This window comes from Scyliorhinus canicula, chromosome 17 (assembly GCF_902713615.1).
Source record: "Scyliorhinus canicula chromosome 17, sScyCan1.1, whole genome shotgun sequence".
Classification (NCBI taxonomy): Eukaryota; Metazoa; Chordata; class Chondrichthyes; order Carcharhiniformes; family Scyliorhinidae; genus Scyliorhinus; species Scyliorhinus canicula.
In genome coordinates, this window is record NC_052162.1 from 108,426,429 (window position 1) to 108,498,517 (window position 72,089).

Genomic DNA, 72,089 nt, shown 5'->3' on the forward strand with positions numbered 1-72,089 from the left:
ATTCAGGACGGCACGGTAGCACAGTGGATAGCACTGTTAGCTCACAGCTCCAGTGTCCCAAGTACGATTCCTGGCTTGGGTCACTGTCTGTGTGAAGTCTGCACGACCCACCTCCTTCTGCGTGGGTTACCTCCAGGTGCTCCGGTTCCCTCCCTCAAGTCCCGAAAGAAGTGCTGTTAGGTGAATTGGATATTCTGAATTCTCCCTCTGTGTACTACAAGAGGTGCTGGAATGTGGCACCTAGGGGCTTTTCACACTAACTTCATTGCAATGTTAATGCAAGCCTACTTGTGACAATAAAGATTATTATTATTCCGTGTTTTTGTTCGAGATTTTTCCAGATTCATCTGCATAAATAATGGAAACATGAATTTAATATGGTCACTTTGCCCAATGTTGTGCTCGAAAGTAACATTCCACTGGATTAGTTCTATCAATTTCCCCTTCCGCAATGGTCAGGAAATTGACTTCTCCTTACACTGCTTCTTACACATTCAACATTCATCTCTTCTTCTGAACGTAATCACATATATAGTCAGTATTGCTGAAATGAAAATCGTCTATTTCCATTACTCATTAGCAATTCGCATTGTTAATATCATATAAAACATGCTCATCTATCTAATTGCCACTATTTTGTAACCCAGAATAATGCCACGAAGTGCAAAATGTGCTACATTTCTTTCTCAATCGATGCCGTCTTTAATCCCTTAAAACCGTTACTGATACCACTACAAACGGTTTCATAATCACACCTGCGCCATATTTTAACTTTCCATTGTTCATTGAATGTCCTACATCCAGCAAAAAATAAAAATAATCCAATATTCTCCGCCAATTCTCAGAAATAAATGTTGAACCAGCCAGCGACGCCCAGATCCCAAGAATTCATTTTTTAACGCCACAGCGTCTTTTTCCCAAATAAAAATTTGTGCCTGCAGCTTACTAGCATCATTAACTACAGTTAGAGGTTTTTACACACATGCACTCCAAATCCTTTTCTAAATTTTTGGAGAAGGCACACTTAATTGATGAACTCATGATGCTTGTTAACGGCGAAGCATGCCCACGCATTAGAGTAATAAGTTTTTATCTGTACATTCCAAGGCATCAGATTTGTGAACACCATCGTCTTCAGCACTCATCCACTAAATGGGCGACCGTAAAAATATATTGTTCTGATTAAATTGCTGTCAGGTTATACATGAAGCAAGTATAGTGGGTGAGTGGTCTTCGCAAGAGAGGACAAAATTTAAATTTTAGTTTTCAATCTCCTCTGTCTGAGATGATCAGTGATTTAGAAGGAAATTGGATGGCACATGTGGGAAGAAAGGAAGACAATATAATACAGTTGAGATATTGGTTAGTTTTTTTATAGCGCAGAAATTTCGGTAACGTTAAGCGCAGAAGAACAGCAGCTGTGCAGGGATGCTGAGATCGATGTGTGGAGTGGTGAGAAGGCACAATTTAGTGAGCCAATAAATAAGGCGCTGTTAAAAGTCGTGAAAGGTATGCATGAAGACACATAAATCAGATGGACATCTGTTCAAAAATGGGAGAGGAGGTGCGATGAACAGATTGCTGGAGACACGAATGATATGAAAAAGGAGAAAATGATAAGTCAAGACCAGATGAATGGCCGTGGTAGTGGGAACATAGACATAGTGTATTGGTAAGAAACTTTATCACTGACAAGACAAGGTGAAGAATCATAATCAACCAATTTTGAGAACTCAAAGCAAAGAGTACATGATGGAACACATGGCCAACTCATACTTTCCATATTCGCATGAACTCCATTTTTCCGGGCAATGGGATAGTGCAAAATAATGAGACTGGCTGTATTTTCTGTAGAAGGGGTCGAATTGTGTAATTTAGTACTTTAATCGTTCTATGACGCCAGTGAACCCTGGATTTACCAGTCTAAGAAAAGTGCGTCCTTCCCTGGCTGCAGAGAGCAAAAGCTAAGCAAAACTCGAAGCAGGTACTTAACAGGGTCCTATATGATTGGCATAAGATATTCCTACCTGCTGGCTTTATAATCCAACATTGCATTTATTTATCTTAGATTTTAAGCAGTACACATTAGAGAATAAATCCCAAATGTGGATGTTCCTCTTTCACAGTTTTCTGGATTTCTCTGTAACTATTTAACATAACGACACAACAAGATATGCGAATACATTTTAGCGTCGTTAAAAAAAAGTATTTTGTTCAATCGGGGATTTAATCCAGTTCTACAAATTGGCAGATGGAGTTATTCAGCATTTTACTAAAGTTGAGAAAATGTATTTCCCTGTAGTACTTTCCTTATCAAATTGTCAGAGAATCAAACGCGCGGGAAACAATTCTGGATTCGTTAAAAGCCACATGAGGGATAATTTTCATTTGATAGAGAGAAAACAAAGAACGAGTAACAGAAGAAGAATTTTGGAAAGAGACAGTTAGACATAGAAATACAGAAATGAGAACGGCACAGATAGGAAGACAGACACATGCTGATCGAGATTTAAACGTGTGGATACGTTTCACAATTCTACCTTTGTTTCCACATCTTGTTTAAGATGATGTACTCACTCCTAACCTGCATGCGTGAGTATATTTTAGCATAGTTCGAGTAGTTTACAAAACTGTCTAATTTGGATATCATGCAGTAACAGAACAGTCAAAAACATCTGACCTTGACATTAAGGAAAGGATCCCTTCTTCGAAAGGACGTGCAGGCGGTTGGGTAATGTGCGTTTATCTGACTACCTTTCGTTGCCAGCGTTGCATTGTCTGACTGATTATTTAGGGAACATATTCCCCTTATTCCTCGCTTTTTGCTAATACAAACTTCCATATGAAAATGATGGCTGCCTGACCCGGTCCGTCATATGCCAATGACAGCTCCCTGTCGCCGAGGGCCCATGTGTCCATCATGGGTTGGAACTTTTCGGATCAATGAGTACAGGATAGTTATCCATTATGTTAGGATGGTCACGTTCACCCATTATTTATTAAATAACAAATAAATACGGCGCTGTTAAAGGTCATGAAAAGTACACTTTAAATATGAAATAAGAGATAAATTTTGGATAAACTCAGCAGGTCCGGCAGAATTTGTGCAGGGAGAGAGTGAGTTAATGTTTGGAGTCGATGTGACAGGCGCTGTTTGCACTTCTCCACAAATGTTGCCCGTCTTGCTGAGTTTATCCGAAATGTTCTGGATTTTATTTAAGAAAGACTTACATCTCTGCAATGCTGATTTCCACCCAGGTTTATTTACAGTTAATTCATAACTTTTAATGTCATGTCATGGTCGCAATGACTGAGTCACAGTAGCAAATACAGTTTCTGCAGTTACCCAAATATCAATTTTAATATAGAATTAATCTGCATTTATAAAAATAATCGATCATTGAAAATGGGCGTCGCTGGCTCGGCCGGCGTTTCTGTTGCCAATCCCCAATTACCCCAATAAAGCTATCTATTTCAAATGTTGAGTCCATGTTGGTCAATCTTCACCCGCAGAGCTGACAGGGAGGGAGTTCCAGAATATTGACCCCATGTAAGTTTAAAGCACACGGTGAATGTAAATTATTGGTGATTTTATTTATATATTGCTCGGTTAAACTTCCATTTGCCCAACCCGCTGAACAAAATTGGCGCCAGTAACAAGCGAGTCAGGAGATCCCAATCAAGAAACAAGCTGAAATATGTTCTTTGTTGTTTTGTTGAATGTATCCAAGGAGGAAATGAAAACGTTGTTCAAACGCTAAGTAAATCTGGATGTCTAAATATGACCACATACCCGTCAGTACAGTGGTTTCGGCTCTGACAAAGTGGACAGAGATACCAACAACTTTATGAAGTCAGCTATTTAATAGCTTGAAGTTTCTCACAGAGAGCGTCGCTAAGAGAGAAGCAGACGTACAGTCAGAAAAGAATGTAGGACATGTGAGCCGCACAAAAGAAACACACACGTACATACAGACGCATGTGGTCTGACCTCTGTCTGACTCCGGGCCCATAGCAATATGACTGACCATTAATTCCCGAGCAAGTGACTCAGTTCAAGTGCTATATAATATATGATATTCAGAACCACAATCTGAATTACGCCATCTCACTCCTAAAAAATATATTATGTGCATTGTATATTATATTTGTCAGGAGCGAGGTGGCATAACTCACTATGTGATTATGAATGTCCTGACTGGATAGACTTCCGGTTGGCGAGCGGAGCGGTCGCAAAAAAAGGGGCTCCCGCAGGTCAACGAGGTACATAGATGTACATAGAACATAGAACAGTACAGCACAGAACAGGCCCTTCGGCCCTCAATGTTGTGCCGAGCCATGATCACCCTACTCAAACCCACGTATCCCCCCTATACCCGTAACCCAACAACACCCCCTTAACCGTACATTTATTAGGACACTACGGGCAATTTAGCATGGCCAATCCACCTAACCCGCACATCTTTGGACTGTGGGAGGAAACCGGAGCACCCGGAGGAAACCCACGCACACAGGGGGAGGACGTGCAGACTCCACACAGACAGTGACCCAGCCGGGAATCGAACCTGGGACCCTGGAGCTGTGAAGCATTGATGCTAACCACCATGCTACCCTGCTGTCGGGGCTTTTTTTCAGGGCGTCCCGCAACGGGAGGAGGGGGAGGGGGGGGGGGGGAATTCAAAGTCCCGCGAAATTGGTGGCAGGGGAACCGATCCTTCGGCAGCGGAGCGATCCGGCGGCAGCAGTAGCAGAAACAAAACCACCCCCCCCCCTCCCCCACGGCACCAGAGTGCAGGCCAGGATCGGAGCAGCAGCGGCCCGGACCGAACCGAGCCCAACCTGCAGAGAGGAGGGAACGGAGGAGCGACCAACGACCCAACCACCCCCAACAGGAAATCACAGGGTGCGAAGAGCGGCGACCCGGACCAAGCAGCGGGGACAGCAGCGGGGACCGACCCACCAGCCCCCCCCCCCCTCCCTCCACCACCACCACCAACACCACCAACCGGCAGTGACAACCACGAGGCAAGAACAAAGAAGCCTCTCTCTCTCCCTCTCTCTCTGTCTCGACCCTGGATGTGTGAGGGAAAAGGAAGGATAAAATAACTTTTGCAAAAACAAAACTCTGAAAGGAAAACGTTTAGAGGGAGGGGAGGGGGGGGGGGAAATATCATGTTTTCTCTTGTTGCATTCTTCTCACCCAAAACAAGTCCACCTGAGAAGAGTTTTATAAAAGAGAAAAAATAAAGTGGCAAGGGAAAGAAAGGAGGAGAGAAGAAAAATTCAAAAAACAAAAAAAATATATAGGGTGCGCAAAAGGGGGAAAAAGAAAAACATGGGGAAAAGAAGGAAGGGAAGGGGGAGAAAAAATGCCAGAATAGAATAGAATAGAATAGTACAGCACAGAACAGGCCCTTCGGCCCTCGATGTTGTGCCGAGCAATGATCACCCTATTTTTAAACCCACGTAACCCGTATACCCGTAACCCAACAATCCCCCCATTAACCTTACACTACGGGCAATTTAGCATGGCCAATCCACCTAACACGCACATATTTGGACTGTGGGAGGAAACCGGAGCACCCGGAGGAAACCCACGCACACACAGGGAGGACGTGCAGACTCCACACAGACAGTGACCCAGCCGGGAATCGAACCTGGGACCCTGGAGCTGTGAAGCATTGATGCTAACCACCATGCTACCGTGAGAAGGGAGCCAAAGCAGAGGTAGGAGGGGCACCAAAGGCAGATGGGGCAATGGGCGAACCAGTTCAGATGAGCGAATCAGCGCACGAAGCGGCAGAACGGAAGTATTGCCGCATCAAAAAGAACTGGACAGACAGGTGCACTCTCCCCTGGGGCCAGGGGGGAGCTTGAACTGGAAGGCAGCTTTTCCCGAGGGGCTGAGGGAGCATCAGCAGGTAAACAAGGCAGAAGCAAAGGCAAACATAGAGGCCACAGTGCAGGCAGCAGAGGCCAGGGCCATGACAGAGGTGCAGCAGGCCCTGGCCAGACCTGAGGAGAAATTGGATGCCCAAGGGGAGAAACTGGAAGCCCAGGAGGCGACCATTAAGGAGCTGGAGAAAGCAGCGACTGACATGAGCGACCGGGTCACGGCCCTGGAGAGGGAGGTGACGAGACTGGGCACAACACAGGGGAGCCTGAAGGGCAGAGTTGACGACCAGGAAAACCGCTCGAGAAGGCAAAATGTCAGGATAGTGGGCCTGCCAGAGGGGATCGAGGGTAGAAACCCCAGAACATACGTGGCTCAGATACTGGGCAACTTAGTGGGGAGGAAACCCTTTCGCAACCCACCAGAAATGGACAGAGCACACCCGTAGCAGTGCCCGAAGCACAAGGCAGGAGACCACCCGGGAGCAATCATAGCTAAACTGCACCGGTACCAGGATAGGAAAACAATCCTGCACTGGGCCAGGAAAAATAGAGCCTGCAAATGGGAAGGACACGCCATTAGAATTCGTGAGGATATTGGGGCAGATCTAGCCAGGAGACGGGGAGACTTCAATAGAGCGAAAGCAGCTCTTCACAGGAGCAACGTACGTTTTGGTATGCTGTACACAGCGAAACTCAGGGTCACATACCAAGAAAGAGAATACTTCTTTACAGCGCCTGCTGAGGCAAACAAGATTGTCGAGGAACACGGGCTGGAAAACTAACCAGCGAGGGTAGGGATGAAGGGCCCTTGGCAAGGGGCAACAACACGCCGACGGGAAATGCCAGCCCCCACCACGGCAAGAGCAGCCATAGGAATAACAGCAAACAGGATTATTATTTAAACAATAAAATATTAAAGCATGCCGCTGTTCAGAGAGACTTGGGTGTGCTAGTGCATGAGTCACAGAAGGTTGGTTAACAAGTGCAACAGGTGATTAAGAAGGCAAATGGAATTTTGTCCTTCATTGCTAGAGGGATGGAGTTTAAGACTAGTGAGGTTATGTTGCAATTGTATAAGGTGTTAGTGCGGCCACACCTGGAGTATTGTGTTCAGTTTTGGTCTCCTTACTTGAGAAAGGACGTACTGGCGCTGGAGGGTGTGCAGAGGAGATTCACTAGGTTAATCCCAGAGCTGAAGGGGTTGGATTATGAGGAGAGGTTGAGTAGACTGGGACTGTACTCGTTGGAATTTAGAAGGATGAGGGGGGATCTTAAAGAAACATTTAAAATTATGAAGGGAATAGATAGGATAGATGCGGGCAGGTTGTTTCCACTGGCGGGTGACAGCAGAACTAGGGGGCATAGCCTCAAAATAAGGGGAAGTAGATTTAGGACTGAGTTTAGGAGGAACTTCTTCACCCAAAGGGTTGTGAATCTATGGAATTCCTTGCCCAGTGAAGCAGTTGAGGCTCCTTCATTACATGTTTTTAAGGTAAAGATAGATAGTTTTTTGAAGAATAAAGGGATTAAGGGTTATGGTGTTCGGGCCGGAAAGTGGAGCTGAGTCCACAAAAGATCAGCCATGATCTAATTGAATGGCGGAGCAGGCTCGAGGGGCCAGATGGCCTACTCCTGCTCCTAGTTCTTATGTTCTTATGTTCTTAGGAACAAAGAGCAAACCATTGCCAAAGGGACCGCTCCAGGTGGGAGGCCAGGCCCCAGTACGAGGGAACGAGAGTAGTGGAGAAGGGAGAGCAAGCGAGATAGGGTGCAGGGTAGGATTGGATTGGATTGGATTCGATTTGTTTATTGTCACGTGTACCGAGGTACAGTGAAAAGTATTTTTCTGCAAGCAGCTCAACAGATTACTCAGTACATGGAAGAAAAGGGAATTAAACAAAATTCAAGAAAATACAAGAAAATACATGAGAATACATAATAGGGCAACACAAGATAAAGAGTGTGCAGAAAATCGCAGAGGACAGGCAGGGGAGTAGCGAGACAGTAAATCCCGAGAGGGAGGCCACCGTACTAGCAGGAAAGCTAGCACCAGGGGCACATAACAAAGCAGCGCCACAGCGCTCCCCCAACAGGGGGAAAGGTGCCATGCAGGCGATGGCAGGGACCACCCTTCAGAGTCGGGAGAGCAAACAGGGACACGAACAAGAGAAAGAGGAACAAAGGAGCGGTATACGGGGGAGGAGGGGAAAGGGAGAGACCGGGGGCGGGGGGGGGGGGGGTACACAGGGAGCGAGAGACTGGGGAGGGTGGATGCAGTGAAGGAGGGACACACGAGGCTAGAAAAGGAACAGGGCTACAAAGTGCCACAATCAAGGGCTCGAAACAAGGAACCACTGCAAGCACCCACCCAGTACGGTCTCTGGACGAAGGGAGACCCCAGAGTTCAGGGGTTTGCCCGCGTGGCGGACACACAGTGGGCGGCCATGGCAGGTGCCCCCGGGACGAAGGGAAACCCCGGAGCACAGGGATCCGACCGCATGGAGAGAGCAGCGACAGCAGCCATCCTGGACCGCCCCCTAACAAAGGGAAACCCCGGAGGGCAGGAGCGCGTCCACCAGTCAAGTATGGTTAATCCCACAGGAGTGAGGGGGCAGAGGTCCGCCACCAGGGTAGTCACCTGGAACGTAAGAGGACTCAACGGCCCAGTGAAGAGATCCAGAGTCCTCACCCACCTTAGAAATATGTGGGCAGACATAGTCTTCCTCCAAGAGACACACCTGAGATAGCAGGACCGACGGGTAAGAAAGGCCTGGGTGGGACAAACCTACCATTCCTGCTATGGGACAAGGGCCAGGGGGTGGCGATACTGATCTGCAGAGAACACAGAGTCCCACTCCATGCAGATGGCCTGCTCCTCTACATTTCGGACCCTCAGAGCAGCATGGATGGAATCATTGAAGCCTTCTAGGGCTACAAACTCAACATGAGCAAAAGCGAGATCTTCCAGTGCACACGCAAGTGAGGGGGGGGGGGCTGCCGTTTAAACAAGCCCGACACAAATCCTGCTACCTGGGGATCCAAATCGCCCGTGACTGGAAAGGGATCCACAAATGGAACCTCACTAGTCTGACGGTGGAAGTAAAAAAGGACCTGCAAAGGTGGAACACACGCCCACTCTCCCTCGAGGGGAGAGTCCAGTCAATCAAAATGAACGTACTGCCCAGGTTCCTCTTCCTGTTTAGATCCATTTTGATCTACATCCCCAAGGCCTTTTGCAAAGCGCTGGACAAACTAATCATGGCGTTCGTATGGGGGCGGGGGGGGGGGGGGGGGGAATGCTAGGATCCCAAAGAAGGTCCTACAAAAAACAAAATCCAGGGGGGGCTAGCCCTCCCAAACCTACAATTCTACCACTGGGCAGCGACGGCTGAGCGAATAAGTGGATGGATCAAGGAGTCAGAGGCCGAGTGGCTGTGCGTGGAGGAGGCCTCCTGCGTGGGGACCTCCCTCCGGGCCCTCGCCACAGCAGCACTCCCATCCCCAGCAGCAGAAGCGGAGGTAGTGTGAGACAGCAGCAAGATCCGTCCGGGAGAAGCAGGCGACAACACGAAACACAGCCAAGTATCGCACACTGTAATTATCTCCCTGGCACCCAAATGTATATTTGCCTCCCCAATCCCAACCCCCCACCCGCACACAGTTGTCTACTTACACAGTGCAAATAATTTTGCCAGGTGTACAGAGCTGCCGCTGTCGAGCTGTTTCACAATACTCTACCTGTTATTCTATTTCATTTTTTATTGTTTTTTTTTTACTATGTACTATTTTCTTCTCTACGGCATGTTGGGGTGTGCCCTTCTCTTCTATATATGTGTGTGTGTATATATGTTTCTTATCCTGTGTACATAACGGTAAATTATACCTTGTTCAAAAACCCAATAAAAACATTTATTAAAAAAATGAATGTCCTGATCGGATACTCAATGATTATACCTATTCTCTGTTTTATTAACTGATCAGAGTTCAATACATTTCTGGATTCCCGTTTAGCTGCAAATGATTGCTGGCTCGTTTGTTACACTGCACGACAAATCTAGATAGCCATAAACGGCGAGGAAATTCCCAATTTCCACAATTAATAGGTAATTGTAAAACACGCCATCTTCAGACACAATTGCCTTTTGCAGGAACAATAATTAAAGTGAAATTATGCAAGAGGAATTTGAGTTTGCATTACGAAAACAACAGCAAATTCTAATTAGTCAATTTTGAAAAGGCTTAACGTATTGTCTCGTGATAGAATTATGAAATGTGCAGTTCACTTAAATTTTCTCCCTTGAAAATTGCTAAATATATTTTTTCTCCCGTACTCAACGACAATCGTGATGAACGAGGACGGAGCACTATTTGGAGAGCTTCCCAGAGACGAAACACGTAAATGTTCTCCCTCGTGTAGGAAAGTGTGCCGATTGGGTCAACAGGCATGACGAGAAGATCAATTCAAGACAGCACACGGTGTCACCACCGATTTGTGTCTTCCAAGGGAAGTAGCATTTGAAACAGATTCTGCACTCAGAGTGAATGCATTGTTATCTCAAGTTTTGTCTCTATGGATAGGCCATCAAATGGGAAGAGCGGGTGATACCTTATTCCACGAAAATAAATTCCAGTGTTGCCATTGGTGTGATCGTGTGATGGAGCCAGCATGTTGGAAAGACACTTGCAATCCTTCCTGTAATTGAAGCCGTTAAAATGTCACTCGCGGGAGTGAATGCGGGGACGGTTTAATACATGGGATCAGTGTTTGAAGAATTATTCCAGTTGGAGCAAATGAAGTGCCTCTTTACACTGTTAATGTAAAGGGAGTCCATATATTGGATCGGCCCCTGAAGCCTGTCCTGCACTGTCGCCCTGCAAAACGAAGGAGTAAATCTGTTCCTAACCACAATGCATGCTGGTGCCTCAGGAGGTTGTAGTAGAATCTAGTGTGTTGTGAATTATTTTCCGGCACTAGGGTAAGGAGAATTGACAGGCCAACGCCTGGACCGCCCAGGGCGTGAGCAGGTTGGACAGACTCCACAAATTTTTATCGCTTGGTTTTGGTCTAAAAACACATTCACCTTGGAAGGGTGGCTACGCAAGGCACAGACAATAAGCGGGAATTTTGTTCAATTTCAGTATTTTCAAAATTTAAATAATTTAACAAATAATATAAATGGATATTTAATTCCTTTCTTTAACTGAGCTCGGAATGTACTCTGGACGCCAGCATAAATAAAAGGGTTGATACAGGAGCTCAAAAACTGAAGCATGTATCCGCTTTCCTCCAGAACCAATGATTGGCTGGCATCAGAACCGGAGAAATAAGTAACTTTTGCAATTCGCACGTAGAGGATCGTTGCAAAGAATACTGAATATAATAGGATGAAACTGCCTGAGATGGCGAAGAGCAAAACAATGGACTTTCTCCTCTTCTCCACCTCTGGATCACTTTGATTCGGTCCATTGATCTGGGCTCGGAGTCTCCTACGGGCTCTATTTGCCAATCGGATATGTCTGACAGTCAAAACATTTAGCAGTAAAATAAGAATGAAGGGAAGAAAGGGCATTAAAATCGAACGAATCAAATCATATGCGTCCCATGCTGGTGATGTGTAAGTTATCAGTTTAGGGACACAGAACCATGGTATATCATTAATTATGTACAAAGGTTCGAACACAAAAAACAGAAAGCTATTTTTTAGACAGCTCAGAATGCATACTGTCCCTATGACCCACGACGCTGTCTTGTGTGTGCAATATTTTATTTTCAGTTTCTGGCAAGAAATGGCCACAAATCGATCGAAGGTAAAAGCTACTGTCAACCACGCGGAACTGTCTATGGCTGTATAGATTAGGACGATACGGAGACTGCACATCGGTGTGATGGACAGGAAGCTGAATGGAAAGTAAATGCCCGCAATCCTGTTTAATATAACAGTAGTGATAATCACCAGAAGATCTGACACCGCCATGGAAACCACGTAATAGCTGATACATCTGGAGAGGCCACAACTTCCTCGGGAAAGAATTGCAATTACTGCCAAGTTAGCTGTAATAAAGAGAATAAGAGAGTGGATAATAGAGAGAATGACTGGGGCGAAACTATGAGTACAGCCACGTTATTGGTGCACCTCCCGACATCATAATTCGTTTTGCAACATTTTGCATGGAATGTGCACATTTGAAATTAGACCCCCTTATGGAAACTCTTCCTTGCGCTTGAGATAATTCTTTCTCTACAAATTCAAATAAGGGTCTGATATAGACGAGTGGCATAGGATTGTAAAATTAAAAAAATATGCATAATAGTGATGAAGGTGTTTAAAAGACATGAAACAACTAGGTAATCAGACTGAAAAAAAACACTTTTGGAATTACATTTTGGGATACATTGGACAGCTTAAAATAAAACAGTAAACTTCAAATGCGAAATTGAATGAGAGCAAGTTATGTTACGCGGAGTTGAGAAACAGCCACATCTATTATTCACTGTTGGAAATAATTCGATTCATAGAGCTATACAAAGGTTTAGAGAATGATGCAACTCGGCCCACGGTATCTGCGCTGGCCAAATAAGAGAGAAACAAAATCACTAGAAATTGCAACCAAATTGATCACAAACATTTGAAGTAGAGGAGAGGGAACTGGCAGTTCGTGAACATCTGACTTTATATCGGGAATGTTGATTAAGACATTTTGGTAAGTCCAATACCTTTAACGGATAATTACTGCATATGTTTGGTAACGATCAAAACCATTAGGACTTTCAGATGACGAGGTATTGTTCGAAGGGAGACCCTCCTACAACAGCACTTACAAGGTGCTACATTGTGTTGTTGGGTTCAATTATGCCAGAGGACATTTAAACTCAAAGGTTTGTGATTAGGTACGGGGAAGCTGCATCAGTTTCCGGCCCTCTTTCAGCACGTAGAAAATTGTGAAGTTGGGAACAGTGCCCGATACTGTCAGGTGACAGGAGCAGGACAGATGTTGTCAGTATAAAACGGTCAGCATCAGTTACATCTGAAAGTGGAGAGGCGTACATTTGTAGTGAGGGTTCGAAGCTGAGGGCAAAAACACTTGTGCTTTGTGGGTTTTCGCAAATGCCATTTATTCACCATAGGGTTTCAGTTACATTTGTTACTCATCTGTTAACAGCTCGGTGCCTTTCCACGTCTATTCAATAAACCCTTTCCTTACATTTAGTGCGGAATTATTCAGTTGTCGAATCAACATAAGACTATAAGAGCTGGGAGCAGGAGTCAGCAATTCAGCCCCTGGAGCCTGTCTGGCCATTCAATATAATAATTTCATCTAGGCCTCATCTCCAACTTCCTGGACCTTTAAACCCGCTACTAAGTAAAAACCTATCTATCTCTCCCGTAAATTTGTTTGTGTTCCGCGTCCACTGCACTATGGTTTAGAGAATTCCACAGATTCATGACCTGTTGAGTGAAGTAATGTCTCCACTTTCGTGTATTAAATCTGTTATTTGTTAAACTAAAACTATGGCCTCGCGTTCTAGAATGTCCAACAAGAGGAGACGTCCGCTATACGTCTACCCTGTCAATTCCTTTTGTCACATTATATTCCTCAATGAGGTCGCCTCTCATTCTTCTGAACAACAGCAAGTATAGGCCTCAACTGTCCAATCTCTCTTCATTAAACAATCAATGCACACAATGAGTCATTTGTGCAAATTACTCCGAAATTGTCAATGACAATGACAGAATATATTTAATTACCTACATTAATATCAATGCGATCATTCACTGACATTAGATTACTCTAAAATACCGATAATAATATAGTGGGCACTAACCGACCAGCAATGTAAATACCTGCCCTTAAGAATTGTTCCAAAAACACAAAATAATTTCATAGGGTCTGTGATATCCGAGATCTAATTCGGCCATGGTGACAGTGGCAATGCCGTCAAAGAACTGCCTTTACAATGTAATAACTTGAAGGTAATCCCGCCACAACAGCATTGCCGATCACAAAATCGAACTACTTTTGCATCGTGCGATGCTAGCAGTAAATGGAAGAAAATGTAAAATTAATGCTCGGACATGATAGCTGCCATCAGTGGAGAGCCACAAGTAAAGGAAACCGTTATTTAGTGAATCAACGCCACTCATAAGGAGATAAATTACCTGGCTAAAGGGGGAATTTTTTACCATTAATTCTAAAAATTGTGTCGGTAAGTGAAAGAAATGCACCTTTAAAATTAGTTCACCCGGTTAATTCAATAAAATATTATTGTAAAAGAAGAGAGATTATAGCAGTTCTATTGCAGAATTTACCCCATTTGAGGTCGAAAATCACTTGAAATTATGGGAAGAAAATCAGTACTGGAGACATCCGACTGTTAACCGAGAAAAGTAATGCAACTCGACAAACATGTCGCACGATCATAACTAACTGCATTGCTGTACCTGGAATCCCGATAGCTGCAAGGACGGGATAGTAAATGGCAAACAGCAGACCTTTTGGTGGTACATGCATTTCTATCACAAGCTCTGATCACGTTCTGCGTGGAACTGAAAATTGTAGCATTTATACATGCTGGTTGACCCCAGGGAAATAATTAAATCGTGTTTTTTTACATCAATTATATTTATAGTAAAAAAAAAACAGATAGGTGCAGCTGGTGCCTGATTGATGTTGATGTTTTCCAATGGAATGAAACATTTTTTAATGGGTTCTCGCACGGTTATGATACAAAATGTCCAGAGACAACTGATTGATACTTAATACTTAATATATTTGTATGATATTCCAACTTTCCCGAGATGATCTCAATCAATTTGTGGTTAAGTGGAACTATATAAATATAGCGACGTTCATAAATTAAGTTTTACAGTGCCAGCAAGAAGTCAGTTACCAGACCACTCTCTGTACATTGGGTGCGAGGGGATCTGTATGTGAAGGAGCATTATGACCGCCAAGGGGCTGGTTTAGCTCACAAGGCTAAATCGCTGGCTTATAAAGCAGACCAAGCAGGCCAGCAGCACGGTTCGATTCCCGTACCAGCCGCGCCGGAATGTGGCGACCAGGGGCTTTTCACAGTAACTTCATTGAAGCCTACTCATGACAATAAGCGATTTTCATTCATTTCATTAACTCCACTGTAACTGGTACATGAGGGATCTGCTAACAAGACGGGCATGATACATTATAAGGCATAATGTTAGACAGACTTCTTTCTGAAATGAGGAATTGTTCTTAGTGCACTTGGATCTTCAATTGACGGGAAATAAATAATGCCTAATCGCAATATATATCGGAACTGCAAGGTTATCAGAAGCAGGACCAATTGATCAAGCTGAGGCCCGCTTCTGTCACCGAGGACAGTGGTAAATGACTAAATATTAGCAGCTAATCGCTCTAGACAGGAGACCGGCAGTATTCTGTGGAATATTTTGCATTCATAATGAAAGGATAACCATCCTTCTTTAGCAGTAGTTCTCAAACATTTCACTGGACCTTTTAATTGGAGTAGAGATTATCCTATGAGAGACATTGAGTAAACTCTACTTGCATCCCCCGTGGTTTCAAATAGAGGAGATAGAATGAATTGGCGGTCATACAGCCTCAAGAACCTGCTCTATTATTCATATAAAACATTAAACAGAATGTACAATGACGCATAAACAATCTTTTGGGTGAGGAAATGCCGAAGGTTTTCAAGCCTTCGAGTGAAGCAATTAATCCTCAATTCAGTCCTAAATGGCAATTTCCTTAATCAGATGCGGTGCCCCTGTAGTGTAGATTCCCTGAGCAGCGGAGACAACAGCCTAATGGCTACCAAGCCCATTCGGAATCTAATGTATTCTTCATATAGAGCGTTTTTATTGTTCTAATCTCTGGACAGTAAAATAGCAATTTACTTAGCTTGCCGTCATAGGCAAACTATCTCACCTCAGAGATAACTACTCCTCGAATGGAATGCGTCCTTAAACATGGCACCAACACTTCACACGCATGACTACATTCCTGAGAAACGCTTTACTAAAATGAGAGAAATCAGCAACAATATTTCTCACAACTGATCCATCCCGTTTTATCATCAAAACGATATCAAATATAGACAGTTACATACACATGAGCCGACTTGCGCATGCATGTGATTTTAAGTGTTTTGACTATTTATGTGCACTATTTTTGTGTTTGCCCGTATTGTGTGTGCATGCCCATGTGTTTATGTGTATCTGTCAGTGCGTCTGTTACTGTGGCTCATAATATAAAGATTATTAGGTGCTTCTACTCTGCCACTCTTTCCTCTGACGCCGCATCATTTTACCGCAGATATTAGTAATTATAGAGAGCGAAAGTGATCAATATGCTTTCTTTCAACGATGAAAGCTTGAACGTCATACTAAATTCCTGGAAAGTAACAGTTAATAAGGTGTCTCGAGCAGGAATCATGTTTGATGCTCTCGGCGAGAAACCGAGATGGATTAAGTTTTTTTGACCATGCATTCTTTCGTTTCTCTCTCTGAAACAGTATAACAGAGAAATAAACGTCTCCCACCACGGACAGACAGATTTTGAATTAATTCAAAAGATTTAATTAAACATTTTTCAATTAATTGAAGTCCTCCATAGACTTGTAGAACACAATATTAAAACACATCTTTCAAAATTGCAGCGTTCGGAGGATGTTCAGAGGACTGATACTTGTTAACATGGGTTTTTGAACATGAGAAATTCTAATAGGGCAACACTTCAAAATATGTTGCCCCTTCTGAACCGCATCAAGCAAAGGGATGATTTGGAAGAGAAATTCTCGATATATATATTGAAAAAACTGACGATGTCGTTTGCACAAGTATTGATTCAGCATTTTCCTTTAACTATTTTATCACATTGCAACTCTCCAAAACACATATTTGGCTATCGATCAATTCTGGATGTCCATTTGCAATGACTTGAGGTAGTCAACAATGCTTTATAAACGCAAGTCGCAATTCATCACCATAGCTATAACTGAATCGAGACATCGAATTGTGAACTGTCGAGTTATCTGTGTCACTGGATGCTTCCCTCTTGCCCGCCTGTGCGACTCCGCCAGTTTATCTCTGTGAATGTCTGTTTGTCCATGCCCCTAACTATTGTCCTCCAAACCGCTCTTTGTTTCCATATTTTTGATATCTGTGAGTAATGAAAATTTTCCCCTGGTAATGACGAATAAATACAGGATTGTTCATGCTTCCACAATCAATTCGACGGTACACAATGGATGAACTCAGTCTTAATAAATTTATGAAAAGCTCCATCTAGTACTTATGATTTTGATTTAAATTATCTGGTGAACACGACGGAGGAGTCACATTTAATCGGTATTTTTAGTGTGACGTCATGTTTACTAGTTACAGAGACCAACATAACAGTGTAAAATATACAAGAGGACAATATGTCTTTGTCGGCGAGGACAGTTTGCGAAACTAGTTATTTTTAAAAATAGGTAATTGTGACTTATTCACAAATAGCTGGTATTACGAGAGGACACAGTATTTCTGCAATTATGAAGTCACTATGAAGAACGTCTAGTACACCGAGCAGCTTCCTCCAACCCTATTACGTTTAAGTCTCACTTCAGAACAGCATTTCGTTTGACCTGAGATAGCAATGTTCACTTTCTTTCCATGATGTGGAGATGCCGGCGTTGGACTGGGGTGAGCACAGTAAGAAGTCTTACAACACCAGGTTAAAGTCCAACAGGTTTGTTTCAAACACGAGCTTTCGGAGCACGGCTCCTTCTTCAGGTGAATGGAAAGGCTTGTTCCAGAAATGTTTATATAGACACAGTCAGAGATGCCCCGGAATGCGAGCACCTGCAGGCAATCAAATCATCAAAGATGCAGAGAGAGAGGTAACTCCAGGTTAAAGAGGTGTGAATTGTCCCAAGCCAGTTCAGTCGGTAGGCCTCTGCAAGTCCAGGCTTGTTGGTGGGGGCCGAATGTAATGCGACATGAATCCCAGATCCCGGTTGAGTCCGCATTCATGCGTGCGGAACTTAGCTATAAGTTTTTGTATCTGTAGTCCTTTCGGGATCTTGTCTGCTTTTTTGCATCTTTGTAGAAACTGAATGTCAGTGTCTATATGTATCTGTAGTCCTTTCGGGATCTTGTCTGCTTTTTTGCATCTTTGTAGAAACTGAATGTCAGTGTCTATATGCACTCACCTGAAGAAGGAGCCGTGCTCCGAAAGCTCGTGTTTGAAACAAACCTGTTGGACTTTAACCTGGTGTTGTAAGACTTCTTACTGCACTTTCTTTCCAGCAGTCTAGCCTCTTTTACTCAGGTAACCAGCAATAATGTTTCCCTCTTCAACAGAGGAGACGATTTCAATACCTTCGCTGCAACTTCCTTTTAATGTTCCACAATCTTCAGTAACCCATTCATGTAATAGCAGCAGATATTCTGCTTTCTCGTCGCTCGTCACGTCCTTCTCAGCCTTTTGTGAATCAAGCGCAACGAGTCGCTTTTCGTCTCCCCTTGATGCTCTGACTTCTGCGGTGTATTATGCAGCCTCGTGACGGGCATCAGAAATCTCTAACAATTTTTAACAGATATTTGTGTCATGTCGTTTTTCAATCTGATGTGCTTCAGGAATCTGGTGTGTTTGAGAGGGACCCAGACAGAACACTGGTGTGTTTCAGAGGGACACAGACAGAAGCCCTGGGGTGTTTCAGAGGGGCAGAACCAGAATACCTGGAGTCTTTCAGAGTGACATAGAGAGAATACCTCGTGTGTTTCAGAGGGACACAGACAGAACACGTGGCGTGTTACAGTGGGACACAGGCAGAGTGCCTGCTGTGCTGCGGTGAGAAACGGACAGAAAGCAGGATGTGATTCAGAGCGACAAATGATGAACATCTCCTATGTTAGAGTGAGACACAGATATTACGTGTGCTGTGGTTCAGGGTAGCTTAGGAGAACGCCTGATTTGTTTCAGAGGGACTTAATTGACTGATTGATGGATTGATTGTCACATGCACCGATGTACAGCGAAAAGTATTTTTCTGCGGCCAAGGCAGCCTACACAGTACTTACGCAGTAAATAAAGAGAATCATCGACAACGTACATGGACAAACAGTACATCGACAAATAGTGATCGGTTTCATTGCGCGACCAGGACAAACAAAGCAAATACGTGAGCAAGTGCAGCAGAGAGCGTCAGGAATAGTGTTCTTACAGGGAACAGATCAGTCCGAGGGAGAGTCGTTGAGGAGTCTAGTAGCTGTGGGGAAGAAGTTGTTCCTATGTCTGGATGTTCGGGTCTTCAGCCTTCTGTATCTTCAGAACGTCTGTTGTGTTTCAGAGTGACACAGACAGAACGCCTAGTGTGTTTCCAAGGGACAAAGGCATAACGTCTGGTCTGTTGCAGGGAGGTGCAGGCGGAATGTCTGCTCTGGTTCAGGTTAGGTATAAGCACTAGTGTGTTTCAGAGGGACACAGACACAATACCTTCTGTGGTTATGAGCGGCCCAGGCAGAAGGTTTGGCATGTTACAGGGAAAGACAGGCAGAACTGCCGATATGTTTCATCGGGCACAGACATAACTCCTTGTGAAATGCATGGGGACACTGACCGTGTGTTGTAGTTACACAGATAGAAGCTGAGAGCCAGGACAGACCGTGTTGTCATCTCTGGTTTGCTGCCAGTGCCACGTGCTAGCGAGGCGAGGAGCAGGGAGAGAGTGCTGTTAAACACGTGGCTACAGGGATGGCGTCGGAGGAAGGGTTTCAGTTACTTGGATAATTGGAGCACATTCTGGGGAAGGTGGAACCATTGCAAACAGGGCGGGTTAAACCAGAACCAGAGGGGCACCAATATTCTGGGAGGAAAATTTGCTACAGCTCTTCGGGGGGGGCGGGGTGGTGGTTATACTAATTTGGCAGGAGGGATGTAAAACTGTTTTGTAATCCAGGACAGAGCGTTGCTGGAGTTCAGAACGTTGAGGGCAGTGCAGTACTGAGGAAGGTACCAAGCTCACAAGAGTGGACCTGCAGGCATGAAGGTAGTTTGAAGTGTATCTACTTCAATGCGAGGAGCATCAGGTGAGCTTGGTGAGCTTGAAGCATGGATTCGTACCTGGGACGACGATGTTGTGGCCAGGACGGAGGCTTGGATAGAACAGGGGTAGGAATGGTTGTTGGAGGTTCCGTGTTTTAGATGTTTCAGTAAGATTAGGAAGGTGGTAAAATAAGTGGAGGAGTAGAATTGTTAATCAAGGATAGTATAATAGCTGCAGAAACGCAGTTTGAGGAGGATCTGTCTACTGAGGTAGTGTGGGCTGAAGTTAGAAATAGGAAAGGAGCGGTGACTTTGTGAGGAGTTTTCTATAGGCCCCCAAACAGTAAGATAGATGTGGAGGAAAATATTGCAATGCAGATTATGGATAGGGGCGGTAGTCGCAGGGTAGTTGTCATGGATGACTTTAACTTTCCAAATATTGATTGGAACCAGTATAGTTCCAATCAATATGGGGCTGTTTTTATCCAGTATGCAGGAGGGTTTCCTCACACAATATGTGGATAGACCGAGAAGAGGCGGAGCCACATTGGATTTGGCACTGGGTAATGAATAGGACCAAGTGTTAGATTTCGTTCTAGGAGAGCACTTTGGAGTTAGTGGCCACAATTCGGTGTCTTTCACTATAGCAATGGAGAGGGATAGGAACATACGGCAGGGCAAGGTTTATAACTGGGGGAGGTTAATTATGATGCGATTAGGCAAGAATTGCGGAGCATTAGATGGAAACAGAAAATGTCAGGGATAGGCACAATTGAGATGTAGAGCAAGTAATGCGTGTCTTTGATATGTATGTCCCTGTCAGGCAGGGCGGAAATGGTCGAGTGAGGGAACCATGGTTTAATAAAAAGGTTGAATGTCTTGTCAAGGGGATGAAGGGTGCTTAGGTAAGGATGAGAACACAAGGTTCAGTTAGGGCACATGAGGGATACAAGATAGCTAGGAAGGAAGGAGCCCAAGAAAGGGCTTAGGAGAGCTGGGGGGGGGGGGGCATGAGAACTCATTGGCTTGTAGGGTCAAGGAAAACTCCAAGGCCTTTTACACTTCTGTGAGGAATAAAGGAATGACCAATGTGAAGTTAAGGCCGGTCAAGGACAGTAGTGGAAACGTGTGCATGGAGTCTGAAGATATAGGGGAGGCCTTAAATGAATACATTACTTCAGTGTTCACAAAGGAGAGGGCCATGTTGTTGAGGAGGATAGTGCGGTACAGGCTGGTGGGCTGGGGGAGGTAGATATTAGGAAGGATAATGTGTTAGAAATTTTGAGAAGCCTGAGGATAGATAGGTCCCCTGTTTCTGATGGGATATATCGTAGGATTCTTTGGGAGCCGAGGGATGAGATTGCAGAGCCTTTGGCTTTGATCTTTATGTCCTCACTGTCTCCAGGAATAGTGCCAGAAGTCTGGAGAGAGGCGAATGTTGTCCCCTTGTTCAAGAAAGGGAATAGGTATAATCCTGGGAATTATAGGCCGGTTAGACTCACTTTGGTCATAGGTAAATTATTGGAAAGGGTCCTGACGGATAGGATTTACGATAATTTGGAAAGATACAGCTTAATTCAGGATAGTCAGCACGGATTTGTGAGGGGTGAGTCTTGCCTCACAAGTTTGATTGTATTATTTGAGGTGGTGACTAAGTATATAGATTAATGTAGACCAGTTCATGTTGCATATATCGATTTTGGTAAGGCGGTTGAGAAGGTGCCCCATGGTCGGTTCATGCAGAAAGTAAGGAGGCATGGCATAGAGGGAAATTGGGCCGATTGGATCAGTAACTGTTTATGACATAGAAGACAGAGGGTGGTGGTAGATGGTCAATTTTCAACCTGGAGCCCAGTCACCAACGGTGTAACATAGGGATCAGTGCTGGGTCCTCTGCTATTTTTTGATTTTTATCAATGACTTGGATGATGGACTTCACGGTTGGCTTAGTAAATTTGGTTATGACAACAAGATTGGTGGAGTAGTGGATAATGGGGAGGGCTGTTGTAGGCTGCAAAGAGACATTGATCGGATGCAGAGCTGGGCTGAAATGTGGCGGATGGAGTTTAACCCTGATCAATGTGAGGTGATTCATTTTGGTAGGACAAATTTTAATGTGGGCTAATACCGGCAGAGTTCTGAAGATCGTGGAGGAGCAGAGAGATCACGGAGTTCATGTCCGTAGATCTCTGAAAGTTGCCACCCAAGTGGATAGAGCCGTGACGAAAGCCTACAGTGTGTTAGCATTTATTAACAGGTCGGTTGAGTTTAAGAGCCGTGAGGTTACTCTGCAACTGTACAAGACCTTGGATAGACCACATTTCGTGTGTTGTATGCAGTTCAGGTCACCTCATTATAGGAAAGGTGTGGAAGCATTGGAAAGGGTGCAAAGGAGATTTATCACGATGCTGCCTGGATTGGAGGGTAGGTCTTATGAGGAAAGGTTGAGGGAGCTCTCATGATATACAGACACACACGTAATGATATACAGACAAGCAGCTGATTGACACAGAGAACAGGACATGACCAGTAAGCAGGCAGGACAGTCAGGGGTGGGATCTGACCACAAAAGACACAAGGCACTCACACTCCACCTCTTTCCACTGAATAACATCTCGAGATGAAGTCAAGGGTGTTGTTGCAATCTCACACCTCCACCACGTGGCCAAGAGCTATCCTGGTTCAGTCAGACAGAGTAACCACACATAAGTTAGCAGAGAGAAAGGGTTGAACTCACAGAGAACTGTGCTAACTGTGCCATTAGTTCAATAAACCTGATGGAACTAACTTCAAGATCTGGAGTACCTTCTTGATCTGTGCGGTATCCAGTTGCAGCCATTGTTATACCAGTATACCAAACACAACATGATACCAGGAGACTACTAATTTAAGGTGGCTTACATCAGTCCGTTCCGTGACCACCAGCAACTATATCCCAGCACCATGGAGAAGATTCAGGCTCCTCACCAGCTCAGGACCTTTGGTAATCTCAGTGCCAACTGGCGTACATTCAACAAAAAGTTTCTGCTGTACAATGCAGCCTCAGACCTCGAGGGTGCGGCTGATGCAAGAAAGATTGTGCTTCTCCTCTCAACAACGGTTGATCGAGGCATGGAACTCTTCAACTCGTTTAACTTCACCGAAGGCCAGGGCAAGACAAAGTATCAGACCACCCTGGACAAGTTCTATAGTCACTGTGAAGTGGATTCCAATGAAATCTTCGAGTGCTACGTATTCAAACAACGTCTTCAAGATAAAGATGAATCTTTAAGTGCCTTCTTAATTAACCTTAGCCTGCAAGCGCTGTCCTGCAACTTTGGTGATATTGCTGAATCCATGATCAGAGGCCAAATCGTGTTTGGAGTTCACTCTGATCCTCTGAGAGAGCAGCTCTTAAAAATCAAGCATATAACCCTGCCACTCGCGACTGAAACATGTACAGTGCATGAGCAGGCAAAAATTCGGTTCGCCAAATACAAATCGGCTGAAAATGAGAAACTTGCCTCCCACGAGGCAGAGAGTGTGCAGGCCATGTTCCGGATGCAGTGCCTCAGCAAAGACGACAACTGCCAATTTGTGTGCTTTTCCCGGCACCCCACGCTTGCGCAATGCGAACGGGATAACGAAGCGACCGAAACCCACACTGCGCAGGTGCAGACGTCTGCCGATCGCACTGCACATGTGCGACGACGTACACCGCGTCACGACGCCGACGTCATGACGTGCCCAAACTGTGGCAACACCCACTAAAAGGGGCACTGCCCTACAAGAGGCACGCGATGATTAAACTACGGGAAGCCTCGACACTATGCAACCTTGTGCAGGTCCGAACAACCAGTCAGAGGCCACCACTCCCAATTCCAACGACGGTGCATCAGGAATGTGAAACGACGGTTACAGGATTCTCAACCTGGCAGTACAATGGATCCAGAGGACTAGTGCCTGGGGTCCGCCGACCGAGTGAGCATCATTACCACACGTGAACATGCCAAACCTAACTCTTATCTCGCTGTGGATCCGGAGGATGAATGGCGAGCAGTGATGCAGGTCAACCGCCACTCTATCCAGTACAAGATGGACGCAGGTGCTTCTGCCAACCTCCTCTCACAGGCAGACTTCAAATGCATCAAGAAGCCTCCCCCCCCCCCCCCCCCCCCCCCCCACCCAGGTCCTTCCAGCAGCCTGCGCTCCTGGACTATAACGGTAATGCCATTACAGCACTGGGGTCCTGCCATCTAATCATCTCCAACCGGAGCATGCATGCATGGCTAAGGTTTCAAATGGTCATGCCGGACAGGACATCCCCACTGGATGCGCATACCTCCAAAAAGCTAAACATTGTGCAGCGGGTTTATTCAACGACATCCTCCAATGTGGATCTTCAACCTAGCATTGATGACAACCTCTCTCAGTATCCCGATGTGTTTGACGGGATGGGCACTTTTCCATATCGGTACAAGATCCTACTGCGATCTAACGCCAAGACTGTGGTCCATGCACCACGCCGGGTCATGCCTCCACTGAAGGAGCGCCTGAAGGAACTGCTCAAGGAGCTGCGGCAGCAGAGGATCATTTCCGGGGTAATCAAACCGACCTACTGTGTCAGCTCGATGGTGGAGATTTAAAAAACTCTCTGGAGACTTGCGCATCTGCATTGATCCCAAGGATCTCAACCAGAATATAATGCGTGAACAGTACCCCACCCCGAAGCGAGAGGGGCACACCAGTGAGATTGCACATGCAAGGTTTTTCACGAAGTTAGACGTGTCACATGGATTCTGGCAAATCCAGCTGGATGAGTCCAGCAGAAGGCTCTCCACCTTCAACACACTGTTTGGCAGGTACTGCTATAACCATATGCCGTTCGGCGTCGTCTCGGCATTGCAGATATTTCATCGCATCATGGAGCAAATAATGGGTGGCATCGGAGGGGTTCGTGTTTACGTGGATGATGTCATCATATGGTCCACGACCGCTGACGAGCATGCTTCCCGTCTCCAGCAGGTATTCCGCCGTGTCCACGCCAATGGCCTGATGCTGAACGGGGCCAAAAGTTCCTTTGGCATGCGGCACTCAAGTTCCTAGGAGACCAGACCTCTCAGCAGGGCGTGTGACTATACAGACAACGTCAAGGTAATTGCTTCCATTAAGATCCTGGAAGACAAGCAGGCAGTATTGCGCTTCCTGGGCATGGTCAATTTTCTTCGCAAGCTCATTCCAAACATGGCCTCACACACCACGGCCCTACGAAATCTCGTGAAGAAGTCAACTGCCTTCGAGTGGAAGGAGGCCCATGAGGCAGAGTGGTTGCAGCTGAAAGCCAAACTCACCAGTCCACCTGTATTGCCATTTTTCGACCCAGAAGGGAAACGAAAATCTCGACAGATGCGAGCCAGGATGGCATCAGTGCGGTCCTGCCGCAATGCGATGACACATCATCCTGGGCACTTGTTGCCTACGCATCTAGAGCAATGACGCCCACCGAACAAAGCTATGCACAAATCGAGAAGGAATGCCTGGGCCTTCTCACTGGAATTCTCAGGTTTCACGACTATGTCTGCGGCCTGCCGACTTTCACAGTCGAGACGGATCACAGGCCTGTGGTCTACAAAATCCACAAAGACCTTAATGACATGACGGCTCTATTGCAGTGCATCCTCCTCAAACTTGGAAGGTACGACTTTTACCTGGCCTACACGCCTGGAAAGGAGCTCATTATTGCCGATACACTGTCCCGCTCCATCACCGTGCCGAGTGAACCACTGAACATCATCCGGCAAATTGAGTCACAGGTTGAGTCACAGGTGCAGCTGTGTGCTAGCACCCTCCCGACATCTGATAAGGAGGTGATTCGTCTCCGTGAGGTCAGCCAAAGACGCCCCTCTTGCAGTGTGTTATGCAACACCTAGCCAATGGCTGGCAAAAAGGGCAGTGCCCTCAGTGTCACATGGGATGGTTTAAACTAGCATGGCAGGGGAGTGGGTACCGCAGTAATAGGTCAGAAGGTGAAAACATTGATGGAGAACTAGGGAATAGGGCCAGTATGGCACTGAGGAAGAGCAGACAGGGAGATGTTGCGAAACGCAGCGGGTCTGGTGGCCTGAAGTGCATATGTTTTAATGCAAGACGTATTACGGGTAAGGCAGATGAACTTAGAGCTTGGATTACTACTTGGTACTATGGTGTTGTTGCCATTACAGAGACCTGCTTGAGGGAAGGACAGGGTTGGCAGCTAAACGTTCCAGGATTTAGATGTTTCAGGCGGGATACAGGGGGATGTAAAAGGGGTGGTGGAGTTGCGCTACTGGTGTGGGAGAATATCACAGCTGTACTACGGGAGGACACCTCAGAGGGCAGGGAGGCTGTATGTGTAGAGATCAGGAATAAGAAGTGTGCAGTCACAATGTTGGGTGTTTACTACAGGCCTCCCAACAGCCAGCGTAAGATAGAGGAGCAAATAGGTAGACAGATTTTGGAATAGAGTAAAAGCAACAGGGTTGGTGTGATGGGAGACTTCAACTTTCCCAATATTTATTGGAATCCACTTAGTGCTACGGGCTAAGATGGCACACAGCTTGTAAGGAGCTTCTTAAAACAATATGTAGACAGTCCAACTAGGGAAGGGACTGTACTGGACCGGATATTGGGGAATGAGCCCGGCCAGGTGGTAGAGGTTCCAGTAGGGGAGTATTTCGGGAACAGTGACCACAATTCAGTACGTTTGCAAGTGCTGCTGGACAAGGCGAAGAGTGGTCCTAGGGTGAATGTGCTAAATTGGGAGAAGGCGAAGTATAACAATATTAGACAGGAGCTGAAGGACATAGATTGGGGGCGGATGTTTGAGGGTAAATCAACATCTGACATGTGGGAGGTTTTCAAATGTCAGTTGAAAGAAATTCAGGACCGGGATGTTCCTGTGTGCAAGAAGGATAAATACGGCAAATTTCGGGAATCTTGGATAATGAGAGATATTGTAGGCCTCGTCAAAAAGAAAAAGTAGGCATTTGTCAGGGCTAGAAGGCTGGGAACAGACGAAGCCTGTGTGGAATATCAGGAAAGTAGGAAGGGACTTAAGCTATGAATCAGGAGGGCTAGAAGGGGTCACGAAAAGTCATTGGCAAATAGGGTTAAGGAAAATCCGAAGCCTTTTTACACATACATAAAAAGCAAGTGGGCAGCCAGGGAAAGGGTTGGCCCACTGACAGATAGGCAAGGGATCCTATGTGGGGAGCCAGTGGAAATGGTCGAGGTACTAAATAAATACTTTGCATCAGTACTTTAAGGGCAGCACGGTAGCATTGTGGATAGCACAATGGCTTCACAGATTGAGGGTCCCAGGTTCGATTCCGGCTTGGGTCACTGTCTGTGCGGAGTCTGCACATCCTCCCCGTGTGTGCGTGGGTTTCCTCCGGGTGCTCCGGTTTCCTCCCACAGTCCAAAGTTGTGCAGGTTAGGTGGATGGGCGATGATAAATTGCCCTTAGCGTCCAAAATTGCCCTTAGTGTTGGGTGGGGTTACTGGGTTATTGGGATATGGAGGACGTGTTGAACTTGGGTAGGGTGCTCTTTCCAAGACCCGGTGCAGACTCGATTGGCCGAATGGCCTCCTTCTGCACTGTAAATTCTATGATCTATGTATTCACCAAAGAGAAGGAATTGGTGGATGTTGAGTCTGGAGAAGGGTGTGTAGATAGCCTGGGCCACATTGAGATCGAAAAAGACGAGGTGTTGGCGTCTGGAAAAATATTAAGGTAGATAAGTCCCCAGGGCCTGATGGAATCTGCCCCAGAATACTGAAGGTGTCTAGAGAGGAAATTGCTGAGGTCTTGACAGAAACCTTTGGAATCTCACTGTCTGGCTTCAGGTGATGTCCCGGAGGACTGGAGAATAGCCAATGTTGTTCCTTTGTTTAAGAAGGGTAGCAAGGATAATCCAGGGAACTACAGGCCCGTGAGCCTTACGTCAGTGGTAGGGAAATTCTTCTGGAAATAATTCTTCTTGACAGGATCTACTCTCATTTGGAAACAAATGGACGTATTAGTGAGAAGCAGCATGGTTTTGTGAGGGGGAGGTCGTTTCTCACTAACTTGATCGAGTTTTTCGAAGAGGTCATAAAGATAATTGATGCAGGTAGGGCAGTGGATGTTGTCTATGTGGACTTCAGTAAGGCCGCTGAGAAGGTCCCTCATGGTAGACTGGTACAAAAGGTGAAGTCACACTGGATCAGGGGTGAGCTGGCAAGGTGGATACAGAACTTGCTAGGTAATAGAAGGCAGAGATTAGCAATGGAAGGGTGTTTTTCTAATTGGAGGGCTGTGACTAGTGATGTTCCGCAGGGATCAGTGCTGGGACCTTTGCTGTTCGTAGTCCATATAAATGATTTGGAGGAAAATGTAACTGGTCTGATCAGTAAGTTTGCAGACGACCCAAAGGTTGGTGGAATTGCTGATAGCGATGAGGACTGTCAGACGATACAGCAGAATTTATATCGTTTGGAGACTTGGGCCGAGACATGGCAGATGGAGTTTAATCCGGACAAATGTGAGGTCATACATTTTGGAATGTCTAATGCAGGAATATACAGTGAATGGTCGAACCCTCAAGAGTATTGAAAGTCAGAGAGATCTAGGTGTACAGGTCCACAGGCCACTGAAAGGGGCAACACAGGTGGAGAACGTAGTCAAGAAGGCATACAGCATGCTTGCCTTCATTATACCGGGGCATTGAGTGTAAGAATTGGCAAGTCATGTTGCAGCTGTTTAGAACCTTAGTTAGACCACACTTGGAATATAGTGTTCTTGGAATACCAGAAGGAAATGAAGGCTTTTGTGAGGGTGCAGATGAGATTTACCAGGATGTTGTCTGGTATGAAGGGCATTAGCTATGAGGAGCGGTTGAACAAACTCGGGTTGTTCTCACTGGAATGACGGAGGTTGAGGGGCGACCTGATAGGGGATGGGACAATTGGGCGCAGCCGTTTTGGCGCGGCCGTTTTGGCGCGGCCGTTTGGACGCAGCCGTTTGGGCGCCATGGGACAATTGGGTGCAGCCAATTTGGCGCGGCCGTTTGGGCGCAGACGACAGAAATTATTTTAGTTTTTGTGGCTAGTAACTTGTTGCAAATTGTTGCAAGTAAATTTAAAAACCTTAAATTAGTTCATTTAGTTCAGTTCATTTGGTGATTATGAGCAAGGCTCCTCAAGTACTCGATAGCATCCATGTTTTCAAATTTAAGAACACTTTCATGTATTCTTTTATCTTTATTGTAAATTAAAAACCTTAAATTAGTTCATTTAGTTAAAAACCTTAAATTAGTTCATTTAGTTAAAAACTAAAGTTAAAAAACCTTTAGTTTAGTTAATTTGGTAATTATGAGCAAGGCTCCTCAAGTACTCGATAGCATCCATGTTTTCAAATTTAAGAACAGTTTCATGTATTCTTTTATCTGCATCTCTATACTTTTTTAGTTTTTGTGGCGGTTCATGGCCGGCTAATAACCTTTCATAATCTGCATCCCTACCTTTCTGTACTTTACGCAGGCCATCAATTAGTTTCCATATGGTGGGATGATGCATGCCAAGTTCATATTTCAATCGACGGTGGGCTGCCTCCGCATTATTGTTTGTGCGGTCTTCCCCGTTTAATGTTCTCTGATAAAGGTTCCAAATCTCAGGGCGAAATAAAGGTGTTCGTCGACCATTTCCTCGTCTGTTCAGACGACCAACATATGTATCTTCAAACCAGTTGAGTAAATCTTGAAGTTCTTGCGGCAGTTGGGTCGCTAAAGCATCCAGATATTCATCGATTTTGTTCAAAGGTACAAAGGCAATGGCAATAATCATTTTAGCTTTTAACGCAAAATCTGGATCAGTGTTATACAAACTACGGAACCCCATACTAGCTAGATGTTTTTGCATATTTTGAGCTAAATGAAAAAAACATCCTTTTATTTGAACATGTCTTTCATAGCACTGTGCGCAGCTTGTTCATAATCACAGACGATTGAACTGGGTTTCAAGTTGGGTTCGATTTCTTTCAATAATGCGAACATTCTCGCATATGTGGTGCGTTGCTTGTTGGGCAAAAGAGCGTAAACCGTAGGAGTAACGCCTCCGTGTTTTTTTTACCATAATTACATATATCTGAGAAAAGAGGCTGGGAGCAATACTGAATGTGCCATCTGCAAACCACATATCAGATGTCAATAAGTGCTGTAGCCAGCTCTGTCTTCCGAAGATTAATATCCGGTCGTGACCTGGTCCGCTATCACAAAGTAAAAAATTTTCTTCCACTCCTGGTTGAGGGACATATATCCTGTAGCATTCTGGCACAATCAATTGTTGTAAATCACTTGGATTGGTGGGGGCGTTCAATACATAATTACGCGTTCTGCTTATCATTCTCCTCAAAGCAGATATATTAGGAATGGCTGGTAGACAAGCTTGGGATATGTCTGTCAAACATTCATTAACAACTACAGTCGGTGCCTCAAGGGTTTCCTGTGCTCTCTTTTTTATTTTAGTTTTCACGAGTGCAACCTCTACTTGTGCAGCAGAAGCATCATGCGAATGGCTGTTCAGCTGCCTCACCACGCTTGCAGCTTTAGTATGGAGACGTGCTTTGCACCGGTTTTTTTTGCTCACAACACCAAAATTTCACTTCGCTGTCACCTTTGCTTGTTTTGTCAAAGACATAAAGGAATCCGTTATGAACAAATTTTTCTTTACCACGTTTCGTTGATACTGCCTCAGCCATCATATGGGTATGCGAATTGGTTTAGTTAAAAAATATATAAAAAGATGGTGATAGAACGCACCAGCACCCAACTCAACGCACCCGCACCAGCAGCCAACTCACCTGAGGCTAATTCACAAATAAAAAAATGTTATTTTGGCGCCAAAACGTCCGGCGCCAAAACAGCCGGCGCCAAAACGGCTGGCGCCAAAACGGCCGCTCCACAACAGCCGCGCCCAAATGGCTGCGCCAAAACGTACCTAACCCGACCTGATAGAGGTCTACAAAATTATGAGGTACATAGACAGAGTGGATAGTCAGAGGCTTTTCCCCAGGGTAGAGGGGGTCAATTACTAGGGGGCGTAGGTTTAAGGTGCGAGGGGCAAGGTTTATAGGAGATGTATGCGGCAGATGTTTTACACAGAGGGTAGTGGGTGCCTGGAACTCGCTGCCGGAGGAGGTGATGAAAGCAGGGACGATAGTGGCATTTAAGGGGCATCTGGACAAATACATGAATCGGATGGGAATAGTGGGATACGGACCCAGAAAGTGTAGAAGATTTTAGTTTAGACGAGCAACATGTTCGGCACGGACTTGGAGGGCCGAAGGGTCGTACTGTGCTGCACTTTTCTATGTTCTTTGTTTGTTCTTTGTAAAGGACGACCTGACGGTGGTTGATTGTATCCGCCTCAAACTGGACCGGAGTGTAACTCCACACAGTCTCCGGAGCTTGATGCTCCGTCAAATCCATCAGGGCCACCTGGGTGTGGAATAGTGCAGAGGCAGAGCCAGGCAGGCTGTCTACTGGCCCGGAATCATCCAGGTCATCGCGAATATTGTCCTTAACTGTGCGACCCGTCAACACTTCCAGCCAGCGCAGGGTAAAGAGACACTTCAGCAGCATGAAATTGAAACCTCTCCGTGGTCCAATGTTGGCATCGACCTCTTTCAAGCAAATGGTCATGATTACGTGTTAATCATTGATTACTTTTCCAATTTCTCCGAAGTCCTGAAGCTCTCAGACCTCACTTCTCGGACAGTCATCAAGGCCTGTAAAGAGACGTTCTCCACGCATGGTATCCCACTCACTGTCATGAGTGACAATGGCCCGTGCTTCAGCAGCCATAAATGGTCTCTGTTTGCCCAGTCGTATCAGTTCAAACACGTCACTTCCAGCCCACACTATCACATTCAAACGGAAAAGTTGAGAAAGGGGTGCACATAGTGAAGCAGCTCATCTGCAAGGCCGCGGATTCTGCGTCTGACATTCACTTTGACCTACATGCGTGCAGGGCGACCCCACTATCCACTGGAATGTTGCCGGCTCAACTCGTGATGAACAGGGACCTTTGAACGAAACTTCCAGCGATACACGTGCCCAACCTGGATTACCTCCCCGTGCTGTAGAAGGCGCAGCAACACCGAGACCGGCAAAAATAAGGCTATGATGCTCATGCCACCGATTTGCCTGTTTTATCCCCGTCAGACCCTGTTCGGGTCAAGATCCCTGATGGAGGCTGGTCAGCTCCAGCTGTCGTTGTTCGACAGGCTGCCCTCACTCGTATTTTGTGCGTCTGGCTGATGGTTCTGCTGTGCGACGAAACAGATGGGCACTGCGCAAAGTTGCCTGCCCGCAACGACATTCTTCTCCGTTTCCTTCTGTTGTTTTGCCACCTCATGATACCTCGACTCACGAGACCACCAATCAGGCTTCAATCCCGCCCATCAGGGCGCTGTCGTCCCCACCACCACCTCTGCGGCGGTCGAAAAGGATCAGATGCAAACCGCGGAGACTGGATTTATGAACATTTGTTCTGTTTGCTGTTTACTGGGTTCTCACATTAAACAGCTGATTTCACATGTACGTATGTTCACATCCACTACATGTATATCCGTTAATATTTGACTATTCTTGTAAATATGTTCACATGTCATCCAAACATAATAAAGGGGAGATATCATGATATGCAGACACACATATAATGATATGCAGACAAGCAGGTAATGGACACAGAGAACAGGAAATGACCAATAGACAGGCAGGACACTCAGGGGTGGGATCTGACTATAAAAGACACGAGGCACTCACACTCCACCTCTTTCCACTGATGAGCATCTAGAGAGTCAGTCAAGGGTGTTGTTACAATCTCACACCTTCAACACGTGGCTAAGAGCTAGTCTGGTTCAGTCAGACAGAGTAACCACACTTAAGTTAGCAGAGAGTGGTACTCACAGAGAACTGTGCTAACTGTGCCATTAGTTCAATAAACCTCATTGAACTAACCTCAAGGTCTGCAATATCTTTTTGATCTATGCTGCATCCAGTTGCAGCCAGTGTTATACTGGTGTACCTAACACGATAGGAGCTCAGGCTTTTCTCATTGGAGCGAAGGAGGATGAGAGGTGACTTAAGTCAGGTGTATAAGATGATGAGAGTGATAGATAGAGTGGACGTTCAGCGACTTTTTCCTCGGGTGGATGTACCTGTTACAAGGGGGCATAACTATAAGGTTCATGGTGAAAGATATAGGAGGAATGTCGGCGGTAGGTTCTTTACTCAGAGAGTGGTTGCGGCGTGCAACACACTCCCAGCTATGGTAGTGGAGTCGGACACTTTCGGAACTTTCAACCGGTTATTGAATAGGCGTATGGAGTGCACTAGAATGATTGGGAGTAGGTTGATTTGATCTTAGTTTCAGATTAGTTCGGCACAACATCGTGGGCCGAATGGCCTGAACTGTGCTGTACAGTTCTATGTTCTCGAGAAACTCCTGGTGGTTTGCAGCAGAACATAGACACTATGGCTCATGAGTTTCATAGAACATAGAACAGTACAGCACAGAACAGGCCCTTCGGCCCTCAATGTTGTGCCGAGCCATGATCGCCCTACTCAAACCCACGTATCCACCCTATACCCGTAACCCAACAACCCCCCCTTAACCTTACTTTTATTAGGACACTACGGGCAATTTAGCATGGCCAATCCACCTAACCCGCACATCTTTGGACTGTGGGAGGAAACCGGAGCACCCGGAGGAAACCCACGCACACAGTGGGAGGACGTGCAGACTCCACACAGACAGTGACTCAGCCGGGAATCGAACCTGGGACCCTAGAGCTGTGAAGCATTTATGCTAACCACCATGCTACCCTGCTGCCCCAAATGTGTTTCAGGGGAACACATGCAGAATGCTCGGTTGGTTTCGGGTGGACATAGACGGAACGCTGGATGTGTGACAGGACCAACACCTAACACTTTCAGTCAGAAAAAGTAAGCTTTCTGTTTGGTAAAATAAAAGTACAAGACCACCGCAATTTACGTTGGGAACTGTACAAATAAATCTAAGTCCGGGAAAACTGTAGCAATATGAATCTGCATTGAGAATGCTGCAGCTAACTAAGAACATACAGTTGACTTTGAGTTCAAACAGATTCAATCCAATTTATTTTAATATTGGAATTAACTATAAGCTTTTTTTCTTCCTTCGCAAACTGAAATGCCACGATTATGGCGTTAAGAGCCTCTTCCTGAGGGGGTACAGCCAAATTTTAAAGCAGTACTCCAAACGGACCCTGAGCATAATCATAAGAAATATTTGAAGGCGACTCAGCAGTGACACACAACAGGATAAGAAAAATGGAGGCAATCAAAGTGCAAATAATCCTTCGTGGGTGTAGATGAAATTAAGGCTTTACCAGCGTTGTTGCACTAGCTTTAACAAATTGGGGCGATTGTACATTGATTGGCGATTCCTGGTGTTAAACACTTGTGTGAACTGATGCAATAATGTCCACCCAGGTGGTCATTAGCGACAGGATGTAATATACTGAGCTTATGACATTATTGATCTTACATCTCCGTACCTTTTACGTTATACAAAATTACAAGCGCTAAAATTAAACTCCAGAAACTGAAGATGATAAAAATGGGCATTTCTTGGTTTCTGTCAAATTAAGTGGCTTTTTCGTTGTCCTGTAAACTTTAATATTTGGGATGTCAAATTTCCTAACTCAAGTTCATTCTATTGCCTTGCGTTCTATATACAAAGCTGTGGGTTCCTAATCCCACTCTATACACTAAATTATTAAGCACTTCAGAGATACCATCAACTACTCTCTGTAGGACAATATGATGTTGATTGGCGCTGACAAAGAGCCATTAATGGTGCTCTCAAATAGCACAAATATGAGTAGTTTTCCGAATCAGGGATATTAATGTTATAATAAACACCTTGCTTGTCTCGGCTATTTTTGATATTCATACTTTACTGGGATGAAATTGTTCCCCATCACTGGCTCCCCTAGAACTCAATCGCCATTCCAGAGTGCAGTTGCAATTCAATCCCATGCCCATCAATTTGGAGCCACATATCGGCCAAAGCAGCCGAGAACGGCAGATTTCCTTCCCTGGACGTAAGTCGTGAAATTGGTTAGATTTTAAACAATGGAGAATGCATTTATAGTCGGCATTACTGATACCAGGTATTGATTTCGCATTTTACTGAATGAACATATGATTTATTCATTTACGGGATTGGGTACGGCTGGTTAGGTCAGCATTTATTTCCCATCCCAAGATACCCTTCAGAAGGTTGATGTGAGTAGCCTTCTTGAAACGCTGCAGTGCTTGAGGTGTAGGTACATTGCGCATTAGGGAGGGTCTTCACGGATTTTGCCCTCGCGACAGTGAACGAACGGCGATATGTTTCCAAGTCAGAGTGATGAGTAACTTGGAGGGGAACCTCCTGGCGGTGGGGTTCCAGGGTATGTGCTGATATTGTTCTTCTAGGTGGTAGTGGTCGTAGGTTCGAAAGGTAATGCCTCTGAACCTTGGTGAGTTACTGCAGTGCATCTTGTAAATCGTAAATACGGTTGCCACTGTTCATCCTTTGTGGAGGATTCCAATGCTTATGGAAGGAGAAACATTCAAGTGGGCTGCTTTGTCCTGGATAGTGTCGAGTTCCTTTAGTGTTTTTCGAGGTGCACTCATCCAGGCAAGAAGAGAGTATTCCGTTACACTTCTGACATGTGCCTTGTCGATGGTGGACAGGTATTGTGAGGTTGTGAGTTACTTGCCCTAGGATTCCTAGCCTTTGATCTGCCCTGGTAGGCGGAGTATTAATATGGCGAATCCAGTACAGTTTCTGATTAATGGTAAACCCCAGGATATTTAAATTCCTGGGCGCGAATTTAAATTCCCACTTGTCAGACCAAGTCTGGATATTGCCCAGGTCTTGCTGCATTTGGACATGGACTGTTTCATTATCTGAGGACTCGAAGCGAATGGCACTGAACTTTGTGCATACATCCTTCAAACATCCACACTTCTTACTTTATGGTGGATGGGAAGTTATTGATAATGCAGCTGAAGATGGTTTGGCCTCGCCACTAGTTTTAGGGACTCGTGCAGTGTTGTCCTGAACATGAAATCATTGACCTCCAACCACACAACCATTTCCCTTTGTGCCAGGTATGACTCCAACCCGCGGAGAGTTATCCCCCTGGTTCCTATTGACTCCATTTTGCGAGGGCCCCTTGATGTCATACTTGGTCAAATGCTGCCTTAATGTCAAGGGCAATCACTCTCACTACACCTCTGGCATTCAGACCTTTGTTATTGTTTGAACCAGGGCTATAATGAGGTCAGGAGCTGAGTGACCCTGGTGGAACCCAAACTGAGCATCCATGGGTAGGATATTGCTGAATAGCACTGTAGATGACTCCTTCCATCAATTAGCTGATGATGGGGAGTACAATGATAGGGTGGTAATTGGCTGGGTTGCATTTGTCCTGTTTCTGGTATGCCGGACACACCTGGGAAATGTTCCACATTGCCAGGGAGATGCTGTGGTGAATGTGATTCACACTATATATAGTTGCCAATATCACTCCATGTATATATGTTCGTTATCTACCCATTGTAAGTGCAGTTGCACTATCCGACCACCAGGGGGAGTCGCTCTGGGAGTACGCAAGAGTTTGTACTGGGCTCCTCCCTTGGCTCCGCCCAGGACTCCTCCCCCTGGGACCGATGTATAAAGATCCGTGCCTTAGAGCCAGCCTGCCAGTTCACCTGAAGTTCAACGACGAATAGGCTGGCTCTATTGTAAGTGTATTAAGGCCTCTGTTCAGATCCAACTACAGGTGTTCGCTGAATTGATGTTTCCATCAGATGCCAGTGTTGTAGATGTACTGGAACAATGTGGCGAGGGGTGCGGCAAGTTATGGGGCACACAACGTCAGTACTATGGCTGGAATTTTGCCAGTATCCAGTGCCTTCAGCCGTTTCTTGATGTCAAGTGGAGTCAATCCTATTGGCTGAAGACATCTGTGATGGTGGGAACTTCCGAAGGACACCAATGGATCCACATTCTTCAGGCTGAAAAGTGTCGTGAGTGTCTCAGCCTTGTCCTTTGCAGAATTGTGCTGGGCTCCTTCATCATATCAGCTGCACTTGGATTGGAATATCTCTTCCACGTGCATTAGCCTTGGCCTCTGTCTGTGTACAAGCAAATCAACTCACGCATTAAAATTCGACGTCTAAAAAGGTGACAACAAACAAAAGTCACAGACTGATTCATTTGAAGTCAGTCTCTGCCAGGTGACATATCATAGAACATACAGTGAAGAAGGAGGCCTGTCGGCCCATCGGGTCTGCACCGATCCACTTAAGCCCTCACTTCCATCCTATTCCCGTAAGCCAATAACCGTCCTCACCTTTTTGGTCACTGGGGGCCAATCCACCTAATCTGCACGTATTTGGACTGTGGGAGGAAACCAGAACACCCGAAGGAAACCCACCCAGAGACAGGAAGAACGTGCAGACTCTGCACAGACAGTGACCAAGTAGGGAATCGAACCTGGGTCCCTAGCGCTATGAAGCCGCAATGCTATCCAGTTGTGCTACCGTGCTATCTATTACCCATCAGCACGGAATCAAAGGACTGTTTCAGGAAGACAGTCATCTTCTCCAGTGACCTGGTGCTGTCACATGTGGTGCATCTGTACAATTCCCCTCTGATCTTGAGTTCCTCATTAATTACTGGATACCAAGACTGCATTGAATAGGTGTTTAAATCATTGTGTAAAGGCCCAAACGCAATATTGCTGAGAAATTAATTGGGAGTAACGGTGACAACATAACATTTGTGCCACGTCCTTGACAACGACGTGGAGGGTTGTGTGGAGGGAAATGACGGCTTCTTACTTTTGCTCTGTCCTGTGTTCAGACACATTGCCGAACTCTTTTTAAGCTGCCAGGTAGATAATAGTTGCGGAACATGTAAACATACAGCGAAATAGGAAAATGAGTGAATGATGCAACACCCTGAGCGTCTCCATGCAAGGTATTAATAGATAGCTGATCTGAATATCAGTCAAACTTAATGACCTGTGTTTTTATCCCTGAAAGCTTAGCCAGCGCACTTTTGTTAGTCCAATATTTAAATCTTACCAATGATCATGTGTCAAGTAATATTGGCAGTAATTGTTCAATTACTGTAATAATTCCTTTATTATTATTAATTCTCAGGGATGTTGGTGTTTCTTGCGATAACGCCATTTATTATTTTCAAAAATATTTTTACTGGAGTTTAACCTTTAGTAGAAAGGTTTATACTGTTAGGGGCAGAGCATGATGACAGATGGCTGCTTTCGTGATTGGAAGCCAGTGTCCAATAGCGTACCATAGGTTTCTGTTATGTGTGCCAATATGTTGTTTGTAAATAATATAAAGGACATAGAAGACTATGTTGAGGGTATGATCATTAGCTTTGTGGATGTTACAAAGATTGGCCGGCTAGTTAACAGTAAGGTTGATTTTCCTGCGTTTCAGGAAGATATAGACGAGTTGGTCAAGTGGGCAGAAAAGTGGCAGATGGAATTTAACCATGAAAAGTGTGAGGTGTTACAATTTGGAGGGAGTAAGGAAGTATTTAATGACTGATCTGACACTGGGAACTTCCGAGGAACAACGTGACCTTGGGACGTTTTTCCATAAAACTTTGAAGGCAGAAGGGCAGGTTAATAGGGTGGTAAAAAGGGCTTGGGGACACTTGTCTTTATCAAACGAGGCACAGATTACAGGGAGGTCGTGTTGGAGTTGTATATAAATTTGGTAAGGCCAGAACTGGAGTGCTGTGTGCGATTCTAGCCGCCACATGACAGCAAGGATGTGATTGCGCTCGAGGAGATGCAGAGGCGATTCGCCTGGATGTTGCCTGGGTTGGAAGATCGAAGTTACGAAGAGAGGGGGCTAGTCTTGGGTAGTTTTCGTTGGAGCGGAGGGTGCTGAGCGGCGACCTGACCAAGGGGCATGGACAGGGTGGGCATGCAACAGCAGTTTCCCTCATTTGTAGGGTGAGTTACGAGAGGGGACACGTTTTCTTGAGAGGCAGCAGCTTTCAGGCGGAATTGAGGTAAAATATTTTTTACGCAGAGGGTGCCGATGGTCTGGAACGCACTGTCTATGAGAGTTGTAGAGGGGGGTTGTCTCACATCTTATAAAAATGCACCTCGTTGAGCACTTGGCATGACATAACATTCATGCCTGTGGGGCAAGGTCTGGCAAGTCAGGTGTATTTTTATGCGTTGGATTCTCTCGATGGGCCAAAGGGCCTCGTCTGTGCTGAATTCTTCTGTGATTATGTCCTTGTGGGTTTCTTCCGGGTGCTCTGATTTCGTCCCACAATCCAAATATGTGCAGGTTCGATATATTTATGGGCCGGGAGTGGGCCTAAGTATGGTTCTCCTTCGTCGGGTTGATGAGAGACTCGATGGGGCTGACGGCCCCCATCCGCACTGCAGGGATCCTATTAACCTCAAGCTTGGCATCAGCCGCAGTAACTGAAACCTGTCCAGCTCGGTTTGTGTTGTGGCTTCTCTATCTTCAATGAGCTAGGTTGAAACGTGTTTGAAATTAACAAAGCCTTTGACATGAAACGACCGCTGAAAAATCATACAGATTATAAATTAAAGATTTGGGTCAGCAAGTGAGAGCATGAAAGAGAACACAGAGATCTCACTATATTCAACTGGTCAAAAGATTGGCGGACGCAGCTCACATAATTCGGATCTGGGGAAACCTCTGACCTCTGTTCACTGAAGATATCAATGATTTGAATGTAAGCCGAAAGAGAATGTTTCCGAAGTTTGATCATGTTGCACTAAAATAAGAAATATGGTAAAACGTTTGGAATATCACGTAGAAACTGATAAACCCGAGCAATGAGTTTAAAACAGTAGATGAAAGTCAATATCAGTGTGTGTGAATTGATACTCTTTTGTAATGTGAAGAGCAATAGTTATCCTCAGAATGCGATTCTGATTGGCGCTGTGCAGTGGCAGATTATTTCTTAAATATTTTTAACTGGGTGTTGTAAATGATATAAATACATGTAAATATATAGCAAATGAAAACACAAAGGATCGAGAAAATATGTAAACGGGCAGTGTTTTATACCCCCCCCCCCTCTTCTATTTTCTCTTCCCTTTTACAGAACATAACACGAGGGTGGAAGATGCCCCTTTATGCAAACTACATTCTTCGGTGCGGTTGCCTCGGCACATGCTCGTTTCTCTTTGCCGTATTTCCTTACTTTCTCTCGCCCTGCTGTGGTAATTGTCTTCCCCTATGTTCTACCCCCCCCCCCCCCTCCCCCCGCCCCTCCCTCCCATTTTGTTCTTTTATCGCTTCCGCTTTCTGACTCCACTGTTTTTGTTCAACCCCCCCCCCCCCCTCACTTCCACCCCCTCGCTTCCTACCCTCCCTTTCCCCCTTCTTTGTTGCTGCCCTCCTTTTCTTTCCTGCTGGGTTCGGCAAACCCATCTTGCTTCACCGCCCATAGGGTTCTCCCTCACATTTCCCCTTCTATCTGGTTATTTATCCCTGACTCCTGGCTACTTACATATTTATGTGTTCGCCGCATACAGATCGTGGGAAAAGTCGGGCAAATGCTTCCCATATTTTGTGGAAGCCCTCCTCCGACACACGGATGGCGAATTTGACTTTCTACATTTGGAGAAACACCGACCGGTCAGACAGCCAGTCTGCAGCTTTGGGTGGTGATGCTGACGGCCAGCCTAGCAGGATTTTGCAGCGAGCGATCAGGGAGTGAAAGTCAAGGGCGTCCGCTAGCCTCCCCATAAATGGATCTGGCTGGTCTGATACCCCGAAGACCGCCACTTCCGGCATGGCTCCACCCTCATCCCCACCACTTTGGACATTGCTCCGAAGAAGGTTGTCCAGTACCCAGCAAATCTTCGGCAAAACCATTTGGTCAGCATTTCCAGTGAAAATTACAAACAGTTCACGGTTCTATTATGAAGATAAGAGGTCGTTGAGAATGCATTTTTTTAAATGCCATATCCGACCTAGTTCAATTCTCATATCTGCGATATTGGGGCAGATTTTTTAGAAGCTTTTGTATTCCAAAATAAATTATATTGGTAAGGTGTTAAAAACATATTGCACGCCAATTCAAATTTAACATTGTATATGACGTAATGTAAATTAATTAATAAAATTTTCGGTATAAGAGGTTTATCTCTATATGTCCCATTACTATATTTCCCATTATTTGCAATGTAACATTTTGGTTTATTTCGAACATTCTATGACCATACAACGGAAAGTGGGTCACAGTTTCCAGCGCCTCGGTGTACATTCGCAGCAGCACGGTAACATTTCCCAATGAAGCCTTTGTGGAGGCTGCCCGAAATTTTAGCATGTCCCTCAGTCAGTCTTCTTGGACCAGGAAGGTGTCAGCCTACACCACCTCATCCTGAACAACTCTTTGCACTGGAAGACCAGTTGGTTTCAAACAAGCGAATGGGTGTATATCCATGAGTTATTGACCCAGCCGTTATTTTCTATCTTAATGTGAACCCCTATGAACAGCCCGGAGAAAACCGAGTCCTGTTCAGTGAATTTGCTCAGGAAAGAAACAAAAACTCCTCTGCGTGATTTTCCAAAGCTTCTTCATAAAGTCACATTCCAGAAAGAGGTGAATGATGATTCACAAACATCGCAAAGAGAGGACAGAGGAAGCCGAAGTTTAAAACCACGGAGACAGTGGGCTAAACTTTGGTGGAAGAGTTGTGATTCTGGGCCGGCATGATAGCTGTAATAGGGAGATCCTGCACACCAAAGGCCAATTGATTATTATTTGAAAATTGTAACGAAGGCTGAGCAACAGACATGGGTTTTCTGGTGGATTGGGATAACAAGGTCAGATGAAGTTTAATGCAGACGGGTTTAATTTTGAAAGATCAAGAACGATTGTTTAAAGTACAGATATGAGGTGTGTGCACAGAAATCAAGGTGGCAAAACGCGGTGAGAGATAAGTTAAATAAATTATTGATAGACGCTCCGCTACTCGATCTCTTTGATGAACAGAAACTGAGCAGATTTCCCGAATTCGTTCAATCAACCTTAATTCAACCAGCTCAAATTGTTCTGAACAGATCTCAGAGCACGACAAGATCTGTTTCCCAAAAAAGTGGCACCTATCTTTCAAAGTAAGATTAGTGAGTGAAATCGGAGTCAGGCTGGCCAGGCACTAATAGGGGTCAACTCTCGTTGCTGTGGGGGCTGGGCTCCAGGTCTTCAATTTCAGGTTTCATCTTTCCCTTTCTTGCGATACTTGTTGTCAAGTTCTCGCTGTCGGTGTTCTGCTCGCCAGTAAATTTATACCTTATTTCCGAAGGAGCCGTGTGACTCAATAGTTGCATTCTGGTTCTATAAGTGACCGATCTGTCCAGTAGGACTCCAAAACAACACAGGGAAACAAATCTTGGGTATTCCGACAATGTAAAGTAATCTCTTGTCACTGAAAAAAATGTCTTACCGACTGTGACCGTCTCCAATTTCGCAGAGAACGACACCGAATTTACTTTATTCCTCGCATCTGCTCCACTTCAGCTGCAATGGCGTATTTCTTTCGACGTTGTTGCTACTGGCCGATAACTATTAAATCTCTTCAAGGGACATGTTATCGCTTCACCTTTTATTCCATGAGTTATAACGGTTCCCTCAAGTTTTTTTTCTGTCATTGCACCTTATTTCATTGTGCACCACATCAACTGCATTACCCTCATCGAACCTGGGTTTGACTCACTGGTCACCACACAGGGTGTTACTTGGCGGCGTTCCGTTCGCTTGTGACGGATTCTATACTCCCACTGCTTGTCATTGAAGCGACTTCAAACCACCGGGAAAGCGGCAGGCGGGGTGGGTCGCAGGCGGCAAATCGCAACGGCCGGAGAATGGCCATGGCTGATTGTTTTAATTTTCAGTGTGGTCAAAATTGACAACAAAATTTCCTGTTCACCAGCCTTCCTTGCTATTTAATTCCGCTCAGGTATTATGAGTATCATAGAATTGCATGAGGTAAGTATCAATTGATGGCAATCGGGAGATCAGCGTTTTCACACCGTAAATGTAGCACCGTAATTTCCATGCTCGTTGAGGAGTGTTCGGTGAATATCTTATAATTTATTCTTCCCTGGGACGCAGACGTAGCTGGCAAGGTCAGTATGTGTTGCTAAACCACAATTGACCTTGTATCTGCAAGGCCATTTAACAGGGCAGTTGAAGGTTAACTATATTGTTTTTGGTCGAGAGTGACATGTAGACAGATTGATACCGGGGACTGGCCTCCTCCATATGCAACAAGTCCTGGACAATATCCAGAATTGAACGGAAACGTGCAAGTTGCATTCACGCCACACAATATCAGGCAACGGCGATCTCCAACAAGAAAAAAATCTAACTATCTCACCTTCAGAATCAATGATATTAACATCGCAAAATTATCTATGATCATCATCTTGGCGGTTACCTTTGACCAGGCACTAAATTTGACCAATCATATAAATACTGTTGTTATATGAGCAGTTCAGATTCTGGGAATTATGCAGAGGAATGCTGTTCCCGATTCCAAAAGCCGCCCCACCACCAACAGGGCACAAGGCAAAAGTGGAACGGAATCCTTTCCACTTGCCTGGAAGAGTACAGCTCCAACAACACTCAAGAAGCTGGCACCATTCAAGGAAAATCAATTGCTTGAATGGCACACCATGCACAAACATTTACTTCCTCTACCACCGACGCAAAATTTGTTTTACATAGAATTTACAGTGCAGAAGGAGGCCATTCGGCCTATCGAGTCTGCACTGGCTCTAGGAAAGAGCACCCTACCCCGATCCAAGGTCAACACCTCCACCCTATCCCCATAACTCAGTAACCCCACCCAACACTAAGGGCAATTTTGGACACTAAGGGCAATTTATCATGGCCAATCCACCTAACCCGCACATATTTGGACTGTGGGAGGAAACCGGAGCACCCGGAGGAAACTCACGCACACACGGGAGGATGTGCAGACTCCGCACAGACAGTGACCCAAGCCGGAATCGAACCTGGGACCCTGGAGCTGTAAAGCGATTGTGCTATCCACAATACAACCGTGCAGTCCTCAATGACATCGGTATGCACCATCTACTCAATGCCTTGCAGGGGCACACAAACGCACCTTCGACAATACCTTACAACCCAGTGGTCTTTACCGCCTTAAAAGTTGCATGAGAACAACATCACCTGCAAGTTCGCCTCCAAGCAACAAAACATACGGCTATGTAAATCACTATTCCGAGAATCTCGCTCAGTAAAAATCGCGTATGTCCTTGCCAAACTGAACGTTGCGCCGTTTTCGCAATGGAAATTAGAAAGCCAAGTTAGAACAGCAGTCTTCCTTCCCGAATTAGTATTAGTGAAACTGGTGAGGGTTTTGTCAAATCGATGAGTGTCCATGGTTATCTCAGCTGAATCGAGATATTTAACGATCAGCGTTCTTAGATTGCATTATCCAGAAGATTGCTATTGTTTAAAAACTGCTCCATGTGGAAAGTTGACTTATGGCAACATGCAATTCGTCAATTTCAATGCAGTTGCTCGTTCTAAAATGTTTGTCCGACTGTGGGCAACTCTGTAATTCAAAATGGCATTGTTGCTTTTTTCTACGAAGATAAATAAGAGGCTTGAGAAAGAATACCGGTTGCACAATCTTGGAAAAGAACAGAGAGAACGAATTCAGTTTTCAACGATAGGTATTCAGAACAAAATTCATGTCATAATTATATTACAGAGATTTGCGAGACAATTCACGTTATATGGCTCCCTCAGATATATAAGATGCCACAGACTTTGCTCCGCCGGCAAAATGCTCCGTTGCGCCGGCAGCGCACCCACGCCCACCGGCTTCCTGGTGGCGTGGAGTGGCTTAATCGGAAATCCCATTGATTTACGATTGGCGATAGGCATGTTGGTGTGCAAGTGGCAGATGAAATTCAATGTAAAGGGATGTAATCTGCGAGAAACTAGACACAGGTTTAAGTAATCTATATTTGCACTTCGGTGTTCGGCATAAGCATAGATTTAAGGTAATATTTTAGTATTCCCTTCAAGATTCGGTTATGCGTTCAAGAAACCTGAGGTTAGTTCAGTAGAAATTTCCTGCGGTGTCTATGTTTCTTTGGATATATGCATTGTCAATTAGGCATTTTGGTACTTAATGTAGGCAAATCCTATGTTCTGGCCAGCAGCGCAGACACAGAAATAAACAGAAATGCATATTCAGTTGGTTAGGAGTTGCACGAAAACAAGTTCCCAAAATAAACAAGGGGGACTGCAGAAACCAGTTCACCAAAAAAAACCAGAAAGGCCCCATAACCAGGGGGAGAGACAGAATAAAGTTCCAAGAAGATGTTCTCGTCATTGCCAAAGTATAGCTTTCTGCGAGAAAGTCATGTTAAGCGTCGTGGTGTGAGAAGCAGCGGTTACAATTTAACAGACAGGGCTAGAGGCCGTCAGTTAATCGCTGTGCTGAGCACACGCAACGCTGCATTAAGTAATTTGAAGCCTAAATATTCTCGTACACTGCGCTCACTTTACACCCGTGACTAATACCTTGCAACATATTCTGTTCTACTGACATGCAAACAATGAGAGGGTAGCAGCTGCGTTAATCTCTGCGTTTAATTAGTTTAATTGATAGAAAGGAACAAACACTCATATGATCTTCCTTGATCCTGACGTCAGGTATAAATGTAGCAATATTTCAGTCTATTTTAAAACGCACCTATACCTCTATCTTTCCCTGCGCTGCCGATCTCGCTCTAAGACTTTGATTGAGATGCACGGATCACCAGAGGGCCTGCTGTTTTCCATTTACTATCCGGTCATTGCAGCTATCGGCGTTCCAGGTATTTTACTGTAATTAGTTCATTATTATTGGAATAATGTTTTGGCTATGTCTCTGCTCTAATTTAGACATCCCTGTTCTTTATCTGCATAATTTACAGCTTTAACGAGATAATTTATAGAATAATTCATAATTTGGACTAAATGAGAAGAAAGTGATTATTGCTGGATCAGGGAATTCCGTTTAGCAGATGGGTTGCCATGGTTAATTCAACATAGAAACAGAGAACCATAGAAAAAATAGGGGCAGGAGGATGCCATTCGATCCTTCCTGCCCGCTCCACCATTCACTATGATCATGGCTGATCATCCAACTCAACACACTAATCGTGCTTCTCCCCGATATCCTTTGATCCCCTTCGCCCTAAGTGCTATATCTAATTCCGTCTTGGAACCATACAATGTTTTGGCCTCAAATACTTCCTGTGACAACGAATTCCTCAAGTGCACAATTCCCCCGCATTCTTCTGAGCTCCAGCGAATACAATCCTAACCGATTCAATCTCTCCTCCTACGTCAGTACTGCCATCCCAGGAATCAGTCTGGTAAGCCTTCGCTGCACTCCTTCTACGGCTAGAATATCCTTCCTCAGATATGGAGACCAAAACTGCGCACATAATTCCAGGTGTGGCTTCACCAAGGTCCTGTATTATTGCTGCTGGACATCCCTGTTCCTGTACTCGAATCCTCTCACAATGAAGGCCAGTATACCACTTGTCTTCTTTAACTCCTATTTCACCTAAATGCATTCCTTCAGTGACTGGTGTACGAGGACACCGAGGTCTCCTTGCACGTTCTCCTCTCCTGTTCAGATAATAGGCTGCCTTATTGTTTTTGTTACCAAAGTGGTTAACCTCGCATTTATCCAAATTATAATGCATCTGCCATTCATTTGCCCACTTGTTGAACTTGTCCAAACACAATGAAGGATCTATGCATCAGACGCAAATCTCACCCTCCCATCCAACTTGGTGTCATCTGCAGGTTTGGAGATATGACATGTTGTTCTCTCATCTAATCATTAATATCTATTGTGAATAGCTGGGGTTCATGCACCGATCACTGCTGTACCCCATTAGTTACTGCCTTCCACCTTTGGAAAAAAGACACGTAAAATCCTCCTTGTTGTTTTCTGTCTGCCAACCAGTTTTCTATCCATCTAAATTGATTACCCCCAGTCCCATGCGCTTTGATTTTACAAGCCGATCTTTTATGAGGGACTTTGTCAAAAGCCTTCTGAAAGTCCAAATACCACTTCAACTGATTCCCTTTCATCAATTCTATGAGTTACATCGTCGAAGAATTCCAGTAGATTTGTCAAGCATGATTTCCCCTTCATAAATTCATGCTGACTCTGGCCGATTCTGCCACTGTTTCCTAAGTGTTCAGCTATAAAACCTTTGAAAATATATTCCAGAATTTCCATTATTACTACCGTTCTATAAGTCCTTGCTTTCCCTCTACCCCATTTTTTTAAATAGTGGAGTCACATCAGCAACTGCCCAATCTGCAGGAACTGTTCTGCAGTCAATAGGATCAATAGAATCCTGGAAGATTATCATCAATGCATGCATTATTTCTACAGCCACCTCCTTCAGTGACGTGGGATGTAGGTTATCAGGTCCTGGGGATTTGTCAGCCTTCAATCCCATCAATTTCCCCAACATAATTTCTCTACTGATATTGATCACATTCAGTTCCTCCGTCTCACTAAACCCTGCATTCCACAACATTTCTGGTACCTTTTTTGTGTCCTCATTTGTGAAGACAGAACGATAGTGCGTATTTAGTGGCTCAGCCATTTCTTTGTCCCCAATTATACATTTCCCTGTTTCTGACTATAAGGGACCTACAATTGTCGTCACCAATCTTTTTCTCCTCACGTACCTACAGAAACTATTGAAGTCAGTTTTTATGTTCCCTGCAAGCTCATTTGCATACTCAATTTTCCGCATTGTATTCAATCCCTCGCTCCTTCTTTGCTGAATTCTAAACAGTTCCCAATCTTCAGACCTGTTCCTTTTCTTGGCCAATTTGTATGCTACTTCCTTGGATCGAATACTATCCCTAATTTCCTTTGTAACACATGGATTGGCCACTTTTAACGTTTTACTTTTGTATCAGACAGGAATAAAAAATTGTTGCAGTTCCTCCATGCGCTCTTTGAATGTTTGCCATTACTTATCCCTTGAAGTAACATTCCCCAATCGATCATAACCAACTTATGCCTCATATCTTCGTAGTTTCCTTTGATAAGATTCAGGACCGAATCTCAGGATCAACTACTGCACTCTCGATCTTGATGAAAAATTCTATTGTAATATGGTTGCTCATCCCCAAGGGGTCTCACACAACGATATTGCAAATGATTCAGTTCTCATTACACAGTACCAATCTAGGAGTGCCTGTTGTCCAGTTGGTTCCTCAACATATTGGTCCAGTTAACCATCCTGAATACGCTCCAGGAAATACTCCTCTATGGTATTTTGGCTAATTTGATTTTCCCAGACTATATGCAGATTAAAATCACCAGAATTAAATCTGTTGCTTTAGCACACACGACTTTAATTTCCTGTTACATACAATTCCCAACAATATCACTGCAGTTTGGGGGTCTATATATGATACCCACTAACGGGTTTTGCCCCTTGCTGTTTCTCAGCTCTACCCATGCAGAATCGGCATTGTTGGCGCTAATATCCCCCCTCACTATTCCGTTAATTTCCTCCTTGACCAGCAATGCAACTCCACCACTATTTCCTTTTTGTCTCAAGTTCCTAAATACTGAATACTCCTGGACGTTACCATCCATGGTATGTCTCCGTAATTCGAACAATGTCATATCCGTTCATGTCTATTTGTGTGATTAGTTCATCCGCTTTATCGCAAATGCTCCGCGTGTTAATGCACAAAGCCTTTATGCTTGACTTTTTAACATTACTATTCCCAGTCCCAATAGTTTTCAGTGGCCCTGTTTAAATCTGAATCTTATTGTATCTGCCAATCACTTTTTTATTCCCCTTTCTGTTTTTTGTTTTTGTCCACATTTCCTCCTTCTCTAACACCTTGCATAGATTCCCATCCTCTTGCCATATTAGTTTAAACCCTCCCCAACCACTCTTGCAAATATTCCCGGTAGGATATCAGACCAGGTCCTGCCCAGGTGTGACACATCCAGTTGGCACCTCCCCCAGAACGGGTCACAGTGCCCCAGGAATCTGACCCCGCCCCCTCTTCACGGAATTTCTTCAGCCACGTATTTCTCCGATATATCCTGCTATTTCTACCCTGTCTAGCACGCGGCACTAGTAGTAACCCTGATATCTCTACCTTAGAGATCCGACTTATCAACTTTCTTCCTAACTCCCTCCTATATTCTGCTTTTGGAGCCACATCGCTTCTTTTTACCTCTGTCGCTGGTACCGATGTATACCACGACCACTGGCTGTTCACCCTCCGCCTGCAGAGTGTTCTGTAACCGTTCTGAGACATCCTTGATCCTAGCACCAGGGAGGCAACATGCCATCCTGGAGACTCGTTTGCGGCACAGGAACTCCTATATATTCCCCTTACAATTGAATCCCCCATAACTATTATACTCCCTCTTTTTACTCCTCCCCTCTACAGCAGAACCAACCGGATTTCGCTGCTGCAGCTTTCCTCTGAGAGATCATTCCCTTCAACAGTATGCAAACTGCATATCTGTTTTACTGGGGAATGGCCACACGTGTTTCCTGCGCTGCCTGCGTAGCTCTCGTGTTCTGCCTGGTGGTCGCCCAGTCCCTTCCTGCCTGAATGCATGCAAGCCATTTACCTGAATGCTCCGAGACCTGTTTGTGGCCAATGCATAAATAAATAAATAGCCAGTAGCTAGGGAGAAATAGCGAGGACCAGATAGGAAGAGGAAAGCGATGGAGGACCGGGGGAGCAAGGTGAGGTAGCCAAACGTAGCAAGTAAGAATGAGGGGGGGGGGGGGCGGGGGGGGGGGGGTCGGCAGTGCCGACTCACAGATGGTGAATTTGTTTTTTTCTATTTGGACAAATTCCAATAGGTCGGACAGCCAGTCTGCAGCTTTAGTTGTTGCTGCTGAGCCTCTGGTGTGACCATCTCTCTCTCTCTGCGTGCGGCCCATGACACTCTACACATCGTGGATGCTCCACAGTATCCCCAGCCATCGCTCCAACTCTGAAACCCTGGCTTACAGGACCTGCAGCTGGAGACATTTCCTGCACACATGCTGGTCCTGGGCAGTGGAACTGTTCCTGGCCTCCCACAGGAAGCAAGAGGAGCAAACCAAGACTTTGAGATCTCCTGCCATAACGTATTCCTTCAAATTAAACCTTTAAAAGATATAGAGAAATACAGCACAGAACAGGCCCTTCGGCCCACGATGTTGCGCCGAACTTTTGTCCTAGGTTAATCATAGAATTTTGGACAATTTTTCATGGCCAATCCACCCAACCTGCACATCTTTGGATTGTGGGAGGAAACCGGAGTACCCGGAGGAAACCCACGCAGTCACGGGGAGGATGTGCAGACTCCACACAGACAGTGACCCAAGTCGAAATCGAACTTGGGACCGTGGAGCTGTGAAGCAATTGTGCTATCCACAATGCTACCGTGCTGCCCTTAAGAAGTTAACCTACACTCCCTTATTCTACCCTAATCCAAGTACCTATCCAATAGCCGCTTGAAGGTCCATAAATTTTCCGACTCAACTACTACCACTGCTTAATGTCAGATTATATCCAATACTCTAGGGACCTTCTCGCCTTGTCCTTTCATTGTCAGATGATTGATAACTGCTGTGTCCTCCATGACAAGGCCAAGACAAATCAGATTCAATTTGCCAATAAACAATCAACTTATGGTGGTCGACTGATCACATTCATTCTGCAGTAACGTTTTCCCCTTTAAAAGTGCCCATCTCCGTTTATCGATAAACGTTTATTCTGTTTCTGAAATATCTCTTCTAGATAATGGTTAATTCGTCTACTTGTAAGAGTGTATATGTTCCCTTTATCGGTTACTGATACAGCGCTACCCTTTAACTGGTATAGCCATAACTTGAGGAAAAATATCTAATTCCTTCAAACATATAATAAATCCGATTTATCTCTATATTCGCACGACATTGACTTGATTTCATGATATTGACTTATTTATTGGCATGCCATCAGTACAGTAAGGAACACAATTATACTTCAACTGAGGTAAAATTGAAAATGTAAAGGCAAAATGAGTAACATTGCGGGTCACTGTTTAAGAATAAAAAGTCACCCATTGAAGACCAAAAGCAGAAACCAAAAACTACCAGAGGGTTCTCGCGCCTTGGAAGTTTCTCACTTCAAAAGTCAGTGGATGCAGAGCCTTCGAATATCGTTAAAGCAGAGCTAGATAGATTCTTGATCAGCAGGGTATGAAATATTATTGGTCAGAGAAACTAATGTTGAGAACAGATAAAAGGGAGACCAGCTATGATGTTATGGAATGACGGAGCAGGTGCCAGGGACTCAATGGCTAATTTGTGCTCTTAATTCTTATAGCCGAATGCATCTCTTTTTCTTCAACGTGACATTCCTTTTACTCTCGCTCTGCCTGTCATTCCCATACCATTGCACACCCCTCTTGTACAATGACAGGCAGAGCGAGAGTAAAAGGAATGTCACGTTGAAGAAAAAAAGATGCATCAACGACTGACATCCATGCTAATAACAAGAGTTAAGTAGAATTAAATCATGTTCATCTGACGGTGCAAACTATTTGCAATAAATAGATAAAATAATGACAAATATAGTGATAAATCATTGAGATATAAGCACGGTAATAAAAATACCGTTCCAGGGTGAGAAATACGGAGGAATAAAAATCTCTGGGATACCAAAATCCCAAAAGGCAGACAGAAAGTAAAAGGAGGGCATATCGTGATGATGGAAAGTGACGTAATAGGGAAAGTTCGGAGAAAGTAACTTGGTTCAGGAGATCAGAACGTAGGCTCAGTACGGCTGGTCGTTGGGGACCACAAACATCCGAATAGAATGTTGGGAATAATTTGTAGTCTGTTTCACAATACCACCCCCACTCCTCCAGCTCCCCCTCTCCCTGACCTTCCCCCCCCCCCCTTCCCCCCTTCTTCACTGCCGCCCGCCTCCATTCTTTATTGCTGGGTTTTGCTACCACGCCTTGCTCCCCCGGTCCTCCCTCGCTTTCCTCTTTCTATCTTGTCCTGGCTATTTCTCCCAAGCTACTGGCTAATTATTTATTTATGTGTTGGCCTTAAACAGTTCTCGGAGCGTTCAGGTGAATGGCTTGCATGTTTTTTGGAAGCCCTCTTCAGACTCACAGATGGGGAATTTGTTTTTTTCCATTCGGACAAATTCCAATAGGTCGGACAGCCAGTCTGCAACTGTAGTTGCTGCTGCTGATCGGCAACCGAGCAGGATTCCACGGAGGGTGATCCTGGAGACAAAGGCAAGGGCCTCCGCCCTCATCCCCATGAAGAGATATGGCTGCTTTGATGCCCCAACGAATGTCACTTTCGGGCATGGCTCCACCCTCATACCACCACTTTGGGCATTGCCTCGAAGAAGGCTGTCCAGTATCCAGCAAGTCTGTGGCACGACCAGAACATGTGAGTGTGGTGGGCTCGGCCTCCTTGGCACTGTTCACATCTATCCTCCACCAACAGGGAAGAACCTGCTCATTCGGGATTTGGTTAAGTGGGCTCCATGTACCACTTTTAGCTGTGGTACATTGAGCCTCATGCATGTGAAATGAAAATGAAATGAAAATCGCTTATTGTCACGAGTAGGCTTCAATGAAGTTACTGTGAAAAGCCCCTAGTGTCCACATTCCGGCGCCTGATCGGGGAGGCTGGTACGGGAATTGAACCGTGCTGCTGGCCTGCCTTGGTCTGCTTTCAATGCCTGTGATTTAGCCCAGTGTGCTAAACCAGCCCCGTAGTGGAGGTAGAATTGACTCTGTGCAGTGCTTTGCTCCAGAATCCCCACCCTATTTCGAACCCCAAGTCTTCCTCCCATTTCCTCCTTGTCATATCCAGTTCGGTGTCGGCCCTCTCGATCACTCGTTTGTGCATGTCACTGCAATTCCCTCTGACTAGAATGCCTGCGTCCAGTAGTTCTTCTAATAGTGTCAGTCATGCTGGTCTCGGGAATGTCCTTGTCTTCTTCCGTAGGATGTGTTTGAGCTGCATGTATCTGAGTTCGTTGCTGATAGCTAGTTGGAACCTCTGCCCCAGTTCTTCCAGCGCTGTGACTCTACCGTCTGTGTATAGGTCCCTGACTGTCAATGTCCCACCGTCCTATCTCCGCCTTTTCAAGGTGGCATCAGTGAATGTTGGTGCGAACTAGTGGTTATTGTAGATGGTGGCTTTGTCAGACATTTTGGTCTGCCTGAATTGCTGCCGTAGTTAGTTTCACGTCTGAAGGGTGGCTATCACCACTGGGCTACTGGAGAGTTTCTTCGTCGGATGGGAGTGCCGCCGTGGCGAGGGGCCAGAGAGAGGTCCTCTTGCAGGAGGCCTCCTCCACGCACACCTACTTGGCTTCTCGCTCCTTTGTCCATCCCATCACTCTTTCCACTGTTGCTGCCCAGTAGTTGAATTGTAGGTATGGGAGGGCTAGCCTCCCCTGGATTTTGTTTACTGTAGGACCTTCTTTGTGACCTCGCATTCTATCCCCCCATACAAATGCCATGATTAATTTGTCCAGTGAGTTGAAAAAGGCTGTGGGGATATAGAACGGAATGGATCTTGTCGGAAGAAGTATCTGGATAATAAGTTAATTTTGATCGTTTGTACGCTCCTTGGCAGGGAGCGTGGAATGTGTTCGACCCCTGCAGGTCCTTTTTGACTTCCTCTGTCAGACTGGCCAGGTTCCATTTGTGTATCGCCGTCAGGTCATGAGCGATTTGGATCTCCAGGTAGCGGAATTTGTGTCAGGCTTGTTTAAACGGCACTCCCACGAGTGCTGTCCCTCCCCCTTGCGGTTTCACCAGGAAAATCTCACTTTTGCTCATGTTGAGATTGTAGCCCGAGAAGGCACCAAACTCTTTCAGGAGCGTGATAATTCCTTCCATGCTGCTTTGTGGGTCCGAGAGATGTAGATGAGCAGACCATCCGCATAGAGTGAGACTCTGTGCTCTCTGCCTCCTCTTTGGATATCCCTCTAGTTCATTTCTGTTCTGAGAGCAATCGCTATTGGTTCGATCGCTAGGATGAACAGCAGCGGCAACAGCGGGCATTCCTGCCTGGTGCCCCTGTGCAGCTGGAAGAACTGGGAGCTGGTGTTGTTTGTCCATCCACTTGCAATGTGAGCATTGTCCAGGAGTTTCACCCATGAGGTGAATCCTTTTCCGAGCCTGAACCTCTCCAGCACCTCTATAAGGTACTTCCACGCAACTCTGTCGAAGGCCTTTTCTGCATCCAGGGAGATCATCACCTCATGTGCTCTGGCCCCGGATGGGGTCACGGTCACACCCAGCAGGCGCCTGATGTTCGATGTTAGCTGTCTACATTTGACAAAGCCCTTTTGATCCTCTGCGACCCCCTCTGGTACGCAGTCTTCTCGCCTTTTGCCTAGGATCTTGGCCAACATTTTGGCATCTATGTTTAGTAGCGAGATGGGTCTGTATGAGCCGCATTCAGTCAGGTCTTCGTCTTCCTCAGGTATTAGCTATATTGAGGCTTGTGCTAGCGTCGGTGGCAATGTGCCCGTTGCCAGCGAGTCTGTCAGTTCTTCTGCAGGTGCGGGGCCAGTGCCATCGCAAATGTGTTGTAGAAATACGCCAGGAACCCATCTGGTCCCGGTGCCTTCCCCACCTGCATGGAGCTGATACTCTTCATGATCTCCCCTCATTCCAGCAGCGCCCCCAGGTCACGTTTTTTGTCCTCCCCTACAACTGGCATGTCAAGTCCATCGAGGAACTGTTTTATCCCCGTGTCCCCACTTGGGAGCTCTGAGGTGTACAGTGCCTGGTAAAAGTCCTCAATGGTCTTGTTAACCATGCCTGGGTCCGTTTCTAGCCTTTCTCTGTTGTCCCTAATTTGCGTTATCTCTCTGATGGCTGCCTGCTTTTTCAGCTGGTGCGCCAACAGGCGGATGGCTTTGTCCACGTGCTTGTATAGGGTCCTCCGTGCCTGGCGGAGTTGGTGCATTGCTTTCCTCGTGGAGAGCATTTGTAGATGTTTCCCCTCCGTCAGGAGCTCTACAGTCGCGGCGTCAGAGTATTTACAGTCTACCTCCAGTATGGAGTCGACCAGCTGCTGCCCAGCTGCGCTCTCCTCTCTATGCCTTCACGCTTTAAAGGCGATAATTTCCCCTGCAATCACGGCCTTTAGGGACTCCCAGAATGTGGAGGATGAGACCTCCCCGTTTTGGTTGTTTGTCATGTACTCCCCTGTAGTCTGTAATACCCTTTCGCTGAACACCTTGTCAGCCAGTAGGGTGGTGTCCAATCTCCATGTGTGGCGTTGGGTACTAACTGTCTCCAACCTCATATCCATGTAATATGGAACGTGGTCAGAGATTACAATTGCAGAGTACTCAGCATTGATCAGCCTGGGCGCACCAATTTTCCGACCACAAAGAAGTCAATTCTCAGGTATACGTTGTGGACTGGGTAGAAGAAAGAGAACTCCTTCTCCCCTGGGTGGGTGAATGTCCATGGGTCCATGCTTCATCTTGCTTCATCTGCCCCATGAAGTGACTGAATTCCTTCAGCATGTTCGAGGTCTTCCCAATTGTGGAGTTTGATCTGTCTGTCCGTGGGACCTGTACACTGGTAAAGGTCCCGCCCACCCTCTTCCCCCGCCCCCACCACCACCATGAACAGTTGGTGCGTTGCTATGTTGGGGATTTCCGCCATGGTCTTCTCAATGAATTTTTGCGTCATCCCAGTGGGAGCGTACACATTGAGAAGTACTACTGCTGCCCCATCCAGGGCCCCACTGGCCATGACGTGCCGTCCACGTGGGTCCGTTAACATCTTTGTCGCCTTCCTGGCCCTTGTCCCATAGCAGGAATAGTAAGTCTGTCCCATCCAGCCCTTCCTTGCCCGCTGTCGGTCCTGCTCTCTCGGGTGTGTCTCTTGGAGGAAGACGGCTCTCATGTTTCTTAGGTGGGTGAAGACGCTGGATCTTTTCACTGGGCCATTACGTCCCCTGAAATACCAGGTGACTATCCTGGTGGGGTGGTTCCCGTTTTGGCCCCCCGTTCCTGTGAGATTAACCATACTTACTGGTTGGTGCGCCCCTGCAATCGGGGGTTTCCCTTTGTTCGGGGGCAGTCCAAGGTGGCCACTGTCACTGCTCTTCCCAAGCAGTCGGGTCCCTGTGCACCGGGGTTTCCCATTGTCCAGGGAGCACCCAACTCGGCCGCCAACAGTGCATTTGCCACATAGGTAGGCCCCTGCACTCCAGGGTCGCCCTTCGCCCAAAGACCGTATTGGGGTATTGGGTGATTATCTGCAGTAATTATTTGTTACGCGCTCCTAGTTGCGAACCTATGCACGTATATTATCTGTTTTGATCCGTTCCTGTCCTTTTCCCCATGACCCCCCTTCCCGTCCTCCCTCTCCCATCCGCTTTCCCTCCTCCCCCCTCTGTCCCCTGTCCCCCAACTCTTTAGCCCCCTTGCTTCTCTGTCCCCGCTGCTTGTTCCCACACCCGCTACCAAGCGCTGTTGGGGGGCTGCCGCAGTCTTTATCTGATGCAAGCTCCCGGCGCTAGCTCTCTCGCCCGTGGGGTGACCCGCCTCCCGGGAGTTACTGTCCCGCTGTCGTGCCACCCACTCTTTGTGATTTCTGTCTGTTCTTTCCCCCATCTTGCCCTACACTTGTTCCTCTGCCTTCCCTCTGCTGTTGTCCTCCTCTGCATGTATTGGGCCACCCTCTTCCGCCTGCGGTGGTCACTCGGGCGGCTCCTCATAGTTCGCCAGTCGGATTGTACGAAAAGTTATTTCCCCCCCCACCTTTATGGTTTGCTACCATGCTGCCGTTCATTGCCTGTTGTTGCTGCCCAAACCTGCATTCTGGGACAAAATTATCTACTTCAGCCGAAGTCATAACAAAATGTTTTTTGGCCTGGGGTGTGACCCGGAGCTTGGCTGGGAGAAGATTCAGAAGCGTACACCGCTTTGGTACAGCACTGCTTTTGCCCTGTTAAATTCAACCCTGCATTTGGCCAGGTCAGCCCCAATGTCCTGATAAATTTGGAGTGTGTGTCCTTCACAATTGCAGTTTCTGGACTGCCTGGGCCTGTGCTGGATTATTTCCTGGTCCTGGTATCGGTGCACTTTGTCTATCATGGCCCTTGGTTGTTCCCCGGCCTTGAGTTTCGGTCGCAGCGACCGATGAGCCCTGTCTATTTCTGCTGGGTTGGGGAAGGTTCCCCTTCCCACCAGGTTGCCCAGCATTTGGGCCACGTAGTTCGTGGGGTCTCTGCTTTGGTTCGTTCTGGTAGGCCCACGGTTCGCAGGTTCTGCCTCCTTGGTTGATTTTCCTGGTTCTCGACCTTTCCACTCAGGTTACCCTGCACCGCAACCAGTCTCTCCACCTACTTTTCCAGTGCCACGATCCGGTCACTTTAGTCGGTTGCGGTTCTTTCAAGGTCTTGGATATTGGCTTCCTGGGATTCCAGTTTCTGTTTTGCCCTGTTCAGAGCAATCTATATTTGCACCAGAGTTTCAGAAAACGTATATCTCATCGCGGCTTGAATGTCCATTTTAATTTCTTGACGGTGCTCTTTCAGTGCCTCTGAGAAGGATGCCGCCTTCCAGTTTCCTCCCGGTGAAGGAAGGTATTGTACTTGGCTATTCCACCCGTTTTGCTCCTGCGAGACCAGCGCTCTGCTGCGTCGTGCGTTGGTCCACTCGTCTGATTGCACCCGCACCAAACCACTTCCACGTCTGGTCCCCATGCAGCATCTGGCCTGGCCTTTTCTCGTCATTGTATTTCTCCTTCTTTCGTCTCCCGTGTTCTTCACGTTTAGGGAACAGATCGGTGGGAGTTAGGGCGAGTTTTTTAAAAAGGGGGGTGAGCAGTTCACTTTGCTGTAGGTGGAGGGCGAGAAAAAGAGGGAAAAAGGGATCCCCAGGGAGACAGAAAAAAAGGAAGAAAATAAATAAAAGAGCCCTCCCGCCCAAGAAAGAAACGAAAAGTAGAAAAGAAAAATACCCATGAAAAAGACAATTTGAAAAAAAACAAATTTAATCACGTGTTTAAAACCTTAACTAGAACCCGCGAGGATGTGCAGGTTAGATGGATTGGCCACGCTAAATTGCCCGCTAATCGGGAAAAAAAATTGGGTACTTAAAAATGATTGTTTCACGGACTGATTTGCAGGAGGGATTATTATTTTAGTTATTATAATTATAATTATAAGTTGGGAGTGGCCACGGGAGGCGTGAAAGGGTGTGGGGTTGGGATGCGGATCCGTGCCCCTGGCCAGTCCCCCTCTCAACCCCCCCCCCCCCCCCCCAACGTCGGTGATCCTGGAGGTGATCCTGGCGTTGGTCCTGGCGCACACGTTGTGCGGCCTCCCGTGCCTGCTTGGGCCATGTCCAGCCTGTGCTCCCCCTCCCCCACATCCTCCTCGGCCAACAAGCCCTGCTTTTTCCTCCTCCTCTGGCACATCGCCGCTCTGCTGCACGATTTTGTAGAGGATGTAGCATGTCTACACAATACGGGAGAATCTTACAGTATCATACTAGAGGGCTGCTCCAGTCCAGTCAGGATACCTGAACCGCCCCTATCAGGAGGCCGAAGCAGCATTCGATCATGAACGTAGTCGCTGTATGAGCTCCGTTGTGGCTGGTCTCCACGTCAGTCTGTGGCCTCTGCATAGGTCTCATCAGCCACAAGCTCAGAAGTCGCCGAGGAGTCAAACCCCCAGCCAGAGGGTGCCTCGAATATACCAGGAATCGTCGAATGTGACAGGATGAAAGTGACATGCACACTGCCTGGGTAGCGTCCAGGAGGAAAATGATGCACAGCTGATGGTTACATATCAGCTGCATGTTCATCAAGTGGAAGCCCTTTCGTTTGGTGTCGAGTGGCCTGTCATCTGCAGGTGCCTGACGGGGGAACATGCATCTCATCGATCACCCCCTCGACCCAGGTCATCTCTGCTTTGGAGGGAAGCCCATCCGCTCGGGCAGCCTTGTGGGCTCAGTCCACATTGAAGTCGGGGTATTGACCCGCCTGGCCATTCAGTGACTCAATAATTGTGTGGATACAGTTGTGCGTGGACACCACCCCAGTCTCATGGGGGGCACTCCGGCCTCTCAGCCTGTTCGCCTGTGTGCCCCCTCCTCCCCCTGCCCTGGCCCCCCCCCCCCCCCCACACACACCCACCCTAGCCAGCCAGGCCAGTGTCTGGCTCCATATTTGACAGTCGCTCCTTTTTGTGTCCTATCTCCTCTCTCTCTTTCATCAGCCACGATGCTGGTTTCACGATATTTCAAAGCACAAGTGAGTGTTGTCGGGAACTCACATTATAGAATTTACAGTGCAGAAATAGGCCATTCGGTCCATCGAGACTGCACAAGCCCCTGGAAATAGCACCCCACGTAAGCCCACCTCCACCCTATTTCTCTACAATTCCCGCTGCCTCAGGAAGGCAGCCAGCATAATTGAGGACCCCACGCATCCCGGACATACTCTCTTCCACTTTCTTCTGTCAGGAAAAAGATACAAAAGTTTGAGGTCACTTACCAACCGACTTAAGAACAGCTTCTTCCCTGCTGCCATCAGAGTTTTGAATGGACCTACCTCGTATTAAGTTGATCTTTTCTCTGCATCCTAGCTATGACTGCAACATTACATTCTCTATTCTCCCCTTCCTTCCCTATGTACGGTATGCATTGTTTGTACAGCATGCAAAAAACAATGCTTTTTACTGTATACTAATACATATGAAAATAATAAATCACATCAAATCAAATATCCCCATCATACAGTAACCCCACCAACCTTTTTGGACAAAAAGGGCAATTCAGCATGACCAATCCACCTAACCTGCATATCTTTGGACTGTGGGAGGAAACCGGAGCACCCGGAGGAAACCCATGCAGACACGGGAGAACATGCAAACTCCACACAGACAGTGAGCCAAGCCAGGAATCGAATCTGGGACCCAGGAGCTGTGAAGCAACTGTGCTAACCACTGTGCTACCTGCCACCCATTAAAAGAGGAGAATCGTGGAGTCCCCGATGAATACGTGGTCCGGCCCGCTAATAATATGCAGACTGCGCTTACTATACATGCGTTCCAGTACACATCGAGGCATTGGCAACAAATCGGCACCCGCCATGTATTTGGCATCAGAAGCAAATCTCTGCCCAATTGCGTTTCGCGATATTGGCTTCGGCCAATGGAGATTCCCACCCAACTGCGTGTAAAGGAATCATTGGTCTACAAGATGAAGAGAAAAGGGCAGAATACATTCTCTGAACGTTTTGCACATAAACCGATATGGAATGCATGCTTTCAGAGCTGAAGAGAAAACAGAATCAGTGTGGCAACCAGGGAAGTAGAAAACGTGATGATAAGAAGGAAATCTTTAACTTGAAGAAATTATACGTTGAAAAAAAATAGAAAATTGGACAAACATTGACATATCAAGATGAAACAAACACGTTGGAACTGACAGCCTACAGTCCAGGCTTTGTGCATTGCAGAGATAAGTGGATGCACTTTTTATTAATTTCTAATAGCATCTAGATTTTCCAGATTCTGAACCTGCGCCAGTGAATTAGAAGTCAACAAATGTACGGTAAATAGATTTGCATGGTAATAAAAGTAAGAATTAGCGAGTTTGGCTGACACCGGTTGTTGGGAAAGTGTGACCTTATCTTGTTAAGGAAGCCTTAAGATTGCTCTTGGGAATTGGAAAAAGGAAAGTGGTAAACAAAATGATTTCACCATAAATTCCTCGGATTGACAAGCAGCGCAAGATTGCCAGTCTGCACCATTTCCCGGACCATTGTGTCATTCCTGTCTCTCTCCTGTGACCTTCCAGGCCACCGGACTCTAAAATATCCGTAGCAAAGGAGGACAGTTCCGACTTTTTACAGAACTAGATGCTGCAAACAAGGCGAGCATGTGGGCGACATGTGGCGCAGTGGTTAGCACTAGGACTGCAGCGCTGATGGCCAGGTTCGAATCTTGGCCCTGGGTCACTGTCCGTGTGGAGTTTATACGTCCCCCCCCCCCACCATGTCTGCGTTGGTTTCACCCCCACAACCCAAAGATGTGCAGGTTAGGTGGATGGACCACGCTTAATTGCCCCTTAATTGGAGATAAAATATTTGGGTACTCTAAAAAAAAATTTTAAAGGTGAGTTTAACAATCCAACTGAAAATAACAGGCCATGGAGGTGGTAAGTGCCTAATCTAAGCGCAAGAGTTTTGTGGCGAGACATGATGGTAGGGCGCTTGGGCATTTGGGGGAGGGGGTGTAACCGGTGTGTGGCTGAGATGCAGGCGGCGAGATTCTTCGTTCCTTACGGTTCAGTGTTGATGCCGGGACATGATTAGTGAAATTCCAGAACAGCAAAACTGGAGCCACAACTTGAACGATTCAATGACTGGAAGGACCAGCAATGGCACCAAGTGGAAGCCAATCGATTCCACTGACAAACAGTGCTGGATTCGCCAGATTTGCGATTGACAGTCAGGACTATGAAAAGCTACAGCCGCATGTGCACATAGCACTCCCCACACATAGCATCCGTCAACAAGATGTCAGCAAGGCGCGCAGCCCGATGCGTCATATATGCTGACGTTCAGATCCTCCTGGACACCATGAAGGAGAGGCAGGGACCCTGTAGACCTGTCCAGAAACAGACTGTGAGACGTTGCCATTCGGCATGTCTGGGCGCAGGTGGCAGAGGCGGTCAGCACCACCAGTAACACCATCCAGGCAGGCCTGCAGTGCTGGAAAAAGCTACACGACATCCTCAGGGCGGCCAGGGTGAGGAGGTAGCACTGTGCCCTCGGCATCAACTCCATCCCACGCATTCATTGCACAGCAGCCGCCCCCAACCCCACCGGAGGACGGCCGTACCTGGATTATGTACCACGTGCAGGCACCCAGACCGTCCACATGGCCAGCTGCCTTGGCCACTGAGACCACCAGCTACTCACCACTGGACTGCATGCGTTGGACTGTCTAACACTTTTCATTATCTGTTTTCCCACCCCACCCCCAGGAGAAGGACGGACATAACCGCTGGCACTATTAGAAAACGGGAGTACAGCAAGCTCTCGGAGAGATCCACACTGGGTGCCTGGAAGGAGCCAGTGGCATAGAAGTTCAGAGCAAGCGTCACCTTGACGGCCACCGGGAGCGGGTCTCCTCTCCAATTTCCCCGTGGTGCCAGGTGTTCCGTTATCTGGCAGATATGACACAGTCCCCCTGCTCAGCCAGAGTCTCCTGTGGCATTCCCGCTCCAAATGATCGTCCAATTACAGGCATTGCAGGTACATACAAGGTTTCATGTAGCGCCTCCTTTGCACATCCTCCTCCTCCTTCCTCTCTTCCTCCTCAGCCTATTGGATGGAGGGCTTTCCACCCTGAGCAGCTGTCTCCTCTTCCACTGCTGCACACTCTGCTTTTGCACGCTCAGCTGCTGCAGCTTGATCCTTCTCCTGCAGCTTTAGCTTGTACGGTCACAGTGCATCCCCCAGGGTGGCAGCGACTAGGAGGAAGACCAACATTGCTGGTTGTATTCCAATTCCCATTATCTGCAGGGCGTGAAAGGCCAACATGTTAGTATGGTGTGTACGCCAGTGTCCAACCAGGTCCAATGGGCTGCATGGTGCCCCAGTTTGACACTGCGGACCCTACTCCCATATGTCCACCCCCCATCTCAGCACCCCTGGCCCTGTCGGCAGCTGGGACCATTAGGGCCTCTGGCCCTAGCACCGCTCCCTACTGCCTGGGGTACTGTCAGTTGGTGCTACCCTTGCCAGTGGTATACTCCGTGGCCCTTAACCAGTGCCCCATCTTTAGCGGCAACAATAGACATTGCCCTGGGTAGGCCATGTGATGCCCCACCAGTGGATGATGACTGTCTGGGGAGGGTAGGGCGGAGGGTGTAGTTCAAGGAGTGGTATTGTGGGGACTTGGTGGTGCGGTGGGGCTGGTGGCTGGGGTGCGTGGGTTCTGAGGCTGGGGCTCCCATACAGCAGAACCAAGGACAAGGTGGGTGGTTAGTGGAGTGCGAGGCAAGATGGCTGCCTTGCAGGCACTGGCAAAGCTGATCAGTTCCTGGACACCGTCCTAGTGTCGACAGGGATCACCTCGGCCACCTGGCCCATACCCCGGTTACCGCTCCCCGAGCCCTGGCAGTGACCCCCCCCCCCCCCCCCCCCCCCCCCCACCACCACCCCTCTCCTCCCCGCGCCAGCCCGGTGACTGAATGGCCCAGCAGCCCTCAGTCGCGCCTCCCGATGTCCAAATCCTCTTTCTGCCACATCAGCAACGTCGCTGATTTCATGTTTTTTTTAAGCACAAGTGAACCTCGCCATTGGGAATTCGCCCCAAGTGGAGGTGGAGAATTGCCGGGGTCCCGGAGAATATCGGGTCAGGCCCGCTAATGATGTGCCAACAGCATTTACTGTACATGCATTCTGGAATGCATTGACTCCACTGTCGTGGCAACAGAATTATACTCTTTAGAGCGGGAAACGTTTCTGTCTCCTCGGTCGAATACCCTGCTGATATCGAACATCTATTCTAAATAACCTCTCCAAAGAGAATAGTCCCAGCCTTTCTAATCGATCCTCATCAAAGAGGTTTGACATGCGTGGAACAATTCGTGCAAACCTACCCTACAATCTTTTCAACGAGTTCACATCCGTTAAATAGTGTGGCGCACAGACCTGTACACAAAACTTCAGCTGAGGGCTACCTAGTGTTTTGTGTAAGGGCAGCATGACCACCTTTTTATTGGTTCCTTCTCTTCTACGTTAGTCGCTTCAGATCTTCTGTGGTGACAGCTGTTCAGTTCAGCTGGTTCTGCTGTTCCCTGTACCTGAAAATCCACAATTTGTGAGATTGCATAGGAAGGGCATCATGTTCTGCCTTTCCTATAATGCAGCTTAACTCATGAGCACCCATGTTCATACCACAGAAGAGATCAGAGTTACCACTGCGTCACCGCCAGCCTTCCCCGTCAAAATTCAGAAAATGGAATTTCCATTACATCCCTCCGACTTGTCAACTTTTCGAACACAAATTTCCAACAGTGAATAATTTTTCAGTAACTTATCGAATAATAGGCCTGTAGGTGATTATCACGTTTTCTTTTTTCTCCTAAAGCTCTTTTTAGTTTACAAATTTTTGTCCATTCCTTTGCTCCTTGCTCTGTTAAGTTTAATTTGGAGCAGAATGCTGTTATCACTTTTGCCAACTCGATGCATTTTTATTTGATTGCTGATGCCTTACTCCACTTCAGTATGTTTCAGTTATGTATTTGTCTTCGTTTTGTACGTCTTAATACTCTTTTCAAAACAGACAACCATCCTTACGCATCCAGATTGAGTTTGAAAATCAGAATCTTGTGTCAAATGTGTCATGGTATAAGATTGAAACACCGCCCCAATACACAGGCGCAAAAGGTCGGTTGTTAACAATTTCCTGACATCCGTGTCTCAAATACATAACACTACACGTTTCACTCTGTCCCTTTCTGTGTTGCAGCTAACTTGGCAGTGATCGTGATGCTGAGCCAAGGAAGGTATGGTCTCTCTAAATGTGTCACCTATTACTTGGTGTCTATGGCAATGACGGATCTCTTGGTCTTAATCACGGCTGTGATATTAAACCGGATCGCTGGCATTTATTTCCCAAACAGTTTCCTCTCCATCACACCAATATGCAGTGTGCTTTTTGTCATAAACTATGCAACCATGGACAGTTCTGTTTGGCTCACGGTCGCCTTTACTTTTGACAGGTTTATGGCTATTTGTTGCCAGAAAATGAAAATAACATATTGCACCAAATCAACGGCCGGACGAGTCATAGGGCTGGTCTGTGCTCTGAACTGTTCCAAAAATATTCTCTTGTATTTTATATTTGAGCCATTATATATTATTGACAATGTACCTTGGCGCTGCACTGTAAAATTATCATTTTATACTTCAGCACTTTGGGCTGTATATGACTGGATTCTTCGTATTTCAAACCCTTGCCTCCCATTCATTCTGATTTTACTCCTCAATGCTCTGATCATCAGGCACATTCTCGCAGCCAATAGGGCCCGTCGGAGACTCCGGTCCCAGAGCAATGGAGAGAATCAGAGTGACCCAGAGATGGAGAAGCGGAGGAAGTCCATTGTTTTACTCTTTGCTATCTCGGGCAGTTTCATCCTGTTCTATTCGTTATTCTTTGTAAACTTCCTCTACGTCCAAATTAGTAACTTTAAGTATTCAACGGGATCAAGTTCCGATGATTCAAATTTTCTTCTTGAAGAAACCGGATATATGCTTCAATTTTTGAATTCCTGCGTCAACCCATTCATTTATGCTGGGACCCAGAACAAATTCACAGAGGAGTTAAAGAAAAAGATGAAATATCCATTGAGTATAATTTCTAAATTATTTTAGTTCAAATTTGGAGTTGGGAAATAAAATTATTAAGTCGGTATTACGTTGTGAGAAAATGGATGACAAGTCTATTGAGGAAATGGATAACAAGATCGCAATGACATTAATAGTTTTATAAACTTGCAAACAATAAAGAGTATGCTTTCTACTCCACTATTTGGGAATATGAGTCGTGCTGTTTGCAACTGCTGCACCAAGTGAGAACTGTAGAGCAATTGCGAGTTGCCTTGGGCAAACTCTTGTGTCAGAACTGCCTCGCGCTGCTCCCGCGACAGCTCAGAATTTCAGGGATTGGTGAAACAGCGAGGAAGAGGAGCTCATTTGGAAAAACTGGGACATGTCGGGGAGGATAAGAGATTATTGTGTCTTGTATTCCAGATGATAACCGCTCTAGTGTTTGGCCTTCCTCAAGAGCACTATCTACAGTACACTTCGGTATATCTTCCAGGCTCAATCGGCTGCCTCGCATTAGGGACTGCCAGCAGTGACTGACGGCCTAAATAAATTAGTTCAGCCAATGGCGCAGTGACTGCACAGTAAGGACAGGTAACGCGCAAAAATGCAATTGTTGTCGGAGATTGTATAGCTCGAGGGGTAGACATCCACTTGCGTAACTATCATTAGCATACCCGATTGACGTGTTCCATGTAAAGGGCGATAAGCGAGGGGGAGATAAAACATCCAAACGGAGGTTGTGAGTGATACAGCAGAAGAAACATATAAGGTTTTGTTGAAATTTGTAGGATCGATATCATGGGAGGGACGGAAACTAGGGAACACAGTGAAAAATAAGTGTTGGTTCAGCAGATAAGGGTTTTGTTTTCTTTCGCTCTCATATAATTGGCAACATGTGACCCCCGCCCCCCCCCCCCCCCCCCCGCCCCCACCACCCCCCTCCTCCATATAAAAAACACAGTTGGCGCTGGGACATTGAATTCATTCAAGACTGAGACAGATTTTCATGCACATGTTAATCAAGCTTTAAGTTATGCAGTCGTGCACTGGTGCTGGGTGGGTGAAGAGAGTAACGTGGTGCTGAGAGGAAAACTAGAACAACGATCTAAATTGATTGCAGACGAGGCTGGGTGGGTCAAAAGGTCCACTCCTTCTTCTAAATTATGCCGTACCTAATTCCTAAGATGTAGGCCACATTTCAAAAGGGACGGTAATGGCGTAATTCGGTCTGATTTATGTAGCTGTGTAGGAAGATGACAGAGAGTTTTAAGATCAGGCATAGCTTCGTTAAGTTGAGCATCAGGTTCAATGTTCCAAATAGCTTATTTGTGCTCTAAAGTAACTGTCGGAACGGTAATATCTCGAAGGTAATGTAGTTTCCCTGTTACGGTTGTCATGCACTGACTAGAGTGGAATGACGATGATAAAAAGGAGCAAGGAGTGGTTTCAACCGTTTTGCAGAAAGGAGTGCGAATGAAGTAAATTGAACAAGACTAAGACCAGACGTCTCGGGGAGGTTCACGTTCATATTTGGATAGGTTGCAACGTAAGTTGGCATGGGTTGGGAACAGCACAGAGAAACATAAAACACGCATTAGTTATATGAAAATAGAGTGCTGAACAGCATTCCCAAAACGAAGTACTTTCACCTTAGCTTGAAGCAGGCGAAGACGAATAAGGGTAAAATATATGTAAGTACCAAACACACAAAATGTGATGAATAATTGAGATAAGGTACAATGAATAAAAAAACATTCGAGGTACGATGTAGTGGCAACAATAAAAATGTGGCATAACCTGGCGAGGAATTACCAGTTAACATACACCGAGATAACGTATTTAGAGATGAGAGTGAAGGAAACATAACAAAACTGGCATGCCGCACTAATGACGAAAAACAGTGACGTGATGGAAAGACGGGATGGCCTTGAGTGAGCAACGACAGTGTTCTGTTGGTTAAAGTTAACAAACAACAATGCAAGTTCACGGTAGTTGGGGTAAGTTATAAACCATGTGACAATGCAAGTTCAAGTAAAACCTGGAAGGAATTCACAGAGAACTGCAAATATTGAATCGTAATTTTAAGGGACTATAGAACGTAGAACAGTGCAGCACAGTCATGCCCTTCGGCCCACGGTGATGTGCCGACCATTTATCCTCAGTTAAGATCAACCTAACCTACACACCTTCAATTTACTGCTGTCCATGTGCCTGTCTAAGAGTCGCTTAAATGTCCATAATGAATCTGACTCCACCACCTCTGCTGGCAATGCATTCCACACACCCACCACTCCCTGTGTAAAGAACCTACCTCTGACATCTTCCTTATACCTTCCTCCAATCACCTTAAAATTATGACCCCTCGTGACAGCCATTTCCACCCTCGGGAAAAGTCTCTGGCTATCCACTCTATCCATGCCTCTCATCACCTTGTACACTTCTCTCAAGTCACCTCTCTGTCTTCTTCGCTCCAGTGAGAAACGCCCTAGCTCCCTCAACCTTTCGTCATAAGACATGCTCTCCAGTCCAGGCAGCATCCTGGTAAATCTCCTCTGTACCCTCTCCAAAGCATCCACATCCTTCCTATAATGAGGCGACCTGAACTGGACATAATGTTCCAACTGTGGTCCAACTGGAGTTTTATAAAGTGCAGCAAAAACTCGCGGCTCTTCAATCCCCTGTTAATGAAAGCCAACACACCATATGCCTTCTTAACAAACCTATCAACCTGGGTGGCAACTTTGAAGGATCTATGTACGTGGACCCCAAGATCCCTCTGTTCTTCCACACTTACAAAAGTCACTTCCTGCCTTCAACCCTGTATTCAGCATTCAAATTCTCCCTTCCAAAATGAATCACTTCACATTTATCAAGGTTGAACTCCATCTGCCACTTTTCAGACCAGCTCTGCATCCTGTCCTGTTGTAACCTCTAACAACCCTCAACACTATCTACAACTCCCCCAAACTTCGCCTCATCGGCAAACTTAATAACCCACGCTTCCACTTCCTCATCCAATTTATAAAAACCACAAAGAGCAGAGGTCCCAGAACAGGTCTTTGCGGGACACCACAGGTCACCTACCTCCAGGCGGAATACTTTCCATCCACTACCACTCGCTGTCTTCTTTCGGCAAGCCAATTCTGTATCCAGATGGCCAGATTTACCTGTATCCTAACTTTCTGAATGAGCCTACCATGGAGAACCTTATAAAATGCCTTACTGAAATCCATATACACCATATCCACTGCCCGACCTTCATCAATGCGTCTCGTCTCATCCTCAAATAATTCAATGAGGCTTGTGAGGCATGGCCTGCCCCTCACAATGCCATGCTGACTATTTTTAATCAAACTATGTTTTTCTAAATAATCATGAATCCTATCTCCCAGAATCCTTTCCAAAATATTGCTCATCACAGACGTAAGACTGATGGGTCTGTAATTCCCAAGGGTTTCCCTACTCCCTTGCTTGAACAGGGGAACAACATTCGCCTCCCTCCAATCATCCGGTAATACTCCAGTGGAGAGTGAGGACGCAAAGATCATCGCCAACTGCCCAACAATCTCCTCGCTCGCCTCCCGTGGTAACCTTGGGTATATTCCGTCGGCCCCAGGGGACTTATCTATCCTGATGCTTTTTTAAATTTCCAGCACATCCTCGTTCTTAATATCAACCTACTCGAGTCTATTAACCTGGTTCACACTGTTCTCATGGGCAACAAGGTCCCTCTCTCGAGTGAATACTGAAGCAAAGTATTCACTTAGGGCCTCCCCCATCTCCTCAGACTCTAGGCACAAGTCCCCTACACTATCCCTGATCGGCCCTAAACTCACTCTGATCATTCTCTTATTTCACAAGTAAGTGTAGAACGCCTTGGGGTTTTCCCTAATCCTTCCCGCCAGTGCTTTTTCATGCCCACTTCGAGCTCTCCTCAGTGCATTTTTGAGTTCCTTCCTGGCTACCTTGTAACCCTCTAGAACAGCCAGATTTACACAATTATTGATTGGAAGAATATTACAGCAAATAATGGGACGGTGAGAAAAGTTGGAAGTGTTTTCAGTATTTTCTGGATATAACTGCAAAATAAACATGGTTTGATGTGGCCCTGGGGAATGGCAAGTGGACCAAATGAATGTGATGAACATTTGAGAAAATGGCCAAGGCGTCAGTAGAGTGAGCGACAATTTCACCATGAATTCCTAATCTGAAACAGTAATGATTTCAATGAGAACGGATTTAGCTCAGTGCAGACTGAAATCAGAGACTGACTAGGAAAACTGCAAAATATCAATTGATGAACTTCAACGAAGAAATGCTTCTGGTACAGGTTCGGTAAATTCCAGCAATAAAGTAACGTAACATAGAGAATGACAGTTAATTTTTGTTGATGGAAGCGATAACAATAACGGCCACCCAAACATTACAGTGTGTAAAGTGCCTGATAGACCAATTCTTCAATTGGGCTCTCGGCCAAAGAGTATTGTTTGAGAGGGGCAGTGAAATGGAAATTAAGCAGGGAAATAAATGGTATGACAACAGAATTACACACAACCTGAATGGTTACCTAAAGATCATCGAATGGATGTGACAAGTAAGGGGGTAATAAGAGGCATGGCGATTTATATAGGGGCAACGCGGATGATATTTCTTGGAGAGCATGAGGAATGTTCGAATAATTAATTGGGTCCTTCGTATTGTTGTGGAAGAATTATAATTCTCAAAATATTTCGGGAGACAAACGAGTGATGTGAAAAGGTAACGCAAGAAAATTGAGGCACTGGAAAGTCAAGCTATGTTGAAATTAGACGTGTCCCCTTTACGAATGGCCTGCATCCGAGTTGTGCAACCAAGTAGTGGTGGAGATATTGGAAGGATGTGCCTTAATATTGCTATCTGACTTGTATATGCAGCAGGTTTCAGAGGACAGAAGAATGGTAAGTGAAAGAAGTACCTAGCAGTCACATTCCAGTTTCGTGTGTATTAGTGTTGAGTTCGTTTGTGGTTATGTGATCAGCAGAAAATTGGACTGATGCTTGTACAACGGAGATCGAGCATCGAGTGTGATTGCCGGCATTGTTACACGTGGATCCACACTGATGCAATGAGCTGAATTCAGTCCATCCATCAGTGCTGTAAATGCCAACATGAGCTGATGATAATGGTTATTCCCAGTGTTGGAGACGCCTGGTCAACTGGCAACAGTGTCAAAGTTACTGGACCAGGGCCATAACGTTTTTAAGTTTTATGGCGGTGTGGAAAAATCGATTCGGTCCAGGAGTGATAACATATGAAATAGGGCTTGGTTGTTTTATGAACATACATTCCTAAAATAAAAGAAAAAGAATATTTCAAATGTGAAACTTCAACCCCAGCAATAACAGATTACATGTAGTTTCTTAACCTAACACACGAGTTTCCACTAAACTGTAATTCAAAGGAACAGCTCTCATCCCAGTTAAACAGGTAGGCAACGGTGACAGTCGCATTTCTGAAGCATTTCGTCTTCTATTAAAGGGGTCTCTTCAGAATCCTTTTCTAAGGGTCGAGTGGAAGCAGATTATTGAGGTACGAGAACGCTTTTGGCTGCGGATAGGATTCACCTCCTGGCTGATTCCCTTGTACAACTCTGCCATGACGAGCGTACGGACCTATACCACCAGTTGTGAATACTTCCAGCTGCACTGAGGCACAGGGCAGGGATGCCCGCTGTCCCCTCTCCTGTTTACTCTGGCGATTGGGCCACTGTTGATTGCCCCCAGAATGGCGAGCAATTGCATGAGAATCCAGAGGGGAGACTGGGAGCACAGTGACACACTCTATGCGGGTGACCTGCTCCTCTATGTCTCGGTCCCGCAAAGCAGCGAGGAAGGGATCATGACGTTCCTTTGAGAGTTTGGAGCTTTCTTGGTATACACGCTCATCCTGAACAAGAGTGGCGTCTTCCCGATGAACCCGAAAGTGCAATGGATGAGGCGGAGGGACTGCCATTCAAGCAAACCCAATGCAAATCCGCTCCCTGAAGACCCAAATTGCCCAGGACTGGACACGGTCCACAAATGGAACCTGAAAACTCTGCCTGAGGATGTAAGAAAGGGCCTGCCGAGGTAATACACACTCCCACTGTCGCTAGGGAGAGTGCAGACGATCAAAAGAACGTGCTGCCCAGCTTCCTCTTCCTTTTCAGATCTGTACTAATTTAAATCCCCAGAGCCTTCTTTAATGCAGTCGGCAACACAATCATGGCCTTTGCGTGTGGGGAGAGGGGGGGGGGGGGGGGGGCGGGGGGGGGGGGGGGGAGAATCCAAACATCCCCAAAAAGACCTGCATAGAAAAAGAAGCATGGGGAGCCTGGTCCTCCCAAACCTACAATACTACAACTGGGCATCGACAGCAGAACGCGTGAGGGGGTGGGGGAAGAAACTTGAAACGAAATGGGTGACAATGGAGAAGAGCTCCTGCACAGGAATAACACGCCTGGTCCTCGCCAGAACGGCAATACAATCCCCACCAGCCAAGCACTCAACAAACCCTGAGGTGGCAGCCACACTCCAAACCTGGAAGCAAATGAGACAGCATTTTGATCTGA